The following is a 72,089-nucleotide window of genomic DNA, read 5'->3' on the forward strand; positions in this document are numbered from 1 at the left end:
TCCAACATAGCAGGCAGAAGTGATCAAGGCCGCTGGCTCCTGGCAGATCGACGACGACCCGGCATAAAAGCGCCCTATTACAAACAATCCATGGTGTTGTTCCTTGGCTTTACTGATTTAGTGTGACAGAAAATCTGAAGAGAAATTTCTTGACTACACACTCGCTATTTAGATGCACATACATTGATGATGACATGATTTCTCTGCTATGTATGATGAACCATGTGTGTATACATTATTATGGTTGTTGTCCGATCAATCTCAAATCTCAAGTCAGTTTTATTGTGTGATAGTAGAAATCGCCACCAAGAATGTATAATAAAACTGAAATCTTAAATTAGTTTTATTGTGTGAACCATGTGCAATCATTTGTATTGTATCTTTCAAGATATTAGCATACGTCTACCTCACTTAGTTAACGTCTAGTGGTGTTGTCACCGACGACCGACCGACGACTCTAGAATCTGCTTGACTAGACGAGCTTCACTCGTAAATAAAAACTGAAGAATTGTTACGCATTTGCTATCTAAATAATGCGCATATATTGATGATGATGTGATTTTTGTGCTATCGTGAACCATGCATGCATTGTGGTTGCTGTCTGATATTTACTTCTATTGCTGACGTGGTTATAGAAATTCCCACCGAGAACTGGAGTATCCTGCTTCATTCCAACAAAAATATTTGCATATGTGTACCTCATTTAATTAGCAGATGACCCACGACTCTAGTCCAGGGTCTGCTTGGGTATATGAGGCCTGCGGCTATATCTCCACTCGCCAGTACCACTCCCCACCTCACGGACAACACATCTTGTCACAAAAAACATGTCGACCACCCACCTCGTTGTGCTCCTCGGCATCCTCCTGCTGGCCGGCGCATCGAGCTCGCAGCCCACCTCCGGCGACCAAGCCACCCTCCTAGCTATCAAGACCCAGTGGGGAAACCCCACGCAGCTTGCGTCGTGGGACCCTATCTCCAACGCCGACCACTGTGACTGGACCGGCGTGGTCTGCGGTGGCGACGACGGACGTGCGGTGATAGGGATATCATTGCCGAATCTAAACATCACTGGCAAGGTGCCAGAGTCAGTGTGCGACCTACCGAGCCTCGCCCACCTCGACCTCTCCTACAACAATCTTACCGGCTGCTTCCCCGGCGTCCCGCTCTACGCCTGCTCCCACCTCCGCTTCCTCGACCTCTCCAACAACTACTTCCATGGAGTCCTTCCGGATGACATCAGCCGACTGTCGCCGGCGACGGAGCACCTCAACCTGTCGAGCAATCACTTCCGAGGCATGGTGCCGACTGCCATGGCCGGGCTATCAGCGCTGAGGTCACTGGTTCTTGACACTAACCAGTTCATAGGGGCGTACCCAGCTGCTGAGATAAGCAAGCTCGCAGGGCTCGAGCAGCTCACGCTTGCCTCGAACCCGTTCACGCCGGCGCCAGCGCCACTAGAGTTTGCCAAGCTGACCAACTTGACCTACCTCTGGATGTCTGACATGAACATGACCGGCGAGATCCCGAAGGCTTATTTGAGCCTCGTGAACCTCCAACTGATCGCTATGACAGCTAACAAGCTCGCCGGCCAGATCCCGGCGTGGATATGGCAGCACCCAAAACTCGAGTTCTTGTACCTGTTCAACAATGTACTCACCGGTAAACTGCCGCACAAAATCACGTCAGTGAATTTGATAGAGATTGATGTGTCGTCGAACAATCTTACTGGAGAAATACCGGAAGACTTTGGTAACCTCAAGAACCTGAGAATATTGTTCATGTACGCCAACCAGCTCACCGGCACCATTCCACCAAGCATAGCGATGCTCCCCAATCTCACGGACATCAGGCTATTTTTAAACAATCTCTCCGGCGAGATCCCGCGGGAGCTCGGGAAGCACTCGCCGCTAGGCAACCTCGAGGTCTGCAACAACAACCTCTCGGGCCAGCTCCCGGATTCACTTTGCTCCAACAGGAAGCTCTATGACCTCGTCGTCTTCGACAACAGCTTCTCGGGCGAGCTCCCGCAGAACCTCGGCAACTGTGTCCTCCTGAACAACATCATGCTCTACAACAACCGCTTCTCCGGCGAGTTCTCGACGAAGATATGGTCATTACCCAAGTTGACCACTGTGATGATACAGAACAATGGTTTCACGGGGACTCTACCAGCCAAGATAGGTGAGAACATCTCACGGATTGAGATGGGGAACAACAAGTTCTCCGGGTCCTTGCCAACATCGGCAATAGGGCTGGCCGTGTTCAAGGCGGAGAACATCCTGATCTCCGGCGAGCTACCGGCGGATATGTGCGGGTTTCCCAGCCTTGAACAGTTGTCGGTGTCCGGCAACCAACTAACTGGTTCCATACCAATATCAATCATTTTGTTGCAGAGGCTCAATAATCTCAGCCTGAGCGACAACAAGTTGTCCGGTGCAATTCCATTTGGCAGCCTCACGTCGCTTCCATCCCTGACGATCATTGATTTGTCCAGGAATAGATTTACTGGTGGCATACCAGCATCAATCATTTCGTTGCAGAGGCTCAGTAATCTCTACCTGAGCAACAACAAGTTGTCCGGCACAATTCCATTTGACAGCCTCGCGATGCTTCCATCGCTGACGCACCTTGATTTGTCCAACAATGAATTCACCGGTGGCTTATCTTCGGAATAAGTAGCTTTTCCTATATATATAGAGAGAGAAAAGGGAATAGGTACCATGGGAACGAACGATATGATTTCAGGTTTCTTTCTTCACGTCTCCTCTTGTTGACATTCTGTCAGCCCACCTGGCCTCCAATCTATCAGTTCTTCAGCAAAGTGCTTTCAAAGCTGGTCTGCCTGCTTTGAGATGTGATTTGTACACGCTGTCGACGTGGCACAAATCTTGATTAGCATATGTTTACTTAGCTCTCCAGATTTTTGCAAAGTGCTACCGAGCACATCTCTTCGTATTGTAACTTATAAGTATTGTTATTTCCGTGTAAGATCAGAATTAGCTTGCTGGAGAATAGACTTACCCCCCTTCTTTTTACAACTTTGGATTTTTCTTTTCTTTTTAGGATATACAATACTAGAGTTCAAAGGAAAAATGATAAGAAGCAACTGGGAGACTTGACTTGACTTGAAGCAAACGATGTACTATTACTTAAGTCCCAAACTCAAAATGACTCGCCGAATCAGTGCACCGTGGTGGTAATATTGTCGAAGCCAAAGCATGTAACGACTGGATTTGTGCTTTATCATACGCAGGCCACGCTTCCCTTTGCCTTTGCCATTGCTGCTGCTGGAGCTGCTAATGCCATTATTAGCGTTGCCATCATTGTCATTGCCATTGATGACGTTGTTGCCATTGTTGTCACTGCCATTACTGCTGTCGTTGCCCTTGTCGTACACTACCTCCACACCAGTGAAGACGGCAAATCGGTCACTAACAACCATCTCTCTGAAGTCCTTGTCGAATACTCCTCCATTTTTATTTACTCTGCATATGAGATTTGACTGAAGTCAAACTTCTTAAAGTTTGACCAAGTTTATAGAAAAAAATATGAACATTTACAATAGCAAATCTATATGATGTGAAAGTATATTCAAATGAATCTAATGGTATTAATTTGTTATTGCATATGTTAATATTTTCGTCTATAAACTTTATCAAAATTTATAAAGTTTGACTTTCATCAAATCTAATATGCGGAGTAAATAAAAACGAAGGGAGTACCTTGGTATCCAAGATATCAGAAACCACGAACGTGCCGGAACCAAGGCTGATGACCCCTACCTTGGCGCCGGACACATAGCTCGGGTACCACTCGTCCTCGTTCGCCCAAATCCTTGTCTTGTCCGGCAGCGGCTCCTCCCCTCTCACAAGACCTGAGAGGTCAACGGCGCAGGGGAGGCCACGCGAGATGCCGAACCAGAGCCCGAGCTCCGAGACATACTCCACCTTGCCATTGAACGGCAATAGCCAGTCGCCGGCCTTGCTCCACTCGCGTGTTGCGGTGTGAAAGGAGTAGGTGCCTGCAGAGTCGCGGAAGTCGGTGATGGAGAAGCAGATCGTTACATGAAGGCATCTTTCAGAGTCCGCATGGGATCATCACCTTTGTGGACAAATACATAAATGAGCTCGAGGCAATTGATGGGAAATAGGAGCCGGTGAGAACGGAGCCAAGGGTGGCTGTTCGAAACAGGAGACCAAAAGCTCCTCCACCGGGATACGCCAAAATAAACGTCGACGCCGGGTGCCGAAGAGGAAGCCGAGGGACAGCGGCCAGTCTAACATCCCCAGGTTCACGAACCGCCGTAAGCCGCTCATCCCCGACCGACCGGCTACTATGATCCTTCTAAGAAGTAGTGGCAGATTAACCCATCTCCCATCTGCCGGCGGCGGCGAACCTGGGGCAGAACGGCGGCGAAGTGAAAAACCAATCTCGTGTCACCTTTGCCTTTTAGATTTCCCGGTTCGGGATGGACCCAATGCTTTCCTTCTTGATAAATGATAATCCACCAACCAGCTGGGCCTTGTAAAACCGAGGAGGATGAAGTGCTTCTATTCAGAAAAAAACAAACTCATGAAAAAAACGTGGTAACAGATTTATTCAGCGAGTTTCCTTTCATTTTTGGAAAATGCGTTAACATATTATAGAAAAAGTGTCCGTGCATTGCAACGGTTACAAAATAAATTTGACATTTTACCTGCCATGATGGACGACTGAGGTGTAGATCCCGGTCTTTCTTTTGCGTCAGTTTCATCTTTCCTTTGATGTGGAACTGTTGGACTGTGAATACTGCAATTGCAAATCCTACCACAAATTAAACACGTCAAGTTGGAATTTCCCTTAGCTTCTAACACATGGTCATCATAATGGCACTAATTATGCTACGTTATTCCATGCAACCGTCGCCACCTCCTCCAAAAAGAAAAGCTAGGGTTTGTGCCTCTCGTCGGCTCCGCAGCAGGTCCGCCTCGTCACCGGTGGCCCTACGGCCATGGGGACGCTGCGGATCCTGGCAAGAGCCGGCGGGAGGGCTCCGTTGTTTGCCGTTCCTTTGTGATTTGTTAGGATTTGTGTTCTGTTCAGGAAGACGAGACGACGGCGGTTCCCTGAAGATGGAATAAAGGTCTCCCTGCCTAGCACCCGTTCTGGTGGTGCGTCTACCATCGTTGGTGGGCGTGTGGAGGTATGTCTCTGACGGATCCATCCTTGGTGGATTTGCTTGGATCTGTTTGTTGTTCGTCTATGTTCGTGTGTCTTTGGATTGGATCTTTTCGATCTACGTTATTGTTCATCCGCGGCGGTTCTTTTCTGGTGCGCTGATCCTATGGGCCTTAGCACAATAAGTTCCGGACTGTCTATTACAACAAGTTATGCCCGACTCCGTCAAGGGAGGGGCAATGACGGCGGTGCGCCTTCGGCTCTCTTCAGTGCTCGTAATCGTCGCTAGGTGGTCTACGAATCTGGATGTAATTTTTATTATCTCTGATGTTCGTTGTACTCCCATGATTGAAGATGAATAGGTTGGAAGTTTTCTCGCAAAAAAACAACTGCACCAATTATAAAGTAAAATTCTATAGATGATGACCACGTGAAAAGGAAAATAACTCTCTCTCACATACACAAACACACACACCGTGTCGTGATTTTGTCACAACAGATGTCCTTAAAAAATGACTTAGTCGATAGGCCTTTGCAGCTAGGTAGTAGCTTCAACGGGGTTGGTCGGAACCGAGAGACGTGAATTTTACCCAGGGTCAGCCCCTCACTGTAGAGATAAAATTCTACATCCTGCTTGATTGTTATTGATGATGATGATGATGATGATGATGATCCAGATTACAAGGGTGCTATTTCGCTACCTCTAATCTCGAGAGCATCTACTTTGATCTTGTCTAAGACTTGTCTGTCCATCCTCTCTTCTTTGGGGTGCTTTACCCCTTCTTATATAAGTTGAAGGGGTCGACTTACATGTAGAGTCCTAGAAGGACTACAACGTACTTCCTCCATTCCACAATGTAGTGCTTCCTCTATCCCCATGCTTCAACTTTGACCGTAAATTTAACTACCAAGACCGATTGCGGCGGGAGCAAAAATTATATCAGTGAATTCCTATTCGAAAGAAGTTTTCAATTATATAATTTTTCTCCCACCGCAGTTGGTCTCGTTGGCTAAATTTATGGTCAAAGTTGGACCTCGGAAAGCGCGGGCTCACTATATTTTGGAATGGAGGGAGTAGTATCTTTTCTATTACAAGCCGGATACTAGTCCGGGTACTATTTGAACAGTCCAAAACCGGCCTGTTGGGCCACCCCCATGTTCGGCCACATTCTAGCTCCGCTGAGTCACGCTTCCCTTGTCAGGGAGCTTCCCTCTTCTTGGACCTCCTCTGCGAGCCGGCCCATTGGGCTCCAGTTAAGCCGGCCTCCTGTCGGGTCTCGTCATTGTGCCCTGGATTCCTTTTTGTCATCTTGTCTTTACTCGGCAAACGGGGCGACACATAAATCCTTCAAGTTCTAGGCCGGGTCAAACCATTAGCCGGGTTATAACTGTGGGGAAATATCCCAAACATTAGCCCTCAGATTAGCTTGAATTTATTTCATTCTAAGATCCTAAAATAAGAATAATTATTATGTTAAAGGACCGGCTCGCTCAACTGGCCGCATTTATTCAATGAACCGGGTTCCTTTGTCATATCAATGTGCCGGCTTCAGAATCAACTAGCTAGTGTGTGTCCTTTGCAGAAAAATATTAGGAATAAAAACCCATCCGCCATTGAGCCGGTTTCTCTGAGACACGGAGTACTTGCCGGGTTGTTTGACATAGTAAACGTAAATTTCAAAATGTGTTCATAAATCATGTTTTTCTAAAATGTTCGGAATTCAAAACATTACTCCCTTCGTCCAAAAATAAAGTGACATGGCTTTAGTTTAAATTTGTTCATGGTTTTGGGAATACTTGTCATTGTTTCCAAATTCAAAAAAATGTTTTCAGAATTAAAAAAATCATTTTCCCTCAATTTGTTCAAACAAAATATTTAAAAAATTGTATTCTCAAGAATTGTTTTGAATTTGAACAAATGTTCATTTAAAAAAAATCACAAAATCAAATAGTTTATCTTTTTTAATTTTTTCCACAAACACAAAATTAGTTCCTACTTATTTCAACTTGGTGCTTCAGTAAACATTGTGCTGCAGTTATCGATGCAATGCAACAGTAAGCTCGAGGTGCTACAGCCCTTCCTCTTTTTTTTGAGGGAATGCTACAGCCCTTCCAATATAATATAAAAGATAGAGGGGTGTCAGTCCGCGATGGGCCCACGGGATTAGCCCGTTGGGCTCCATGGACCTCCTCAAATGCCTCACCGCCGGCTGCACCTCCTGAAATCCGTAGTCTCTCCTCCAATCTCTCGTCGACCGCCGCCTCTGCCTCGAACGTCGCAGTCGCCATCGCCGTCGCCATCCTCTTCGGACCGCCGTCCGTTTCCCGTTTCGTCAAGGTTAGGTTAGGTGCCCATTGATCAATGTGCTTTCTCCGTCTCAATTTCCTTCCTTCCCCATCAAGGTTAATTTGGGTGCGTACGTAAGTGATTCAGGTGTTGCTCATTATATTGGATTTGTATACGTGTGTGTTCCTCCACTATTCTGTACTACGTACAATACATGCATGATCGTGCTCTTGGATTTATATATCTGATTGCTTAACATGGATCCTACTGCCTGAAATCAGCAGTCGATTTGTTTAAGAAAAGAAATCCACTGATTGGGAAGTAAAGGGAAGTAAAGTGAACCAGTCGACTGGAAGAACTCCATTCTTTCTGGTTTATGGAGCCGAAGCAGTTCTGCCGAGTGATCTTCTTCACAACGCACCCCGAGTCGAACTTTATACCGAAGATGAAGCAGAACAAGCCCGGCAAGACGCAGTCGACCTCCTAGAAGAAGAGAGGGAGATGGCCATGGTCAGATCGACCATTTACCAGCAAGACTTGCGTCGATTCCACGCCAGGAATGTGAAGAGTCGATCCTTCCAAGAAGGAGATTTGATCCTCCGAGTGGACCAACAGAAACCACACAAGCTTGCTCCTACTTGGAAAGGCCCCTTCATCGTCATCAGAGTCCTCCGCAATGGAGCGTATCACCTCTACAATGTTGATCGCCAGATCGATGAGCCACGAGCTTGGAATGCGGAACTGCTCCGCCCCTTTTACACTTGAGTTCTCCCTCGGACAAGATGTAATAAGAAAAAAAATTCTGCAGTACATTTTTATCAAAGACAAGAGTGTTCCAATAATTGCTGTCACTTTTGTCTGCATACGAAATCCCCCAGTGGGTGACTTAGCTGCGAATCCGTTTCGCCTAAGTTTGAAAAATCCTACCGAGTGGAGAGCCAGACTCCCATTCGGGGGCTTAGCTGTAGCCCAGTGCTTGCCTAAGTGTTCAAAAATCCTACCGAGTGAGAACAAACCTCCCACTCGGGGGCTTAGCTGCAGTCCAGTACTCGCCTAAGTTCTCCCACTTAGAGACTTAGCTGCAGTCAGGCACTCGCCTAAGTTTAAAAAATCCTACCGAGTGGAGAGCAGTCCTCCCACTCGGGGGCTTAGCTGCAGTTCAGTACTCGCCTAAGTTCTCCCACTTAGAGACTTAGCTGCAGTCAGGCACTCGCCTAAGTTTGAAAAATTCTACCGAGTGGAGAGCAATCCTCCCACTCGGGGGCTTAGCTGCAGTCCAGTACTCGCCTAAGTTCTCCCACTTAGAGACTTAGCTGCAGTCAGGCACTCGCCTAACTTTGAAAAATCCTACCGAGTGGAGAGCAATCCTCCCACTCGGGGGCTTAGCTGCAGTCCAGTACTCGCCTAAGTTCTCCCACTTAGAGACTTAGCTGCAGTCAGGCACTCGCCTAAGTTTGAAAAATCCTACCGAGTGGAGAGCAATCCACCCACTCGGGGGGCTTAGCTGCAGTCCAATACTCGCCTAAGTTCTCCCACTAAGAGACTTAGCTGCAGTCAGACACTCGCCTAAGTTTGAAAAAATCCTACCGAGTGGAGAGCAAACCTCCCACTTGGGGGCTTAGCTGCAGCCCAGCGCTCGCCTAAGTGTTTAAAAAATCCTACCGAGTGGAGAGCAAACCTCCCACTCGGGGGCTTAGCTGCAGCCCAACGCTCGCCTAAGTGATTAAAAATCCTACCGAGTGAGAGCAAACCTCGCACTCTGGGGCTTAGCTGCAGCCCAGTGCTCGCCTAAGTATTTAAAAATCCTACCGAGTGAGAGCAAACCTCCCACTCGGGGGCTTAGCTGCAGCCCAGTGCTTGCCTAAGTACAGGACACAACTCAATCCGCAAGGACGACGAGGCGCAAGTCGACTGCTACCTTCTCCTTCGGAGTTGCGCCGCAAATACAAGGTTATTCCGAGTGAAGATCAAGTTCCACCCGACGGATCAAACCATGAAGATATTCAACGAGAAATCAAATTCAGATAAAGCCTAAAGGTCCCGGACCTCAGATCAAAGTATTCAAGCCCTCGGCTCGGCAGAGTTTAACGGTTACAAATCCACTCGGCATTCCGAGGCAAATTTAAAGTGAAGCATAAAAGTTTTTCATTCCTCAGGTGGAGGACTGGAAGGGGCGACGAATTCGTCCAAGTCGATCCCGTCGGCAATACGGGTGGCAGCGGCAATAAAAGTCTCCATGAAGTCTTGAGAGCTGTGCTTTCTGGTATTGGCAACTTGGATGGCGACCAGCTTTTCTTCTCGCACCTTCTTGCAATGGACGCGGACCAGAGACAGAGCGACATCAGCACCACATCTAGCAGAAGATTTCTTCCATTCCGCCACTCGACCTGGGACTTCATTAAGTCGAGCCATCAGGGACTCGAGGTCGTTCTGAAGTGTCATCCCAGGCCAGAGCGATGTGTCGATCCGCGACATCGCAACTTTCAGCCGAGCCAGATAGTCAACGACGCTGGCAGTACGAGACTCCAGACGGAGCACGTTCATTGCAGCCTCGTCCTTCACAAGAGAGTTAGCAGGGTCCAAGCCTGGCTCCACTCGACTGGTCTCCTCTTCGAAGTTCTGACAGAATTCTGCAAACACGATTCAAGAATAAGACAGTGGCCCCACACGGGCTTGATAACTGCAAGACAGTCAGGGCAGAGTAATTACCTTTGAGCATGACGAACAACTTGTTGGCGAGTCCACTGAGATAAGCCTCCAGATCATTCATCTTCCCCGCCAGCTCACCCGCCTTGTTGTGCAGAGCCACATTGTCGTTCTTCAGTCGGCTAACCTCTTGATTGGCTACCTCGAGAGCAGCTTTCAGTCTGGAGTTCTCCTGCTCAAGAGCTCCGACCGAAGCCATTTTCTCTTCAGCAAGCCTCGTTTTGTCCAAGACTTCCTTCTAAGCTTCTGCAAGATCTTGATCCTTCTTCTTCAGAGCTTCCTCCAGTTTATCTGCGGCACGTCGAGTGAAATCAACATCAAGAATAGACAAAAAAAGAAAAGTCACTCGTCAAGAATGGAGAACCTCACCAGCCATACCTTTTGCTTCTTCTTGCGCCTTCTTCAAATTCTCCTGAGCAAGCTTCAAGTTAAGGTTGAGCTGGATCTGCTGACTCTCCAACTCAGTATAGCGAGCTACAAGTTCGCAGGATTTCTGTAAAAAGAAAAATCAGTCGACAGACGTCCAAGATAAGTTGCTTCCGAGTAACTAAGAGACAATGATGACGTTTCTAAGACCACAGCCGAATCAAAAACATTCGATAGTAGTCTCGGGGACTACACCTAGTGGGTGCACTCAGCGTGCCCCCACTATAGAAAAAAGAGAAAAAGAGTCGACTGCCTGCAGTCGACCGGATATAGTTCCATTCGACATGGCCTGACCAGACCGAGTGAAGAAATACAGCTACAGTAACACAATATAAAGACTACAGTCGACTGCCAGCAGTCCACCGTAGTCTCGGGGACTACACCCAGTGGGTGCACTTAGCGTGCCCCCACTCGTCCAAGAATTGACAGACACACCCAGTGGGTGTACAGATACAAAGATCTTCGGAAAAGAGATTCTTCAAATAGCATATCGTAATAGACCAAGTGTTGAGTCGACTAACCTGGACGTTACTCTGAAGAGCCGAACTTGCGTCATAAGCTGCTTGCTGGCCTCCCGAGCTGCCTTCACTTGATCCATCATGATCCCCGCCTGGCGTATAGCCTCTTTTGCAGCAGCCGCTTGGTCCTCAGGGACGGGGTACGCGGCAAAAAGCGAAGGCGGATCCGCAGTCGACGTCGAGGGCCGCACACTCGTCAGAGGAATGGCGAAAGTCACAGAAGCCCGAGTGGTGTCACCACCATCCCGAGCTACGGCCTCAGACGCCGGAGCAGATTGGGGGGTCTTGTCAGCCGATGCCCTCCTGTTCCTCCTCACTCTCAGTGGTTCATTGTCGTCGTCATCCGGGTGGTCGATAACATGAGGAGGAGCTACAAGAAAAACATTCAATCGACCAGAGTTGCAATAAATGTTCAGTCGACTCAAAGCGGAACGTTAATAATCGTACCAGGGTTGGAGGTAACAGCATCCTCCATCTCTTTGTCTTCGTCCTTGGCGGAGGTCTCAGAAGTAGCAGCGCTGCAAATATTCGAGAGTCAGACAGTTGGCTCAATGAATCGACCAAGGATCTGTCCACGGTCGACTAAGGAAAACAAGTTTTACTATTACCCAGAAATGGTGGGGACAGCTATCTTCATCTTGGGAAGAACCTTAGGCGGCTTGGACGGTGTCGCGCGTGGGTGCTTGGGAGCCTTTTCGATCGGCGGAGGAGAAGAGGTCCGAGGGCGTTTCGACGACTGCCCAACAGGAGCAGTCGCCTTACCACGTTCCCGCGCTGGATCGTGAGTAAGTTTGGATCGCCCCTCCGGGCGGGGGGGTTCAACCTCCTCCTCCTCCTCTTCGCTGGGGTCGACGTCGTCGCCTCCCTCTCCTTCACCATCGGACTCCCACTCGCCTTGATCGTCTCCACTCTCACCTCCGCTCGCCTCCCCTTCCTCGGTCGGCTCCTGTGCCCCGTTGGGCGTCGAGTACATCTTAGTGGTCACCTGAAAAACAACAGACAAGACAAAGGTCAATCGACCAACTCAAAGAAGACCAATGAAGAAAACAAGATCTCAGTCGGGAGCATAAAGACCGACCTGGTCCATGTCATACGAGTTGTCGAGTGGAATTACCCTCCTGGCTCCTCGGGGGTTGTCCTTGTTTCCTGTGATGCTCGACAGCCACCCCTCCAGCATCTCATCAGTGACCTCCTCCGGGTGGATCCGAGTGGTGTCGTCGAGACCCGAGTACAGCCACATCGGGTGGTCACGAGCCTGGAGCGGTTGGATGCGCCTCCGAAGGAAGACCTCCAGCAAATCCATACCAGTCACGCCCTCGCGGACAAGCTCAACCACTCGACCAGCCAGCACTTTGACCTGGGCCTTTTCTTCCGGCGTCACATTCAAAGAAGCAGGTTTTTCAGCTCGGTCGAGAGAGAAAGGGGGAAGACCAGTCGACTGTCCTGGGGTCGCCTGGTCCTTACAGTAGAACCAGGTCGCCTGCCAACCACGGACCGACTCCGGGAAAGTGATAGATGGAAAACAACTCTTTCCCCTCGTCTGGATCGCCAGGCCCACGCACAGCTGGATCACCTGCGTCCTTTCGTCACTCGACTTGGCCTTCTTGACCGATTGAGAACGGCAGGTAAAGATGTGCTTGAAGAGGCCCCAATGGGGGCGGCAACCCAAGAAACCCTCACACATGGAAATGAAAGCAGCAAGGTATACGATGGAGTTGGGAGTGAAGTGGTGGAGCTGCGCTCCGAAGAAGTTCAGGAAGCTCCGGAAAAAAGGATGGGGCAGCAGAGAAAACCCGCGGTCGACATGGGTGGCTAGGAGCACGCACTCACCGTCACGGGGTTGAGGTTCGATCTCTCTCCCCGGGAGACGCGCAGATTCATGGGGAATGACTCCCCCCTCGACCATGTCATCGAGATCCTCTTGCCGGATCACCGACGGCATCCAATCGCCCTGGATCCAGCCCCGGGGCAGAGCAGACCTTGAGGAGGATCCGCCCCGAGCGGACCTCTTCCCTTTCCCCTGCGCCGCCGCCTTCTTCGCGCGCTCCAGAGCGGATGTCTTGTCCTTCGCCATCGTCGCCGGCAAATCTCGCACAGGCCTGCGGCACTAGGGGGAGGGCGGAGGTGGCGGAAGAACTCGCGAAGGGAGAGAGGAAGAAGAAAGGAGAAGAAAGCGCGCTGTTTGGAAACCCCGAGCTGGCAACTTATAAGGGGCCGCTTCCGAGTGGCTGACTGGTAGGCCCAGGCTATCCAGTCAAATCCCGCAGCAGACGCGCGCGCAGTACGCGGCGAAAAAGGCGACACGAGGATCGAGGAGCTTCTGCTTTATCGCTTCCGATTACTGCGGCCGCTCCCGTCCCGCGCGCTTCCCGAAATCCGAATCCCGCGACATCCGTGGGCCGCAGAACAACTTGTCAAAATGGAAGACCCCGCTCGCGCCGACACTCGTATGTCACAAGTAAAGGAATTCACTCGACGAAAGGCCTGGAATGGATCAAGGCGATTGAAAGAGGTTGATGACGTCATCCGTGACGGTTGGCCCGAAACGAGGCACTCACGTAGCCCAAAGAACCAGTCGGAAAGATCTCCAACTCTTTCCCCACTCTAACCTCGATCCATTCAGGGGCTAATGATGAAGCCATGTACCTAGGGTAGGGGCACGGACCTGTCCAAAGAGCCCTACCCTAGGACATCCCTAGAAGAAGTCACCTTTCAAAGGCATCCCACTCGACGGGTTCAAGACACTCGACCAAGAAGCTATCACTCGACCATGAAGCCAACCACTCGACTGCCAGGAGACCTATAGTCACTCCGCAGGCAAATGGTCGGCTGTTAAAGTAGTCTTTATGGTCATTATAGCACTTTATTAGGGGCGTTACCAGTAACGTCCAACCTTAAATGTACCTTAAACCCTGCATTACTGAGGGCAGGAGGGGGCCAACAAACTCTATATAAGCCACCCCCCCTCCTCAGTATGAAGGGTTCGCACCTCTGTTATTCACACGCCTATAATCCAATCGACCGCCTCCGGGCACCGAGACGTAGGGCTGTTACTTCCTCCGCGAAGGGCCTGAACTCGTACATCTTGGTGTGTTTACAACTTCCCAATAGCTAAGATCTAGCCTCTCCATACACCCCCCCCCTACATCACTGTCAGAGCTAGAACCACGACAGCCACCACCATGCTCGGCCGTCCCCTGCTGATAGATGAGGAGTCTCTCATTCGTCCGGGGCCTGTCCGTATGCATTTCACATGCCGCAATCCCCGCAAACTGAGCGGACTGGTCCAGATCTGGTTCAATGGCGAGGGCTTCAACATCACCATCGAGCCCGAGCTTCCCCTGGAGCAAATCGTGGCGCCTGCCTTGCCTTCTCCAAATGACAAAGGTATGGGTGGGGCGGGGCGTGACGGCAACCTGGGCGGCGACAAGGAGGCGGATGCAAGCATGGAGGATGATTCCATCGATACTGCGGCATGGGAGAAGCTGGGCATTACTGACAAGGGCGGGGCGACGAACCGGGCGCCGTTTCCTTCGATGGAGCTGCCGCTGATAGGGGGGGTCCATGGAGTTGGACCTCTCCATCCCCAACCAGTATGGCTCAAACCTGGGCTCGGTTACGTCCCCCCCGGTGCGGTCGGTGGCGGAGCCTCGTGCGGGCCAGATGGAGGAGCCGCTGGGGGAGGCGCGCACTCCTATCGCGGTGTCCATGGAGTCGCTGCCGCTCGCCTCGCGCCCCCCATCTCAAGGTGGCCGCAGCTCCAACAAGCTCGGTGCGGTGAAACAGCTTAAGAAGGTGGCCGTGCGCAAGGTTAGCGCGGAGGCCGGCCGTATGGCGGAGCTCCAGGGCGCACCGGCGACTCCCCGGCAGGCGGTGATGGCGCTGGCTGTGCCCACCTCCATTCCGATCACAGAGGAGGCGGCCAAGATGGTGACAGTCCCGAAGGCCAAGCGTTCCAAGGCCATCGTGGATGGGCAGGTGGCCCCTGTTCGGGTTAGCGCGCGGGCCAAGGGCGCCAAAGGGAACATGCCTTCACTCCAACGCGCCCAACTCCTCCAAGCATAGAAGAATCTAGAAACCTCAGGTAATCCATTGCCCCGCTTTTCGATTTTGGATTCTTTCTCGGACGAGCACCTAGGCGAGGTGTTGGTGGAAAGTGGGGTTGAACCGATAGGGGAGGGCGGGGTTAGCGAGCTAATCTCGCTGGTGCGCGCTAAAGAGCTGGCTCAGGCGGCACTCGCAGCGGCGGCTGCTCAACACGCGGATCATCTGGCTGTCGAGGATGAGCCCTCGACGTCGCTAAGACTCCGACCCAAAGGGGAGACAACAACAGGGGTTGCTGCTCCTCCCTCGCCTCGGTGCGGCAAGGTGAGGCGCGTGGCCAAGGCGATCACCTCTAGGGGTGTGCGCCTGCGAAACCGCGTCATATAGATGCGGATGCTCATTTGGAACATCCGTGGCTTCGGCCACTCGGGACGGCGCACCCAACTCAGAGACTACATCAGGAAAGAAGGGATAGATATAGTAGGGCTCCAGGAAACCATTAAAGCTGATTTTCGTCACCAAGATATCGTAGCCATAGACCCTCTGGAGCGTTTCATTTGGCAGCACAGCCCGGCTATTGGGCATTCGGGTGGCATGCTGCTAGGCTTTTGCAGTGCCATATATGAGGTGATGTCCTGGGAGGTAGGCACCTTTTTTATTGCAGCCAATATTCGCGTGAGAGCTTCACTACGCGAGCTTGTGATCCTGGAAGTCTATGGACCAGCAGATCACTCACGTTCGGCAGAGTTTCTGGGAGAACTCGAAGCCAAGGTGCAGGCAGTCGCCGCATCCCAAGTCCTGCTTCTAGTGGGTGGAGATTTTAACCTCATCCGATCGAGCGCGAACAAAAACAACGACAACATCAACTGGTCAAGGGTGACCATGTTCAATAGCGCAATTGCGTCAATGTCACTTAGGTAAGTGGCAAGGACGGGGGCAAGGTACACTTGGACCAACAAGCAACTAGCCCCGGTGCGATCCGTCTTGGATCGCGCTTTCATGTCTCCGGAATGGGAAGTGGTGTTCCCATTATGCTCGCTCCTTGCTGAAACAAGGATCGGCTCAGACCATGTTCCACTCATCTTATCTTTAGGGGAAGATAGGATTCGACGCAGCCCACGTTTCTTCTTCGAAATAGCGTGGTTCGAGGTCCCTGACTTCGACAACATCTTTCGGGAAAGATGGTTGAGAAGTGTTCAAGCCACGGGCCAGCAGCGCGGCCCTATGGAGTTTTGGACAGCGGTCGGGGGACGCCTGCATGCAAGCCTCAAGGGATGGGGCGCGAACCAGGGGCGAGACGAGAAAGTTTTGAGGGCGAGACTTCTCGACGAGATTGCAATTCTCGATACTCAAGCAGACTTGCGTCCTTTCTCGGAGCAAGAATGGGCGCATCGATACGCCTTGGAAGGGCAAGTCGAGGCGTTGCTTCGATCCAAGGAGGAATATTGGAGGCGTCGAGGAGGACTTAAGTGGATGCTCAAGGGCGATGCGAACACTGGTTACTTCCACGCGTATGCGAATGGCCGACGCAGGAAATGCCTAATCCTTAGACTGCAGACGGAGCAGGGGCTCCTCCTCCAGCAATCGGAGATTAGCAAACACATCTACGACTTCTACGTCAGCCTGATGGGGACCGACGAGCCTCAGCGCACTAGGCTGAGTGAGGACGCTTGGCTCCCAGCTCAAAAGGTCTTAGAGTTGGAGAACGAAGAGCTGGGTCTCGCGTTTCTCCCCAAGGAGATTGACGATGCTCTCCAAAGCATGAAAACAGACACGGCACCGGGGCCCGATGGGGGGCCGGTGGCGATGTTTAAACACTTCTGGCCATTGTTGCGCAATCCCATCTTCGCGGTGTGCAATGGCTTAATGCGCGGTTTTGTGGACATTGCTAGGTTAAACTACGGCGTGCTCTCGCTAATACCGAGAGTGTTGGGTGCGGATAATATCCACCAGTACAGACCAATAGCGCTCATTAATGTGCCTTTCAAAATATGCGCCAAGGGATGTGCCACTAGGCTTACTCCGATCGCACACCGCACAATCAGTCGTTCCCAATCTGCCTTTATTCGCGGTAGGAACATTTTGGAGGGACCATTAGCGTTGCAAGAGACCCTCCACGAACTTAGGCGCACGCGCGAACCGGCGATTTTACTAAAATTAGACTTCGAAAAAGCTTACGACCGCGTCAACTGGGACTTCCTCAGACAAATCCTGACGAGCTGAGGCTTCTCGCCGGTGTGGGTGCACAGAGTCATGCAGTTGGTCTCGGGGGGCCAAACTGCGGTCTCGGTGAACGGAGAAGTAGGGCACTTCTTCCGGAACAAGCGCGGCCTACGCCAGGGTGATCCCATGTCACCGCTCTTGTTCAACTTTGTGGCAGATGCACTTGCGACCTTGCTACGAAAAGCAACGGAGGCAGGCCATATCAAAGGGGTGTTGGGACACCTCATCCCAGGGGGGATATCGCACCTGCAATACGCCAACGACACGCTTCTGTTGTTCCAACCGGACCTGCACAGCGTGGCCACGATCAAAGCCCTGTTGATTAGCTTTGAACTTATGTCGGGGCTCAAGATCAACTTCCACAAATGCGAAGTGATGCCCATGGGGCTCGAGCCGTCCGAAAGTAGACGTATCGCGGACCAGCTCAATTGCAAACTAGGCAAACTCCCGTTCACTTACCTTGGCCTCCCGTTGGATGCCAAACGCATCTCGATTGATGGCTGGGCGCCACTCTGGACCAAGGTGGGAGGGCGGGTTTCTCCGTGGAGGGGGAAGTTCCTCTCCTCTGCAGCTCGCCTAGTGCTCACAAACGCGAGCTTGTCCTCGCTGCCGCAGTTCGCGATGGGGCTATTCCTCTTGGCCGAAGGGGTGCATGCCAAGATGGACACACCAAGGTCCAGGTTCTTTTGGGAAGGTGCGGGACCCAAACGCAAGTACCATATGGTCAGATGGGACGTGGTGTGCAGACCCAAGGACCTAGGGGGGCTAGGGATCACAAACACACGGATCCTCAACATTGCACTTATGTGCAAATGGATTTGGAAGTTGTCGCAGGGGGCGATCGGTCTGTGGGTGGACCTGCTGCGCGCTAAGTATTTTCCCAACGGGAACTTTTTCGAAGGCAGGGCGCGGGCTCACCCTTCTGGAACGATCTTCAAGCGGTGCGCCCGGCCTTTGCCCTTGGCGCCAAGTTCGTCGTAGGGAATGGCCGCTCGGCCCGCTTCTGGCTTGACCTATGGCTGGCGGTCAACCCGGAGATGACGGTAGCAACGGCCCTCGCCTCCAACCCTCCCGCGATCCACTTTCGTAGAGAGCTAACGGGCCTGGAACAAGCACACTTAGAGGAGCTACTTGGCCTGACACAATCGGTGACGCTGTCCACTTCCGCTGACACGGTCACTTGGGCTCTCACCCCGTCCGGAAAGTTCACGGTCAAATCCCTCTACCGCAGGCTGTGCCAAGATCAGGGACCGGCCTTCCCAATGCCGACGGGTTTGTGGAACGCTCGTATTCCGCTTAAAGTCAAGGTCTTCTTTTGGCAACTTTTCCGCAATAGACTTCCCACATCGGCCAATGTTGCAAAACGCAACGGCCCGTCTTCCCGCTTATGCGCCAATTGTAACACCATGGAAGATGCAAATCATGTGTTCTTCCGCTGCCCTCTAGCGCGTTTTTCCTAGAGTGCAGTTCGTGAGGCCACTAACACCAATTGGGACCCGCAATCGGCCGCTGACCTGGCGGCCATAGCTGGGTCGACGACTGGTGGCAGTAAACGCGTGCTTTGGAGCTACCTCGGTGCCAAGCCTAGGCTATGTGGCTTACAAGGAACAAACTTGCCATCGAGGGAATCTTCCCATCACACCATGCTAATATTCTTTACAAATGCAACATTCTTATGCAACAGTGGAGTCTGTTGGCGAAGCACAAGGATGCTGAGAGGATGAAGCAAGCTCAAGATCGTCTTCGCCAAGTCTACGTTCTGGCTAGGGAGCCGTCCGCCGCTTCTACGACGTGAAGTGGTTTCTTTTGTCTCGCGAGCGAGCCTGCGTGCTCTATGCTCATGGTCTTTGGCCTGTAATGGACTCGCTTTGATTACTTTGGGCTATGGCCTGCGTGACCTTGCTGTGCTTTCGCGCCAGCGTGACCTGAGCCTCCGCGCTCGTTCCGTTTGTCCTAGTCCTCGTCTGTAAACGCTGCCTAAGTTGTGGGCTTTATTAAGTTAAAGCCGGACGCTTCTAGCGTCTTCGTTCTAATAATCTAAGTGTGCTGGGATTTTGAGTTGTTAATGGCAGTCATCAAATAGAAGAAAATGCTCACATGTCTGTGCAGTGCTGGTGCATGTAGATAGAACAAGTCACGAGCGCTATATATCGTTATGTACTTTGGGGCCATAAGATTATTCAAAGGCACTAAGTTGACTTAACACTAAGGTCAGTACTGCATACCGTAAACAAACAAGCGGCAAAAAAAAGAGAGCAGCAAGAGTACACCGATAGCAAATTAAATCTCAGCATGGATGCATACATACAGTCAAACATAACTGGAGTTCAGCAAGTCAAAATGACTTATTGAATCATGCATTTACAGCACCGCATCAATACTATGTTGCACGTTAAACATGTAACGTTTTGATTTGTGCTTAACCATACGCAGGCCACGCATCAACCCTTTGACTTTGCTGCCGTTGCCTCCATTGTTGCCATTCCCATTGCCAGGACATTTGGTGCCACTATTGTAGTTGTCATTGTCTTTGCCAGCGCCATTGCTGTCATTCTTGGCATTGCCCTTGTTGTGGACATTATCGTACCCTGCCTCCATACGAGTGAAGAGGGAAAATTGCTTGCCCATAACCATCTCGTTGCAGTCCTTGTCGAATACCATGGCATCCAAGAAGTCCACAACGATGAACCTGCACAATCCGAGGCTGATGACCTTGGACCTACACAATTCGCTCGGTTGCCACTCCTCTGGCAGGTCATCATCCACCCAGATCCGCAACTTCTCCTGCGGCGGCTCCTCCCCTATGACGACGCCAGAGATGTCGGCGGCACAGGGGAGGCCACTTAATTCGCCGAACCAGAGCCCGAGCTCCGAAACATACTCCGCCTTGCCCTGGAACGGCATAACCCAGTCGCCAGCCTTACTTCACTCGCAAGTCGCAATGTGGAAGCAGTAGGTGCCGGCGCCCTCGGTGCCGGCAATGGAGAAGCAAATGGTGTCGTCGCCTACGAGAGCATGACCACAGACGTAGGCATGCTTTCTGTTGGATGATCCAAAGTGGCAGCGGGAGGATGTCGCAGTGCCAGGTACTGGTACAAAAGGAGCGCGGGTTCTCCGCCCTCCACACCAGGGCCTCGAACTGCAGCTTTGCCTCCGACTTGTCCGGATGGAGGATCCTATCGACGATGTACATGTCGCCATCGTCTTGGCCGTCATGGAGGTGCAAGTTCGACGGAGGGACGGCGATGGACAACGGTGAGTGTTTGTGCTCGTGGAGGCTTGGCAGGCTCTCGATCCAGCGGCGGCCCTCACCTGCGTCGAAGCGGAACATGCGGTTCATACGGTCATCCAAGACGACCTTGTCCTCCGAGGCGGTGGCGAGGAAATGAACACAGTGATGGGTTGGCAGGCTGCATGATACCCTCTGTTCCAAAATTCTTGTCTTAGATTAGTCTAAATACGGATGTATCAAATCACGTTTTAGTATTAGGTACATCTGTATCTAAACAAATATAAGACAAGAATTTTGGGACGGAGGGAGTACTTTTTTAGAACGGAGACGCTAGAAGCGTCCGACTTTAACTTAATAAAGCCCACAAACTTAGGCAGCGTTTACAGACGAGGACTAGGACAGACGACACGAGCGCGGAGGCTCAGGTTACGCTGGCACGGAAGCACAACAAGGTCACGAGCGTGGAGGCTCAGGTTACGCTGGCGCGCAAGCACAGCAGGATCACGGACAGGCCAGCGGCCAAAAGTGATCAAAGCGAGTCTATTACAGGCCAAGGCCAAGAGCATAGAGCACGCAGGCTCGCTCGCTAGACAAAAGAAACCACTTCACGTCGTAGAAGCGGCGGACGGCTCCCTAGCCAAAACGTAGACATGGCGAAGACGATCTTGAGCTTGCTTCATCTTCTCAGCATCCTTGTGCTTCGCCAACGGACTCCACTGCTGCATAAGCATGTTGCATTTGTAAAGAATATTAGCAGGGTGTGATGGGAAAATTCCCTCGATGGCAAGTTTGTTCCTTGTAAGCCACATTGCCCAGGCTAGGGCACCTAGGCAGCTCCAAAGCACGCGTTTACTGCCACCCGACGTCGACGCAACAATGGCCGCTAGGTCAGTGGCCGATTGCGGGTCCCAATTGGTGTTGGTGGCCGCTCGGACTGCGCTCCAGGCAAAACGCGCTAGGGGGCAGCAGAAGAACACATGATTCGCATCCTACATGGTATTACAAATGGCGCATAAGCCAGAAGACGGGCCGTTGCATTTTGCAACATTGGCCAATGTGGGAAGTCTATTACGGAAAAGTTGCCAGAAGAACACCTTGACTTTAAGCGAAATACGGGCGTTCCACAAACCGGTCGGCATTGGGAATGCTGGTCCCTGAGCTTGGCACAGCCTGCGGTATAGGGATTTGACCGTGAACTTTCCGGACGGGGAGAGAGCCCAAGTGACCGTGTCCGTGGAAGTGGACAGCGTCACCGATTGTGTCAAGCCAAGCAACTCCTCAAAGTGTGCTTGTTCAAGGTCCGTTAGCTCTCGACAGAAGTGGATCGCGGGGGGGTTCGAGGCTAGGGCCGTCGCTACCGTCATCTCCGGGTTGACCGCCAGGACGTACAAGTCCTGAAATTGGGCCCAAAGGGGCTGCGCTCCCAGCCTTAGGTCAAGCCAGAAGCGGGCCGAGCGCCCGTTCCCTACGATGAACTTGGCGCCAAGGGCGAAGGCCGGGTGCACCGCTTGGAGGTCGTTCCAGAAGGGAGAGCCCGCGCCCTGCCTTCAAAAAAGTTCCCGTTGGGGAAATACTTATTGCGCAATATGTCCACCCACAGACCGGTCGCCCCCTGCGACAACTTCCAGATCCATTTGCACATGAGTGCAATGTTGAGGATCCGTGTGTTTGTGATCCCTAGCCCCCCTAGGTCCTTGGGTCTGCACACTGCATCCTATCTGACCATATGGTACTTGCGTTTGGGTCCCGCACCTTCCCAAAAGAAACGGGGCCATGGTGTGTCCATCTTGGCGTGCACCCCTTCAGCCAAGAGGAACAACCCCATTGCGAACTGCGGCAGTGAGGACAGGCTCGCGTTTGTGAGCACTAGTCGGGCTGCAGAAGAGAGGAACTTCCCCCTCCACGGACAGACCCGCCCACCCACCTTGGCCCAGAGTGGCGTCCAACGGGAGCCCAAGGTAAGTAAACGGAAGTTTGCCTAGTTTGCAATTGAGCTGGTCCGCGATACGCCTACTATCTGACGGCTCGAGTCCCATGGGCATCACTTAGCATTTGTGGAAGTTGATCTTTAGCCCCGACGAAAGTTCAAAGCTAATCAACAGGGCTTTGATCGTGGCCACGCTGTGCAGGTCCGGTTGGAACAGCAAGAGCGTGTCGTCGGCGTATTGCAGGTGCGATATCCCCCCTGGGATGAGGTGCCCCAACACCCCTTTGATATGGCCTGCCTCCGTTGCTTTCCGCAGCAAGGTCGCAAGAGCATCTGCCACAAAGTTGAACAGGAGCGGTGACATGGGATCACCCTGTCGGAGGCCGCGCTTGTTCCGGAAGAAGTGCCCTACTTCTCCGTTCACCAAGACCGCAGTTTGGCCCCCCGAGACCAACTGCATGACTCTGTGCACCCACACCGGCGAGAAGCCTCTGCTCAACAGGATTTGTCTGAGGAAATCCCAGTTGACGCGGTCGTAAGCTTTTTCGAAGTCTAATTTAAGTAAAATCGCCAGTTTGCGCGTGCGTCTGAGTTCGTGGAGGGTCTCTTGTAGCGCTAATGGTCCCTCCAAAATGTTCCTGCCGCAGATAAAGGCAGATTGGGAATGACTGATTGTGCGGTGTGCTATCGGAGTAAGCCGCGTGGCGCAGCCCTTGGCGCATATTTTGAAAGGCACATTAATGAGCGCTATTGGTCCGTACTGGCGGATATTATCCGCACCCACCACTTTCGGTATTAGGGAGAGCACGCCGTAGTTTAACCTAGCGATGTCCACAAAACCGCGCATGAATCCATTGCACACCGCGAAGATGGGATCGCGCAACAATGGCCAGAAGTGTTTAAACATCGCCACCGGCCACCCATCGGGCCCCGGTGCCGTGTCTATTTTCATGCTTTGGAGAGCCTCGTCGATCTCCTTGGGGAGAAACGCGAGCCCCAGCTCTTCGTTCTCCGACTCCAAGACCTTTTGTGCTGGCAGCCAGGCTTCCTCACTCAGCCTGGCGCGCTGAGGCTCGTCGGTCCCCATCAGGCTTATGTAAAAGTCGTAGATGTGTTTGCTAATCTCTGATTGCTTGAGAAGGATCCCCTGCTCCGTCTGCAGTCTCAGGATTAGGCATTTCCTGCGACGACCATTCGCGTACGCGTGGAAGTAGCCAGTGTTCGCATCGCCCTTGAGCGTCCACCTAAGTCCTCCTCGACGTCTCCAATATTCCTCCTCGGATCGGAGCAGCGCCTCGACTTGCCCTTCCAAGGCGTATCGATGCGCCCATTCTTGCTCCGAGAAAGGACGCGGGTCTGCTTGAGTATCGAGGGTTGCAATCTCATCGAGAAGTCTCGCCCTCAAAACTTTCTCGTCTCGTCCCTGGTTCACGCCCCATCCCTTGAGGCTTGCACGCAGTCGTCCCCCGACCGCTGTCCAAAACTCCATAGGGCCGCGCTGCTGGCCCGTGGCTTGAACACTTCTCAACCATCTTTCCCGAAAGATGTTGTCGGAATCAGGGACCTCGAACCACGCTGTTTCGAAAAAGAAACGTGGACTGCGACGAATCCTATCTTCCCCTGAAGATAAGATGAGTGGAACATGGTCCGAGCCGATCCTTGTTTCAGCAAGGAGCGAGCATAATGGGAACACCACTTCCCATTCCGGAGACATGAAAGCGCGATCCAAGACGGATCGCACCGGGGCTAGTTGCTTGTTGGTCCAAGTGTACCTTGCCCCCGTCCTTGCCACTTCCCTAAGTGACATTGACGCAATTGCGCTGTTGAACATGGTCACCCTTGACCAGTTGATGTTGTCGTTGTTTTTGTCCGCGCTCGATCGGATGAGGTTAAAATCGCCACCCACTAGGAGCGGGACTTGGGATGCGGCGACTGCCAGCACCTTGGCTTCGAGTTCTCCCAGAAACTCTGCCGAACGTGAGTGATCTGCTGGTCCATATACTTGCAGGATCACGAGCTCGCGTAGCGAAGCTCTCACACGAATATTGGCTGCAATAAAGAAGGTGCCTACCTCCCAGGACAGCACCTCGTACATGGCACTGCAAAAGCCTAGCAGCATGCCACCCGAATGCTCAATAGCCAGGCTATGTTGCCAAATGAAACGCTCCAAAGGGTCTATGGCTACGAAGTCTTGGTGACGAAAATCAGCCGAAAATCAGCTTTAATGGTTTCCTGGAGCCCAACTATATCTATCCCTTCTTTCCTGATGTAGTCTCTAAGTTGGGTGCGCCGCCCCGAGTGGCCGAAGCCACGGATGTTCCAAATGAGCATCCGCATCTAGATGACGCGGTTTCGCAGGCGGACACCCCTCGAGGTGATCGCCTTGGCCACGCGCCTCACCTTGCCGCAGCGAGGAGAGGGAGGAGCAGCAACCCCTGTTGTTGTCTCCCCTTCGGGCCGGAGTCTTAGTGACGTCGAGGGCTCCTCCTCGACAGCCAGACGCTCCGCGTGTTGAGCAGCCGCCGCTGCGAGTGCCGCCTGAGCCAACTCTTTAGCGCGCACCAGCGAGATTAGCTCCCTAACCCCGCCCTCCCCAATTGGTTCCACCCCACTCTCCACCAACACCTCACCTAGGTGCTCGTCCGAGAAAGAATCCAAAATCGAAAAGCGGGGCAATGGATTACCTGAGGTTTCCAGATTCTTCTGTGCTTGGAGGAGTTGGGCGCGTTGGAGCGAAGGCATGTTTCCTTTGGCGCCCTTGGCCCGCGCGCTGACCCGCACAGGGGCCACCTGCCCGTCCACGACGGCCTTGGAACGCTTGGCCTTCGGGACAGTCACCGTCTTGGCTGCCTCCTGCGCGATCGGGTCGGGGGTGGGCACGGCCAGCGCCATCACCGCCTGCCGGGGAGTCACCGGCGCGCCCTGGAGCTCCGCCACACGAATGGCCTTCGCGCTAACCTTGCGCACGGCCACCTTCTTGAGCTGTTTCACCGCCCCGAGCTTGTTGGAGCTGCGGCCCCCTTGGGATGGAGAGCGCGAGGCAAGCGGCAGCGACTCCATGGACACCGCAATGGGAGTGCGCGCCTCCCCCAGCGGTTCCTCCATCTGTCCCGCACCAGGCTCCGCCACCGCCCGCACCGGGGGGGACGTGACCGAGCCCAGGTTTGAGCCATACTGGTTGGGAATGGAGAGGTCCAGCTCCATGGACCCCCCAGGCGGCAGCTCCATCGAAGGCAACGGCGCCCGGTTCGTCGCCCCGCCCTTGTCAGTGATGCCCAGCTTCTCCCATGCCGCTGTATCGATGGAATCATCCTCCAGGCTTGCATCCGCCTCCTTGTCGCCGCCCAGGTTGCCGTCACGCCCCTCCCTACCCCTACCTTGGTCATTTGGAGAAGGAGGGTTTGGAGAAGGCAGGGCAGGCGCCGCGAGTTGCTCCGGGAGAAGTTCGGGGTCGATGGTGATGTTGAAGCCCTCGCCATTGAACCAGTTCTGGACCAGACCACGCAGCTTGCGGGGGTTGCGGCATGCGAAACGCATACATACAGGCCCCGGACGAATGAGGGACTCCTCATCCACCAGCAGGGGACGGCCAAGCATGGTGGTGGCCGCCATGAGCAGGTCGGAGCGCCGTTGCTTGGGAGGGATTCCCCCCAGTTTGACCCACACCTCCGGCATCGCCATTCCCTTGGGGGCGTCGAGGACCGCGTCGCGGATGTCCACCATGAGGTTGTTGAGGGAGAGGAACAGCTTGCCGCTCCTTGTTGCCATCCGGAGCATCACCGGGTCAGGGAAGACCACGGAGAACGCCCCTCCCTCCATAGCTGAGATCTACCAGTCCCATTCGCCCTCGAAGAGGTGTGGCAGCTCCACTTGTAGAATCTCTTGGGTGAGCACGCCGGAAGGCATGGAGAGCACGGCCGCGTTGGCCCCCAGCTGGATCTGCGGCTCCTCCCTCGAATCATCCGGGTACTGGAGGCAAAAGAAACCCTCGCCGGAGATGGCGTGCCCCATGGTTTGGAGGAGCAGAGGCTTGCCGCGGGTCGGGCACTGCGCTGACGTGTGCCCCTCCTTGCACTACAAGAAATCTGTTAATTCATGACGAATTTCCGATGACGTTCCTAAAAATCGTCATAGACCATGAAGGTTTAAGTAGATCCGTCATGGGATCCGTGATGAATCTGGGAGCGGCTGACTGGTCCTAAAATGCAGAGTCTTGTCTTTCATTTTTACAATGTTGAAACCGTCATGGATTTATTCACACTGACAGCTGTTGTGCGACCGACATGCGGTGTTGGTCTGTCCTGTGAAATTTATAACAAAAAAATCAGTAGCCAGGGGAGGCACTCGAACCCACGACTTCACGAGCAGGGAGACCAGTCCTTGCCACTGCGCTATAGCAGAAGATGTGTGAAGCCCTTACACCTTGTGCTTATTAATACTATACAAGTTCAGCCTTAAATGGCTAGTTTTTTTAGTTGGGCCTTGTGTCGCTAGTTTTTTTTTTTTTGCGACAAACCTTGTGTCGCTAGTTAAAAGTGAGACTCCAGGTTCGAACACTGACCTCTAAATTGAGGTAATCACTTACCCGCGGTGCTCAACTGAAAAAAAAAACTTGCCCGTGATGCTAGCTAGGCTATGGTTTATCAAGTCAAAATTTACGAATTTTGTACACTTAGTACTACTTTCTCCTATACATACCAATTCTGTCTAATGCTCACCTCACATATATTTGCGCAGCCCTGTACGCGAACGGGTGGTTTTCTACTGGATTTCTTTTTTATTTTGTGCAAGTTCATGTTTAATTTCCCCTTTTTATTTTTAAATTTGTGTTCCCTATATATAAAAGTTACAACAATTTTTATTGTACAATTATTGTGTATTCTAAATCTCTATTCTATTTTTGTTATTTTGTACCTTGAAGAGGTAAACATGAACTAATTTTCTTACACACTAATCTTTTAATGCACGTTGAACATTTTCTGGAAACACGTTGACCAATTTCTAAAAACACATCGATAATTGTGTAATAGTAATAAATTTTAGAAATGTACTAAAAATGTTAGAGATGTTTGTAAATATCTAAGAAGAATTTTACACAATAATATTTGAATGCACGTTGAACATTTTCTAAAAATATGTTGAACATTTTTTTCAAATACACTTTGCCAAAAAAATAATGCTTGACGAACATTTTGCAAACACGTTGGCAATCTTTTAATTTTGTAAAATGCAAACGTGATGCGGAGCATCCCTCCATCATCCCCGTCGAGTCTACTACAACTCATCAAGCACCTCGAGAAGGACCAATGACGAGAGTTCACGCACGTGCCACCGAAACCGAGGTTAACTCTTTCCTCTTCGATCTTCATTGGAATTCACATGAGAATTGGGTTCAACCTCAAAGAGAAACATTGTGTATTCATAGGTACCAACGAGATGGCCGTAGGAAGCTAGCAGGGAGTCACAAGCAACCAAGAAGGGAGAAGGAAGAGCTCCAAGACACGAAGCACCAGAGGCTCTCTGGACACCCCAGGTGCCCGCACCATCCACCCCTGAGTGACCAGACCCCCCGGTGCCCCCGGACTTGTTCTTGAGTGTTTCTCTTGTGATTTCCCCTCTTGTTCTTCGTGTTCTTCGTGTTTTTTGTGGATCACCCTCCAATTCGTGAAAGATCTCCACTTAGGGTCTCCACCCTACATCAAAACGAAGTCTTGAAAATATGAAACTTGGCACGGTGCCCTCGTATGATACCTAGAGGCTCTGGTAAAAATTTGAGAAAGTTTCACAATAGTGGTTGTATCCGCTACTTAGAAATTGGCCACTTTGAGGAAGAATCTATGTTACGAGAAGGAAGAGGTCAGTTGTGAAGGTAAAGCGACCATTGCATCATATGTTGACCTTAAAATGTTCCGTACACTTAATATACACCGTTGTATGACCCATGTCAAAAATTGAGATTTTTCGGGGTTCGTTTGCCATATTTAAGTCATTTCATGCATTTTTGTGGCATTTAATGAATACAATTCAATTTTGAATTGCAAGTGCATGAAAAAGTTGGCCAATTTGGTTTGAAAAACCCTACTTGTTTTACTGAGTCTATATTTGCGTCTTATCCAAGAAAATAAAAGGAGTTACACACATGAGGGTGACAGACTCAACCTTGAACATGGAGTTTATTGATTTTTTTTAATTCTACAAAATGCAAACGAATTTTGAAAAAAAATGGAACTTGGCATGGTGCCCTCGCATGAATACTATTGAATGCTCCCACAAAAAAAAGAATACTGTTGAATGCATGCACGAAAGCATTTTTTATTATTCTCAAAAGAATTAGTACGCTGTTGAAAAAATTGTACGCATGACAATACTACCTGTAGAAAATATGCAAACAGCCTATAGAAAATTTAGATAGATTTAATTTATTTATTCTTCATAGGATGTTAAGTTATTTAAAGTTTACGGTTTGAAAAGGAGAAAATTAACATCAAACTAACTTTATCTGTATTTTCAAGTTTGAATTTGAAAAAGCTAAAAGATTTCGCAAACACGTCAATAACATTTCTTTTGGAATAAAAGTCTATTTTCAAAAGAATTCTTCATATAGAAATTTGTTATGCTACCGTGATTCGATACGAATTGTAATAAAATAGTCCACAAGTTCCCAACATGATAATTTTATTATAGCATGTAATATCTTACTTTTAATTTTCATGATTTACTAGTATTGTGATGACACATAATAATCTAACATGCAAATCACTTACAAATTACTAGTAAAAAAAGGGGGTTCAAAACCTGAGGTTGCCTAGACTTGACCCAGGCATAGAGTTTGGTTATTTCGTTTTTAATTCTGAAAATGCAAACAAAGTCTAGAAAACATGAAAATTGCCCTCGTGCCCTCATATGACACCTAAGGTTGTGGTAAATATTTGAGAAGGTTTTGCAAAAGCTATGACGTACACTGTTTAGAAACCGGGCCATCTCCAAAGAAGAATCTATGTTTCGAGAGGGAACGAGCCATATTTGAAGGCGAAAAGACATATGCTTCATCCACTAGCCTTGAATTAACTATTTTCAGAGAACTTAGTACATGTAGTACCTTCCACTCTCACGTAACAACACACAAGCAGTATACACAAAAATTGCTAAATTTCTAGCAAGTGTTTCCTACCACCGCACATCGTTGACGATGGCTAGGTCACCAGTGAGTTGAAAATATTTATTCATTAAGTAAAATCCATACATTAAATAATTATTCACTAAAAATATGACTAATATATGAAAATATTTACCAGTTATAATGGTATACTTTAAATCTAGAAAAAACATAATTGATTGATGTTCACTCAAAACAATATGTGTAAAAACTCAAAATATTTTTGAAAAGTGTTCTTTGGTCATTCTAATGATTGGATAATATTGTTCAACCTATTTTGGATAGAGAACTAAACAACACTTTTTAATATACTATACGTATAATAAATGTTATATTTAGTGCTTCTCAACTTTAACAAAAATATTTTGTGGTTCATTAGGTAAAGATTGAATTATCCCTAACTATCATGTGATATTTTCATCTATTTTGATGTTACGAGCTAACATAAATCATAAGTCCTTCAATATTGTTTTTGTAAAATTTGTTTCAAAAAGATGTTGTGATCGGAAATATAGCTTGCAGTATATGACCACATTTAGATATTTTATTATTATTATTCTTGATTGGTTGCCAATAGAATTTTGAATTACCCCAACATAATTTAAGTTATGACAGGGGAGATGTTTCAACTATTTTCAGCTATGAGAAAGAACAACACATATGCTCCTAATTATTGGTTTGTGATTTTATGTTAACCTTATTTGATTTACATGCAGCTCAAATTAACTTAATCAATAAAGAGACATAAATTCATTTAAACTATAACAAGTATTAAACAAATTCAAAGTTTATTGAAACTCCAATGAAATGATAACAATATGTTAAACCACTTTGAAAAATACTGAAACTTTTAAAAATAAAATATATGTAGTATGTAGATGTAGAAGGTGTGCTGGGGTCATATGGTAATTTTTTTGTAAATTATTTTAGAACGGTGCCTTACTTAGTTATTTGCGAAATGGAAAAAAAAGTTCAAAATCTGGACTGCCTTGCTCACAGCTGGGCCGAGAGTCAACAAGAGCCCATTAGGTTCCTAGCTCAGTATGCATGTATCCTGCGCGAAGAAAACCGTGGCATCTGATTGGTTCACTCTACCCTCACGCGGATCGCCGGTCATAGCCGTCAGATCCTCTCCAATCCAACGGTGGTAGACTGGTTCCCATCTCCTGTGTTTCTTCTCCACCCACCAGACGTATCCGTCGATCCTTCTAGATCCTATCCTCGCAGCACCTTCCTTCCTCCTTCCCCTAATCCACATCTTCCTTCTCCCAGCATCTCCATTCCACTATCCTCTCACCGAAGGCAAGCACAGCCCCCACGAGTCTACGACGCCCATGCCGCCATCGAATCCTTTGCGTGTACCGTGCTGGGCCGCCGAGGGGTCTGCATCCACCGGTCGACGAGGAGCAGCGCTTTGGCAGACGCACGGCCGAACGGTGCTACGGCGTCCACTTCCCGAGCGTTGGCGGACGGGACCTATGGCGCCAGCGGGATGGCTTCCTGTTCAGCCGCGACCGGTGCCCGTGTCGCTACAAGGCGCTTGCCGCCTCGACGACTGCCTCGTCCATATAAGCAGCGACGCCCCCAAAGGCCGACCTGGCGCTGGTACCGTTGGTGTGGCCTGTGCCTGAGTCGCTGCAGGCCGCGAACGGGAACGGCGACGGGCTCGCAGACATGGATGGGTCTGGCGCGGCAGAATACCCGATGGGCGTGCTCGAGGCCGCCCGACAATGGGTACTGAGGCGCCGACGGGCTCGTGACCGCCCCTCCACGGCCACGCGTCCAAAGTGCAGGGCGGAGCGGACGCGAGCTAGATGGCGATGGGCACCGAGGCGGCGTCGTGCACGTGATCCCCTCCCATGCGTGCTTGAGGAGCCAGAATCTAGGGGCACCATATGCGGCAAGATCCCCTCCTAGGCGTTCTTCCGTGGTGGAAAAATGATGGCTTTTTTTATTTTTTAGCAAACGGAAGACGATGGTGGTACTGAATCAGTGGATCCTAGCCTAATAAGTTCAGCGTCATGATGTTGTACTCTTGCTTCCATTTTCTCAAAAAAAAAATCAACGAGCATGACTTGGCTGTAACTTGCATTTATGTAATTTTTTAGTGGGTTTCATTTTCCTTTTTATTATTGGTTGTAATTTATGTTTGTCTGATTTTTTTAATTTAATGGTGTGAGCAAAAATCTTTTAAAAATTATGTGCTTGAAATGTTAACAAACACAAAATAATAGGTATTGGTCTATACTATAATTGGTGGGCTAAAGTTGCATCTAATGGAAATGAGTGGGCCAAAATTCTAATTGGGCCACAACTTCAGCAGGCTGAGATTTTAACTGGGCCGATGATCACATGGGCCGAAGCCGAAAACAGAAAACAGTGGACCGAAATTGTCTATGGGCTGATTACTAAATGGGCCGCCATGTTGGATTCATGTTGGCTGCCATGTCGGATGATGATGTGGCATGCGCGTTAACGTCGTTGTTAGCACGTCAGTTAAGTGCCATACATGACGGTCAAGAGCCGTCATGGATCCATGACGGTATTGGTAGCTCCGTCATGGAGCGCATGGTGGTCAAATTATGACGCGATATACATGACGGATTTTGAATCCGTCACGCATGGCCATCCATGATGGTTTTGTGCCCAGCCATGACGGTTTGGTTCCGTCATGTATTAACTGATTTCTTGTAGTGTTGGTGCACACCAAGCACAGGGGCTTGAAGGTGCAGAGGTTCTGGAAATGGCCCGTGCGCCCGCATCGGAAGCATTCAGGTCCGTCAGCTTCCTCGATCGGGATTGGCTCCGCCTCCGTGCCCTTGGATGAGCCCGGCACCTCAGATCTGGGCGGAAGAGGCAGCTTGGAGGCCACCGCCCCCGCAGGCTTGGTTTTCTTCTTCGCGTGGGAGTCGCCGCCCCGGTTGCCGCCCGTCGCTGGTTGCATCCCCTTGCGCTTGAGCTCGAGGCCGCGCTGCTTGTACTCCGCCTTCTTCTTTTTCTTCCTTTCCTGTTCCTTGAGCCACCACGCAGGCGGTGGCCCCCAACCCCCCTCGTCGTCGGCGTGGCCACGGTTACGGTCCCGCGGCGGCTCCATGGGAGGCTTTTCCCCCCGGCGATCTTGCTTAGAGCCCATCGCCACTACTTCTGCAAAGGTGCGCCGCAGTGGGGAAGGGAGTGGAGTGGGTGAGAGGAATCGGGCGAGACAACCGAAGCGCCGCACCTCCGCAGCGGTGGCTGGGAAACCTAGCGAGGTATTTAGGGTTCCGCGGGGGATCCAGAGCCATTTATGTGCCCTCTCTGGGCTGGGCTGATTGGGCTGGATCACCCCCTGTGGGTCGGGCTGGGTCCTGGGGACAGGAACGCTTCCCTGTACCACCCGCGCGTCAGGGGACTGGGCCCCAGCCCGCGCCACCACCGCATATGGGCCGTCCACCACCCGCGTGGGCTGGCCCGTCTGGACCGCTTGCTGGTCCGCCCCAACCCTAGGGTTGACCACGCCCAGCGTCGTCCGCGCCGCCGCCGCCGCCATGGGGGACGCCGGCGCCGGACACGACTGGTCTGCCGCGAGCTGTAGGAGCAGCCCCGCGTCAGGCGCAGCAAGGATGCCGCGGCCCTCGCTACGCCACACCGAGCGGGTCGCTCTCTGCGCAGCCGCATCGACCCGCCGCGAGCCACGGCCCCCGGGTGCAAACGCACGACGGCGCCCGGCCTTGAGAGAGCCCCCGAGCTCCTCGCCCGCGACACGAAGTCGCCAATGGAGCAGGCCGCACGGCCACCTGCCCCCGACGCCACCGCGTCGCCTAACTCCGCCTCCTCGTCGCAGTCCGACTCGTCCTCCGCGAGCGCCCAAAAGCGGCTTCCCGACCACCCAGCGACACCCATGGGGGGCGCAGCCGCCCGCCTGGGGACTGGGGCGCGAGCCGCCACCCAGCCAGCCTCCGGGTCCTCCGCCGGGGCCTGAGCACCGCCGCCCTGCGCCGAGACACCGCCACCATCGCCAGAGACGCTCGCAACGCCTGTCCGTACAGGAGCCGTTGGGAGCGCCATACGGAGGGAGTACTTCTGGTGGCTTAGTAACCAGCTCGCTTGCGGGCGTCCGGATGCTGGGCGCCGCCACCTCCGCCGCCGAGAGGTCAGCCTTGCAGATCCTTCTCCTGTTGGACGCCCAGGCCTTGGCGGGCGTGAGTGTTGGCAGCAGCTTGCCATCCGCGGCCGCCTCTTCTACCGTCCGGTGAAACAAGTCCATCTTGGAGAGGTCCAAGCGTCGGAGCGAATACACGCGGTTGCGCCCATCATACACCCCCAGGTTCACCAACTGCCGGATGCCGCCGCTCATCTCCGGCTAGGATCGAGCAACCACCTCGTCGTCGTGGTCGATCTGCCTGGAACCTAGATTAGAGCGGCGGCGGCGGCTGTCAATCTCTAGCTGCATGATCGATCGATCGTAGTCACCACACGGGCCATGGTATGGGATGGGCCAGAGGACACGTCCATTTTTTTCTTTGTTATAAATAAATAATGTGGCTTGCTCGTGATGCTCAAATACGTTAAAATTAGGGCCCGTTTACATCCAACTCTACTGATATTTTATATATAATTCTCAAAAAAATACTGATATTTTGTATGCATTCTTCATTCACGGCATCAATTCAGAAATAAGAAAAGCTAGCCGAATGTCTGTGTGTTGCTAGAGAACAAAAAAGTACTCCCTCCATCTCATAATGTAAGACTTTTTTGTCACTAGTATAGTGTTAAAAAACGTTTTACATTATGGGACAAAGGGAGTAGGAAACATTACTACGGAAAACTAAGGTCATTTTCTGCCACAAAACAAAGAAGAATGGGTGACTTTGGAGGAGATTATCAAAAACAACCACATCCAGCACAAGCCATCATGATTCACGCATTATCTGAGATATTAAAATAACGGAAATGCGAATAATCCAATGATGCAAGTACTATTAACATGCAAAGAATGTCAGTAAAAATGCAACCATCCTTTTTTCGCGTGGAAAATGCAATCGTCTTCTTTGATGAATCAGTGCCCACAAGTTAGCATGACCATGCAAATGTACAATGCTCAAAGTCAATTCTAAGGGAGTTGAGTAGGATACAACATAGTGCAAAACACAAATCGCAAGTACCAACGAACCCAAACTAATTATTGACCACATATATGATGTCGCTCTTAACATGATCAATGGTGGGCCGGTCTCGCTATTCCATGTTGGTTGATCAAATCCGAAAGCTTTTGAGGGAATGGAGAATGTTCAAGCTATCTCATGTTTGTAGGGAACATACTGGTGTAAGCCATTATCAGGCCTCCTTTGGCCGGACAGAAGGTCGCGTTGTGGTGTGGTTGGGTTCAGGACCAGGAGACGTCCCTTATATTTGTAAGAACGACTTATGTCCTGATTGATGAAATAAAATCTCTCTTTCACCCAAAAAAAGAAGCACGTGAAAAACATTGTGAAAGAAAATCAAAATTAGTAATGACGTAACGATTAGATGTCAAGATCCAAATAGATATTAAGGTGACCATGCGGCAGGAGCCGGCATCAGCAACGAAGAGGAAGATGTGGGTCGTGCCAGAAAATCATTTGTTTATTTTTTTTTTGCCAAAAAATCAATCTTGTTGATCTTCCTAACAAGAAATGGTTAAGTTTCATCGACCTATTGAAGAAAATCGCGAGGAACCTATCATAGTTAAAGATGAAACAATCAGTTATAATGTTGATCCAGTTGTGTCTACTGCTTACATTGTTTTACAAATTCGTGAACGTTCTATTAAGTCATGAACCTTTTTAATAATCTTGAAGATCTTTTTGAAATCATGATTTTTTTTTAAATCCATGAACAATTTTTTGAATTGTGAACATTTTTAAAATTACTGACATTTTTAACAAACTCCTGAACATTCTCTCAAATCATGAGCATTTACCGAGTTCACTAACATTTTTTTGAAATTGTGAACATTTTTAAATTCATTAATAATTTTCAATTTTTTAATATTTTCTAAATTTGTGGACATTTTATACAAATTCGTGAACATTCTCTTAAATCTTGCACATTTTTCGAGTTCGCGAACATTTTTTATAATCATGAACAATTTTTAAAATCATGAAACATTTTTTACATTCATTACCAAATTTTAAATCCATGAACATTTTACACAAATTCGTGAACATTTCCGAATTCCTGGGCACTTTTTAAATTCATGAAAAAATTAATAATTCACAACTTTTTGAAATTCAGAACGTTTTGATATCCCGAATTATTGAAAAAGGATGGGGGGGGGGGGGGACAAAAGGAAATAACAGGGGGAGTCCCGGCCCAGTAGGGCGCACATGGGAGTGAGGGGATCCGGGCGGTCGGTTTCGGGCGCACATGTCGCGAGTAGGAGGTTGATACGTCTCCGTCGTATCTATAATTTTTGATTGTTTCATGCCAATATTCTACACGTTGCACATACTTTTTGCAACAATTTATATGATTTCCTTGGACTAACATATTGATCCAATGCCCAGTGTCAGTTCCTATTTGTTGCATGTTTTTGGTTTCGCAGAAAATCCATGTCAAACGAAGTCATAATGCGATAAAATTTACGAAGATTTATTTTGGAATATATGTGATATTTTAGAAAAAAAAATCAATGCGAGATGATGCTCGAAGGACCCACGTGCTCAAGGGGCGCGCCCCCTACCCTGGGCGGCCCTAGTAGTCTCGTGCAGGCTCCCTTGTAAGTCGGTTGGGGGTGTCCTTCTACCGAAAGGAAGCGATAGCCAGATAAAAATCCCCTCAAAATTTCAGCCCAATCTGGGCGGATTCTAGGTAGAGCTCGGGTTGTTTGCCTGAAACCTGGCTGGGTCTATTGTGTGTGGGCTTGGGCCTCCGCTTGTTTTTTTGTACTCACGGATGGACAGATGCATCGAAGGATCGAGGAAAGAGACGACCAAGGCATATTCGCTAGCAGAGAGCTTTTTCTTCTTCTAATCAAATTAAATCATTTTTCCCCGAATTAAGGAGCTCGGAAGGAGCTAGCCTGTCCTAGTGCCCAACATGGTCAAAAGAAAATACTATCTAGTCTCCTGTTTCAATATGTGCACTGAATTTGCAAACCTACATACTTACCATAACACATTTATCATTTAGAGTATTCCCAAATTCTTTCAAGACTAACACATGTGGAATTTGCAGATGACATGAGCCTATTGTGGGGGCTCCCCAAATTGAACGAGATATTGCCGCAGGATGGCAAAGTGCAGACGGAGGTCCTACTGAGAAAGGACCACGAGTTCAGCTTCTCTGATGGGTAGGCGCTGCTGAGGAAGATCTACTTCGACGACAACGAGTGCACGAAACCGCCACCAGACGAGTTCCCCCAGCTGCCAAGCAGCAGACCCGGTCAGCGCTTCTCTGCAGTGTAGAGGTGGCTGACCACAGAGTTCGTCTTGGCGCTTGGAGTTCTGCTGATTTGAGCAAATGACTAGTAACTAACGAAAACCGATTTACTAAAAAAACTAAGGGATGCACTGCAGATAAGATATTTGGGGGGGGGGGGGGGGGGGGGGGGGGGGGGGGGCGGCATTGACCCCCTTACCCCAAATGATGCTCCACAAGTTCTTAGACATGCACCAAATCAGAAAGGCACTAGTTGATGGTGCATTGTACGTGGTAGTTTTATCTGTTTAAGGAGTAGCAGAGCTTCGTAACCTACCAAAAGGTATTACAGCTAAATTTGATAAGTGATGAATTATTTGTGTATTACACATCTTTTTCCTGCGTTCAATCATGATACAAATTTATACAAACAATATGAAACTAGCCATGTCATTAATTATATCCTGATAACATACATGGTAACTCTCAAGGTCAATACACTTGCTGCTTTCATCGTGGCCGCCGTCAGTCCAGCTGGTTCTTACTAGACAGCAAAAGTGAGAACACCTGAATTAACTACAGGGCAGACAAAAGCATACTTGGAACCATCTGATGTGGATCTTGAAGTAGACATGCCTGTTTTCTTTTGTCACATGGTTGCCCAAAACATGATGATGGTTTTAACCAGCTAACCGGATGACACTGGACAGTTTTGGAAGTTTTAACATGGTTGAGATCTACAGAATGGGGCTACTGGTTTATATGTGTGTTGAGATTTTGGTTTAGTTTAGTTGTACGCACATTCAATGAAACAGAGTGAAAACGAGAGTAATTGCTAGCTAGTTTGCTTGCTTTGGGGGTGCTCCAATCCCATCTGGTCCCAACATGCAGCTTAGTCTGTAGGTGCTTTTGCTGTTCTACAGAAAAATAAGGTTATTTTTTGGACACACAAAAAACAAAGGGCGACTTTGTAGGAGATTATCAGCATCAACCACATCCAACACAAGCCATTATGATTCAAGCATTGAATCCGTGATATTGAAATAACAGAAATGAGAATAATCCAATAACACAAGTTATTCCATCAATTATTCGATTAGCCCATTGCTCATTTTCGTGCGATTTTCGATCTCCTTGCTCGAAGCTTTGTTTTTGAAACTGTTTTGGGGCATTACTCCTTGGTATGTGACTCCTTCGTTGGTCCAATTGGTTTTGTTCTAGTGCTATGTGACTCAACCACATCCAACACAATCCATCATGATTCACACATTGAATCTGATATATTGAAATAACGGAAATGAGAATAATCAAATAACACAAGTACTGCCTCTGTAAAGAATATAAGAGTGTTTAGATCACTAAAGTAGTGATCTAAATGCTCTTATATCTTCAATATCTAAATAGCTAGCCCCCAACTAAATTATTTCTCTTAACATGCAAGCATGCCACATCATCCCCAACATGCATGAGAAAAGGCTCACCCTCACTGTCATATGTCTCTCAACATGCAAGCATGTCACTTCATCATTAAACATGCATGAAAAAAGACTCATCTCAACATGCATGAAAAAAAGACTCATCTCAATATGCAAACATACATAACAATTTTCATTCTATTATGCTATTTATATTTAATAGACATTTCACAACTATATAGTAATAGAACATAATAAATTATACGTATTTTTAGTTTTAGCTTTTTATATTAGTATTACTTCAAATATTCATGTTTCATACAACGAATCACATTGAAATATGTTGCGAAATATTCCCGCAATAACGAGTGGGGTATCATCTAGTTTCTTTAAGGAGGGAGGCAAAGCATGGCAGTAATGCAATCATCTTTTGGAAGTGAAAGTTCCTTTTTTTTCCCAGAAAATTAAGATCAATTTTTTTTTGAACCAATCTGTGATTGGATGATTAGATTTTTGTAGCTACTATTGGATGATTAGTAGTACAATGGTATCTCCAGCCCACCAGTGTTCAAGTCATAAACTTGACACTGATGCTCGCATTTTTCTAGGATTATTTCAGGCCCTCCAGCGATGTGCATTCAGTGGGAGAAGATATTTCCGTCGGCTACGAAGATGTCTGTGACGACTTCGGGGGTGTTCGGATTCCCTCCGCTCCGGACTCAGCTCCGCGGAGCTGGTGGAGCTGCAGGCTAAAACGGTGGAGTTGGAAAGTAGGCACTCCTCAAATTCTGTAATTCTGCGGAGCTGGTGGAGAGCCGAACAGGCCCTTCGTCAATCTCAAGATGATGTGTCTGCCCAACCCCTCGGAGGTGCTCGTAGGGATAGGCATGAGTTTATGTGCTTATGCACGGGCGTATGGGTCTGTACAATGTTCAAAAAAATATCAATATTTTTTAAAGGATCAGATAAAGAATTTTTAAAGGATCAGATAAAGAATTTCTTTTGTTTTTTTAAATAGATCAAGATTAGTTTTTTGAGGTCGGTACAAAGGACCATATCAGTAGACTTGGGAGTAAACGGGCATGAGCAAAGGAAGACATCTTCCCCATCGCTGCTGGGTTGGGCTCATTGATCCATCAATGCACGCCGACGCTCCCTCGAACAGATAACTGGTCATCTTGGCCGACCGCGCGAACCGCATGCTACGCTTCGACGCCATCGGCTGCCTAGCCTCCACGGGTACAAGCACTCCCCGCTGGCCATCTCTGTCCCTCTGACGGACTTACAACTGCATGATGGAGAAGACACCGACGACCTCTACATCATTGATAGCTTCCTCCATCCGGACAAGATGGAGGGGCGGCCGCAGTTTGAGGCCCTGGTGTGGAGGGGCCTCAGCCCGTCCGTCACATCTCACAGATTCTGGCACCGCGACATCCTCCTGCTGTCACCGTGGATCAACCACAACAGGCACGCCATGGTCTATGGCCACACCCTCATTGGCGGCGACACCATCTGCTTCTCCATCGTTGGCGCCGAGGACATCGGCACCTACTGCTTCCACATCGCGACTTGTGAGTAGAGCAAAGCTGGTGACTGGCTCATGCCATTCGATGGAAAGGCGAATTACGTCCCGGAGCTTGGACTCTGGTTCGGCGTCTCACACAACCTCCCATGCATTGTTGACATCTCCGGCGTTGTCAGAGGGGAGGAGCCGCCGCCAGAGAAGATGCGGATTTGGGCGCATGAGGACCTGCCAGAGGTGTGGCGACAAAGCGATTTGTTGAAGCCCAGGGTCATCAGCCTCAGTTGCGGCAGGTTCATCATCATGGACTTTTTGGATGCCATGGTATTCGACAAGGACTGCAACGAGATGGTTACGGGCAAGCAATTTGCCCTCTTCACTGGTATGGAGGTAGCGTACGACAATAAAGGCGAAAGTTACGATGCCAACAATAGCCGCAGACAAGCTTGTTGGACAACAAATGAGATTTCAGGACGAGTGATGGTAAGATATCGGAAAGCACCCGCAAGACTACAATAAAGAGTAGGATCAAAGAAAGGAACACCAATGGCAGAAAGTTTGAAACTAGTGTCGACGGGAGTATGGGAAGGATGACAGTCTAGCATACCATCACGGTTCACAAGATCTAGGATGTATTAACATTGGGAAAGAAACAGACCACATGAATCACGAATCGCTGCAATGTCTAAAAAATGATGAAGAAAACCAAGATCTGTCATAGAACACATTTCGGCCATCGTATCCTATCAACCCGCACTCGACCCTGACCAGGCCCTCGATTGGCATCCATTAACTTAGGACATGGGATCGTGGCGCCAACCCTTGTTTTCGGCTACTATGCATCATAGATATCACAAGATTATTCAAAGGTACTAAGTTGACTTGGCACTAATGTCTGTGCTGCCTACCGTACAAAACAAGGAGCAACAAAAAAGAGCAACAAGAGTACACCGATAGCAAATTAAATCCCGGCATGGATGCATACATATAGTCAAACATAACTGGAGCTCAGCAAGTCAAAATAACTTATTGAATCACGCATTTACAGCACCACATCGATACTCTGTTGCATGTTAAACATGTAACGTTTGGATTTGTGCTTAACCATACGCAGGCCACGCATCATCCCTTTGACTTTGCCGCCATTGTTGCAATTCTCGTTGCCGGAGCATTTGGTACCACTATTGTAGTTGCCATTGTCTTTGCCAGCACCTTTGCTGCGGCCGTTATCGTACACTACCTCCATAAGAGTGAAGAGGGCAAATTGCTTGCCCGTAACCATCTCGTTGCAATCCTTGTCGAATATCATGGCATCCAAGAAGTCTACAACGATGAACCTGCCCAAACCGAGGCCGATGACCTTGGACCTGCACAGTTTGCTTGGTTGCTACTCCTCTGGTAGGTCATCATCCACCCAGATCCGCAACTTCTCCCGCGGCGGCTCCTCTCCTCTGACGATGCCAGAGATATCGGCGGCGCAGGGGAGGCCTCTTGATTCGCCAAACCAGAGCCCGAGCTCCGGAACACACTCCGCCTTGCCCTGGAACGACATAACCCAGTCGCCAACCTTACTCCACCCGCGAGTCGCAATGTGGAAGCAGTAGGTGCCGGCGTCGAGGGCGCCGTCAATGGAGAGGCAGATGGTGTCTTCGCCTACAAGAGCATGACCACAGACATAGGCGTGCTTCTGGTGGATGATCCACGGTGGTAGCGGAAGGATGTCGCAGTGCCAGGTACTGCTACAAAAGGAGCACGGGTGCTCCGCCCTCCACACCAAGGCCTCGAACTGTGGCTTCGCCTCCTACTTGTCCGGATGGAGGATCCTATCGATGATGTACATGTCGCCGCTGTCTTGGCCGTCATGGAGGTGCAAGTCCGACGGAGGGACGATGATGGATAGCGGTGAGTGTTTGTGCTCGTGGAGGCTTGGCAGGCTCTCGATCCAGCGGCGGCCCTCACCTGCGTCGAAGCGGAACATGCGGTTCGCGCGGTCGCCCAAGACGACCTTGTCCTCAGAGGCGGTGGGGAGGAAATGAACGCGGTGATGGGTTGCCAGGCTGCATGATACGTCCGGTGGCTTAATGACCAGCTCTCTTGCCGGCGTCCGGATGCTGGGCGCCGCCGCCTCAGCCGCCGAGAGGTCAGCCTTGCAGATCCTTCTCCTGTTGGACACCCAGGCCTTGGCGGGTGTGGGTGTTGACAGCAGCTTGCCATCCCGGATCCGGCGGAGGCTGCGGCGCAGCCCCGCCAGACGCAATGAGTATCATCTGCTGGAACTGTCGAGGTTTGGGGTCGGACTCGATAGTTGGCGAGCTTCGCTGGCTAGTGAAGCTTTACCGACCCTCCCTCCTCTTTCTTTCTGAAACGAAGATGAGGGAGTCTCGTGTGAGGAACTTTATGTGGTCCCTGGGTTTTTCTGGCTGCTACACAGTGAGTAGTGAGGGGCTCAGTGGTGGCCTGGCTTTGTTCTGGACATAAGCTGCTGAAGTGACAGTTAAGGCGGATAATAAGCGTTGCATTGACACTCATGTTAAGCTAAATGAAGGTGCGGTGTGGCGTGCTTCTTTTGTTTATGGGGAGCCCCGAAGAGAGGATAGACCTCAATTTTGGGACCTTCTGCGACGCCTGCAGCCTCTGTGGGAAGGGCCGTGGCTATGCTGTGGTGATTTGAACGAGGTTCTTGCTCAGGACGAACATTGTGGTCCGAGGGATCGGTCAAAGTCTCAGATTCAAGCTTTTAGAGAGTGTCTGTTGGACTGTGGTCTAATGGACTTGGGATACTCTGGGCCGAGGTTTACATGGTGCAACAAACAAGACCCGGATTGTCATGTCAAGTGTCGGTTGGACCGTGCTGTTGCAAATGGTGCTTTCACGAGTTTGTTTGATGACGTCGGGTGGAGAATCTTATTGCAACTTCTTCCGATCATTACCCAGTGCTGATTCCGTTGGACAACAACTCTCTTCAGAATCGGGTCTCTACTGTTCAGCAAGGTTTTAAATTTGAGGCTATGTGGTTGCGGGCCGACGACTACAAGGGAACCGTCAAACAAGCTTGGACGGACGTGCGGGCGGGCTGCCCGTCCTTGGAATCAACCTGGTCTAATCTGAAACATGTCGCTAGATCTTTGCGATCCTGGAGCAAGGAGGCCTTTGGATGCATCAGGAGGAGAATCAGGAAGCTAGAACGACGCCTAGCTACCATTAGGTCTTCGCCCCCTCCCCTGCTCTACTGGCTGAGGAACGGTCGAATCAAGGGACAACTCTGCGAGCTATTTGAATGCGAGGAAATTATGGCATGTCAACTGTCCCGTATTGATTGGCTTCAAGCTGGCGATCACAATACGGATTTCTTTCATGCTAGGGAGACTGCCCGAATGTGAACGGACAATATTCATTCGCTGATCCGTGTAGATGGTTCTTGCTGCAATTCTTAGGGGGAGATCAAGGGCTTGGTTCAAAGCTTCTATGATAAATTGTTTACTTCTGAGCCTTGCCAATCTGCGGACATGGTCATAGATGCTATTGCTCCAAAGATAACTCCGGAGATGAATGAGGATCTCTGCAAGCCGTACTCTAATTAATGAGGAGATCAAAACTGCTTTGTTTCAGATGGGTCCCACGAAGGCACTGACCCTGACGGTTTTCCGGCACTCTTCTATCAAACACATTGGAATATTCTTGGGGAGGATATATGTCAGGCTGTGCGGGGTTTTCTCGAAGGGCGGCCAATTCCTGAGGGCTTTTGTGACTCAGTTATTGTTTTAATCCCCAAGACCACGCGACCCAAGCACTTGAAGAACTTCCGTCCGATCATTCTTTGCAATGTGCTTTATTAATATTGCTTCCAAGGTTCTGGCAAATCGGTTGAAGGTGCTACTGCCGGTTGTGGTTTCAGAGTGTTAGAGTGCTTTTGTGCCGGGCAGATTGATCACTGACAACACCTTGATTGCTTATGAATGCTTCCATACGGTTAGAAGGCAGCGGGTGAAGCAGCCTTTCTTTGCGCTCAAGATCGACATGATGAAAGCTTATGATCGGGTGGAGTGGAGCTACCTACATGCTTGTTTGGCCAAGCTGGGTTTTGCTCTTGCGTGGATTGATACTGTTATGAGATGTGTCACCAACGTCCATTATGCTGTCAAAGTCAACGGTGAACTTACTGATCCGGTGGTTCCCTCTCGAGGCATCCGCCAAGGGGGCCCAATTAGTCCCTACTTGTTTCTCTTGTGCACTGAAGGTTTGTCTAATCTGCTATTCCAGAAGGAGTGTTGTGGCGAGCTACATGGAATCAAAACGGCTGGCAAGGCCCTCCTATCTCACACCTCCTATTCGCGGATGATAGCAACTTCTTTGCTAAGAGCGACCAACGTAGTGTGGACTCTTTGGATTCGGTCTTAACCTCGTACTGTGAGGGTTCTGGTCAGGCCATCAACAAGGAAAAATCTTGTACCTTCTTTGGACGGCACTACCCGGAGGATGCCAAGAATAGAGTTAAGAACCAGCTAGGTATTTTCAATGAGACATTTCATGATTCTTATCTGGGCATGCCCACGGAGGTTGGTAACTCTCCCACTAGCACTTTTAAATTCTTGACTGATAGAGCCTGGCAGAACATTTTTGGGTGGTCTGATCGGTCGTTGTCAAGGGCTGGGAATGAGAATCTACTGAAATCAATCACACAAGCCATTCCAACCTTTGTTTCGAGCTGCTTTCGACTTCCGGTTTCCACATGTGAAAAGTTTAGGCAGATTGTCTCCGATCGATGGTGGGGAAGAGAGGATGGGAAGAAGAAATGCATTGGCGATCGTGGTCGTCGTTGTCGACCCTGAAGTATCTCGGGGGTATGGGGTTTCGTGATATGGTGTTGTTCAATCAAGCACTGCTGGGTAAACAGGGATGGAGGCTTCTCACTGAACCGGGTTCGTTGTGTGCCCGAGTCCTGAAAGACAGATATTATCCGAACGAAACTTCTGGAATGTTCAAAAAAATATCAATATTTTTTAAAGGATCAGATAAAGAATTTTTAAAGGATCAGATAAAGAATTTCTTTTGTTTTTTAAATAGATCAAGATTAGTTTTTTGAGGTCGGTACAAAGGACCATATCAGTAGACTTGGGAGTAAACGGGCATGAGCAAAGGAAGACATCTTCCCCATCGCTGCTGGGTTGGGCTCATTGATCCATCAATGCACGCCGACGCTCCCTCGAACAGATAACTGGTCATCTTGGCCGACCGCGCGAACCGCATGCTACGCTTCGACGCCATCGGCTGCCTAGCCTCCACGGGTACAAGCACTCCCCGCTGGCCATCTCTGTCCCTCTGACGGACTTACAACTGCATGATGGAGAAGACACCGACGACCTCTACATCATTGATAGCTTCCTCCATCCGGACAAGATGGAGGGGCGGCCGCAGTTTGAGGCCCTGGTGTGGAGGGGCCTCAGCCCGTCCGTCACATCTCACAGATTCTGGCACCGCGACATCCTCCTGCTGTCACCGTGGATCAACCACAACAGGCACGCCATGGTCTATGGCCACACCCTTATTGGCGGCGACACCATCTGCTTCTCCATCGTTGGCGCCGAGGACATCGGCACCTACTGCTTCCACATCGCGACTTGTGAGTAGAGCAAAGCTGGTGACTGGCTCATGCCATTCGATGGAAAGGCGAATTACGTCCCGGAGCTTGGACTCTGGTTCGGCGTCTCACACAACCTCCCATGCATTGTTGACATCTCCGGCGTTGTCAGAGGGGAGGAGCCGCCGCCAGAGAAGATGCGGATTTGGGCGCATGAGGACCTGCCAGAGGTGTGGCGACAAAGCGATTTGTTGAAGCCCAGGGTCATCAGCCTCAGTTGCGGCAGGTTCATCATCATGGACTTTTTGGATGCCATGGTATTCGACAAGGACTGCAACGAGATGGTTACGGGCAAGCAATTTGCCCTCTTCACTGGTATGGAGGTAGCGTACGACAATAAAGGCGAAAGTTACGATGCCAACAATAGCCGCAGACAAGCTTGTTGGACAACAAATGAGATTTCAGGACGAGTGATGGTAAGATATCGGAAAGCACCCGCAAGACTACAATAAAGAGTAGGATCAAAGAAAGGAACACCAATGGCAGAAAGTTTGAAACTAGTGTCGACGGGAGTATGGGAAGGATGACAGTCTAGCATACCATCACGGTTCACAAGATCTAGGATGTATTAACATTGGGAAAGAAACAGACCACATGAATCATGAATCGCTGCAATGTCTAAAAAATGATGAAGAAAACCAAGATCTGTCATAGAACACATTTCGGCCATCGTATCCTATCAACCCGCACTCGACCCTGACCAGGCCCTCGATTGGCATCCATTAACTTAGGACATGGGATCGTGGCGCCAACCCTTGTTTTCGGCTACTATGCATCATAGATATCACAAGATTATTCAAAGGTACTAAGTTGACTTGGCACTAATGTCTGTGCTGCCTACCGTACAAAACAAGGAGCAACAAAAAAGAGCAACAAGAGTACACCGATAGCAAATTAAATCCCGGCATGGATGCATACATATAGTCAAACATAACTGGAGCTCAGCAAGTCAAAATAACTTATTGAATCACGCATTTACAGCACCACATCGATACTCTGTTGCATGTTAAACATGTAACGTTTGGATTTGTGCTTAACCATACGCAGGCCACGCATCATCCCTTTGACTTTGCCGCCATTGTTGCAATTCTCGTTGCCGGAGCATTTGGTACCACTATTGTAGTTGCCATTGTCTTTGCCAGCACCTTTGCTGCGGCCGTTATCGTACACTACCTCCATAAGAGTGAAGAGGGCAAATTGCTTGCCCGTAACCATCTCGTTGCAATCCTTGTCGAATATCATGGCATCCAAGAAGTCTACAACGATGAACCTGCCCAAACCGAGGCTGATGACCTTGGACCTGCACAGTTTGCTCGGTTGCTACTCCTCTGGTAGGTCATCATCCACCCAGATCCGCAACTTCTCCCGCGGCGGCTCCTCTCCTCTGACGATGCCAGAGATATCGGCGGCGCAGGGGAGGCCTCTTGATTCGCCAAACCAGAGCCCGAGCTCCGGAACACACTCCGCCTTGCCCTGGAACGACATAACCCAGTCGCCAACCTTACTCCACCCGCGAGTCGCAATGTGGAAGCAGTAGGTGCCGGCGTCGAGGGCGCCGTCAATGGAGAGGCAGATGGTGTCTTCGCCTACAAGAGCATGACCACAGACATAGGCGTGCTTCTGGTGGATGATCCACGGTGGTAGCGGAAGGATGTCGCAGTGCCAGGTACTGCTACAAAAGGAGCACGGGTGCTCCGCCCTCCACACCAAGGCCTCGAACTGTGGCTTCGCCTCCTACTTGTCCGGATGGAGGATCCTATCGATGATGTACATGTCGCCGCTGTCTTGGCCGTCATGGAGGTGCAAGTCCGACGGAGGGACGATGATGGATAGCGGTGAGTGTTTGTGCTCGTGGAGGCTTGGCAGGCTCTCGATCCAGCGGCGGCCCTCACCTGCGTCGAAGCGGAACATGCGGTTCGCGCGGTCGCCCAAGACGACCTTGTCCTCAGAGGCGGTGGGGAGGAAATGAACGCGGTGATGGGTTGCCAGGCTGCATGATACGTCCGGTGGCTTAATGACCAGCTCTCTTGCCGGCGTCCGGATGCTGGGCGCCGCCGCCTCAGCCGCCGAGAGGTCAGCCTTGCAGATCCTTCTCCTGTTGGACACCCAGGCCTTGGCGGGTGTGGGTGTTGACAGCAGCTTGCCATCCCGGATCCGGCGGAGGCTGCGGCGCAGCCCCGCCAGACGCAATGAGTATCATCTGCTGGAACTGTCGAGGTTTGGGGTCGGACTCGATAGTTGGCGAGCTTCGCTGGCTAGTGAAGCTTTACCGACCCTCCCTCCTCTTTCTTTCTGAAACGAAGATGAGGGAGTCTCGTGTGAGGAACTTTATGTGGTCCCTGGGTTTTTCTGGCTGCTACACAGTGAGTAGTGAGGGGCTCAGTGGTGGCCTGGCTTTGTTCTGGACATAAGCTGCTGAAGTGACAGTTAAGGCGGATAATAAGCGTTGCATTGACACTCATGTTAAGCTAAATGAAGGTGCGGTGTGGCGTGCTTCTTTTGTTTATGGGGAGCCCCGAAGAGAGGATAGACCTCAATTTTGGGACCTTCTGCGACGCCTGCAGCCTCTGTGGGAAGGGCCGTGGCTATGCTGTGGTGATTTGAACGAGGTTCTTGCTCAGGACGAACATTGTGGTCCGAGGGATCGGTCAAAGTCTCAGATTCAAGCTTTTAGAGAGTGTCTGTTGGACTGTGGTCTAATGGACTTGGGATACTCTGGGCCGAGGTTTACATGGTGCAACAAACAAGACCCGGATTGTCATGTCAAGTGTCGGTTGGACCGTGCTGTTGCAAATGGTGCTTTCACGAGTTTGTTTGATGACGTCGGGTGGAGAATCTTATTGCAACTTCTTCCGATCATTACCCAGTGCTGATTCCGTTGGACAACAACTCTCTTCAGAATCGGGTCTCTACTGTTCAGCAAGGTTTTAAATTTGAGGCTATGTGGTTGCGGGCCGACGACTACAAGGGAACCGTCAAACAAGCTTGGACGGACGTGCGGGCGGGCTGCCCGTCCTTGGAATCAACCTGGTCTAATCTGAAACATGTCGCTAGATCTTTGCGATCCTGGAGCAAGGAGGCCTTTGGATGCATCAGGAGGAGAATCAGGAAGCTAGAACGACGCCTAGCTACCATTAGGTCTTCGCCCCCTCCCCTGCTCTACTGGCTGAGGAACGGTCGAATCAAGGGACAACTCTGCGAGCTATTTGAATGCGAGGAAATTATGGCATGTCAACTGTCCCGTATTGATTGGCTTCAAGCTGGCGATCACAATACGGATTTCTTTCATGCTAGGGAGACTGCCCGAATGTGAACGGACAATATTCATTCGCTGATCCGTGTAGATGGTTCTTGCTGCAATTCTTAGGGGGAGATCAAGGGCTTGGTTCAAAGCTTCTATGATAAATTGTTTACTTCTGAGCCTTGCCAATCTGCGGACATGGTCATAGATGCTATTGCTCCAAAGATAACTCCGGAGATGAATGAGGATCTCTGCAAGCCGTACTCTAATTAATGAGGAGATCAAAACTGCTTTGTTTCAGATGGGTCCCACGAAGGCACTGACCCTGACGGTTTTCCGGCACTCTTCTATCAAACACATTGGAATATTCTTGGGGAGGATATATGTCAGGCTGTGCGGGGTTTTCTCGAAGGGCGGCCAATTCCTGAGGGCTTTTGTGACTCAGTTATTGTTTTAATCCCCAAGACCACGCGACCCAAGCACTTGAAGAACTTCCGTCCGATCATTCTTTGCAATGTGCTTTATTAATATTGCTTCCAAGGTTCTGGCAAATCGGTTGAAGGTGCTACTGCCGGTTGTGGTTTCAGAGTGTTAGAGTGCTTTTGTGCCGGGCAGATTGATCACTGACAACACCTTGATTGCTTATGAATGCTTCCATACGGTTAGAAGGCAGCGGGTGAAGCAGCCTTTCTTTGCGCTCAAGATCGACATGATGAAAGCTTATGATCGGGTGGAGTGGAGCTACCTACATGCTTGTTTGGCCAAGCTGGGTTTTGCTCTTGCGTGGATTGATACTGTTATGAGATGTGTCACCAACGTCCATTATGCTGTCAAAGTCAACGGTGAACTTACTGATCCGGTGGTTCCCTCTCGAGGCATCCGCCAAGGGGGCCCAATTAGTCCCTACTTGTTTCTCTTGTGCACTGAAGGTTTGTCTAATCTGCTATTCCAGAAGGAGTGTTGTGGCGAGCTACATGGAATCAAAACGGCTGGCAAGGCCCTCCTATCTCACACCCCCTATTCGCGGATGATAGCAACTTCTTTGCTAAGAGCGACCAACGTAGTGTGGACTCTTTGGATTCGGTCTTAACCTCGTACTGTGAGGGTTCTGGTCAGGCCATCAACAAGGAAAAATCTTGTACCTTCTTTGGACGGCACTACCCGGAGGATGTCAAGAATAGAGTTAAGAACCAGCTAGGTATTTTCAATGAGACATTTCATGATTCTTATCTGGGCATGCCCACGGAGGTTGGTAACTCTCCCACTAGCACTTTTAAATTCTTGACTGATAGAGCCTGGCAGAACATTTTTGGGTGGTCTGATCGGTCGTTGTCAAGGGCTGGGAATGAGAATCTACTGAAATCAATCGCACAAGCCATTCCAACCTTTGTTTCGAGCTGCTTTCGACTTCCGGTTTCCACATGTGAAAAGTTTAGGCAGATTGTCTCCGATCGATGGTGGGGAAGAGAGGATGGGAAGAAGAAATGCATTGGCGATCGTGGTCGTCGTTGTCGACCCTGAAGTATCTCGGGGGTATGGGGTTTCGTGATATAGTGTTGTTCAATCAAGCACTGCTGGGTAAACAGGGATGGAGGCTTCTCACTGAACCGGGTTCGTTGTGTGCCCGAGTCCTGAAAGACAGATATTATCCGAACGAAACTTCTGGAATGCCTCTGTGCCTCGGTCTGCTTCGGCTACCTGGTGTGGTATCATTCATGGCCGGGACCTGCTGGAGAGAGGTGTTCAATGGGGCATTGGCAACAGGCGGGACACCAAAATCCTCTCTGACCACTGGATTCCGTCTTGGCCTCCGGGTGTGCTGCAGCCCCTTTCGCCTATTCCGGCCTCTGCTATTGTCCACTGCCTAATTCAGGAGGAGAGTGGGTCAGAGCTTTCTTCCCCGCTAGAGTGGCGGAGGATATTTTGCAAATCCCGATTAACAGAAACGGAGGGAATGATTTTGCTCGCTGGCCTTTTACAAAGTTTGGTGTTTACACTGTCAAATCTGCTTACAATATGGCGAGAACCAGCAGCTGTTCTGCCCCCATGCTCGCGCGGTGTGGGATGCGCTCAAGGATTCTTTCTGCATCTGGCTGCGTCGGTCGTCCTTCTCCTCTCCCAGGAAGTGGCTTTTCGAATTATTGTCAAGTTGTTCTGAGCAGGAAGCGACGACTGTCACTGTCGCTATATGGCATATATGGGAGGCCAGGAACGAACCGGTGCCACCCGCGCCAAGGCCTATATTGACTTGATATTCCAACACCTCTACAAGCATGTTCCTGTGTCCAGGTGTGAGACCTCGTCTTCGGATCGCCTATGGTCTCTGCCACCGCAGGGAATAGTGGTGGCCTTCTCTGATGTTGCTGTGTCTGAGGAGAGGCATAAATCTGGCATAGGGGTGGTGGTGCTCAACCACGAGGGCTCTTGTGTAGCTGCCTGTTCTGAACCCATGAGGGGTGCTCTTTCTCCTGAACTGGCTGAAGCTTTAGCACTCCGGCTGGCCGTCCATCTAGCTCAGGAGGTGGGATTTGATGATATAATCTTCAACACGGATTGCCTCTCTATGGTGCAACGCTTGGTATCTCCTGCCAGGGATCGTTCGGTGGTGGGATCCATTCTCGCAGATGTCCAAGACTTGGCTAATGACCTTTCTTCTGTGGCTTTCCAGCATGTCCGTCAGCAGTACAACGTTTCAGCTCATGTCTTAGCTAGATCATGTTTAAACTCGTCTAGTCTTTGTATTTTTCATTCTGCTCCAGATTGCATCCGGGAGACTTTTTGTAAATTTGTTGCTTAATCAATAAAGTCTGACATTCTCTAAAAAAATGGATGTCCCGGTGGCGATCCCACCGGTGTTGGTTGACTCCCAGAGCGCGTTACAGAGATGGATGATTGAGTGGCTGGTGGAATCCTCAGCAGATCAGCGACATGTGATGACCCAGAGCCTGTACGGCTTGTGGCTCGCGAGGAATGATGCACGGGATCGAAAGAGAATAGCTAATCCTCTAGTTGTCGCAAAAACAGTGATCTCATATATGCTGGAATGGCAAGCAGTGCAGGTGATTTGGGAATTGGGACAAGCCCACTGTGCCTCCCACTCCGACGGAGCGATGGCAATCACCGCCGGACGGGTGGCACAAAGCGAACTCGGATGGGGCTACGCTCAAGTCAGGGGAAAAGTGTGGTGGAGTCGTGGTAATTCGTGATCACCACGGCGCCTTCCGCGCTGCTGCATGCCACTGCTTTGCTTTGACGTCGGATCCGGAGCTTGCGGAGATTCTTGCATGCAGACGAGCGGTGCAACTTGCCGTGGAGCTGAATGTGGACAGCAAGAATGTGGTGAAATATGCTAAATGATCCGAGTAAGAACCTTGCTGTAGCTGGGCCATTTCAACTATATGCATGTATGCAGGCTCTCCACTCTAGTGGTAAAAATGTCAGCTCCTTTGAACCATACTGTAAATTGCCCATCCTTTTTTAGCTAGAGAAAAAAAAAGGCTCAAGCAAAAGCTGTTGTTGGTATCATCTGCACCCAACACGTACGTGCATGCTAATTATATTAAGCTCCGTCCCTGAGTGCGTATTGACCGGGCTTGTCGAAATGCATGCACTAAATTTGGCAATCTACCTACTAATGGCTCATGGCCTCAAACATCACAATAACATCACCCAACTCTCTCTCTCTCTCTCTCTATATATATATATATATATATATATATATATATATGAGGAGAGAAGATAATGCATCTCGATCAAGCCATCATCTAGCTAGCTAGAAGAGTAGAAATCGACAACAAGATTGATCGATGGCCAGTGTTGTCGGGTCGTTCCTCGCCGTCACCCTCATGGTGGTGGTGGTGGCCACATCATCCACGCCGGTGGTGAAGGGGGATGACAAGTCTGCTTGCGTCGACGACTACTCCAAGCTGTGCGGCAAGGACCCAGCGTGCACCACCATGGTCGAGACCGCCTGCCGCGACAATGGCGAGAGCGTCGAGTCCATCAAGGGCATGTTCAGCGCGCTCTCCATTGTCGGTGGAGACAACTATGATTTCGCTTCTATGGCATGGCCATGGGGGCACGCGGCCCTCTGCGCGGCCGTCAACGAGCATGGGGGCTGCCCCGGCAACAAGACGGTCAGGCAGTTTGCCGGCGAGCACTGCATGAAGGACCTCGACGCGGCATGCAAGGATCCCACCTGCGCCGACGGTGCTCACATCGAATGCTACGGTACAGCTTCGAGATTTTGCTACATCAAGGCCACCACCGCCGACCAGGACGCCATATATGCCAACATGGATTGCTTCGTGAGCTGTTGTGCCAAGAAGAAGACGAGTGAAGAGTGCCGCAAAGTATGCATCCTCAACAAGTGAAGTATGCATTCCTTCATTTCAGAGTGCTTCATTCATTCATTCATTCATGTGTTTTTTCACATGCGTGTATTAATCTCATTTTGTTGTTGCCTTTTTTTTTTCTTTTCTTTAACATTCGTTTTGTTCTTGCTGTTCTTGGAGAACCAATAAAGAAAGAGTGGTAAATAATTTTTGGATGATCTCCAATAATTTTTGGATGTGTTTGCATGTTGGCAGAGCTTCTTAGTGCATGCGCGAGTGGCGCAAAATCAGGGCACGCCTGTTTCTCTTGCTGCATGCGGGCTATTTAGGGAGGTTACAATCATGGTTTCTTTGGGTCAGAAGAACATAATAGAAAGGGAAACGTTTGGTTCACCAAAGACAACAAATCCGAACAAATCCACCAAAGACAGATTCGAACAAATCCACCAAAGACAGATCCGCTGAAGACACACATCCACATGCCCACCGATGATGCGAGACGCATCAACAGAACGGGGACTAGGCAGGAAGACATTTATTCCATCTTCAAGGAGCCGCCGCCGTCTCACCTTCCTGAGCAGGACACAAACCCTCACAAAACTCAAAAAGATCTAAAAGCGGAGCCCTCCCACGGGCAAGGGCCGGGATCCACTCCGTCCCCATGCCCCTAAGGCCACCGGAGACGGGGTGGACCGACACGGTGCCGGCGGGAGGCAAAGGAACCCTAGTTTTTTTTTCTGCTGAAAGAGATTTACGAGGCCCTCGCGAGTTGATCCACGCTATCTGTTGTTGTACTTGTGTTTGTGCTTGTGAAATGAATTGAGGGAGCGGATAAAGTTAGCTCCAATATTGCCAAGGTTCAGAGACGCCATGATGGGCAATAGAATTTTTTTTCCCGATAAATCACTACCAGGAAATGATTAATTATATGCCAAGTGCATACCTTCGAGCACTCGGCGAAGGACCGCCTAAATCGAGTGCACATAAAAAGAATAGACCATGTTTGTAGATAAAGCATAAAAATATGCATGTGAATTTGATATAATTTTGGAAGTACATTCTATGATGTATTTAAGGATAACTAATTTGGTATTGTGTTTGTTTGATAGTTTTCATATAAACTTGAATAAATTTTGTACCGTTTGACTCTAGACAAACTTTCTCTCGAGACAAAACAGTGGAAGTAATACTACAGCAGGAACACTGAAACAAAGTGAATATAGGCACACGATGACAAACGGGCTAAACCAATACGCCTAAGCAAAACTTTTGGTGAAAGCGATGATAATCTTGTAGTGTGGTGGCAGAGAACTTTCGCGACAACAATGGTAACACAGAAAGGAAACAACACAAACAGCATGGAGAGACAATATGACAAAACAAATCACGATGCTAAATACACCCTAAGAAATGTTCATCAGAGCATAACTCAGCTGAATAACAAAGTAGCACCGGAGAATCAATAGACAAGCATACAGACAAACTATCTTAAGTGCTGCAAATTGAAATACACCGAGCAACATAGTCATGGTACACATAATAAATGGATGAAGATATATGATCAAAGACAAAGAGCACAAACGATAAACTACTGAAAAAACTACAATGGAGTAGAAATAACCAGTGGTGCTCGAAGACGACAGATGGTTTGGTAGACCAGTTCACTCTTCTGCAAAAGAGCTACGTCTAGTTGGAGGGACTTGGGATTAAATCGAGAAGATAAATTATCTTCATTCTATTGTCCTTCAATATGATGTTGATCAGACATCAGTTGAATTCAATTGGGGTAGATCCTTATCGGTGATCTCCAAACCTTCAACAAACTTGATTCGTGAACCACAATTACTCTTGCTTGCTGAAGACTTTGGCTTGGTGAAGACAATTATTCTTCGACACTTAAGCCGACACCACTCCGTTTAGAGAGTATGCAGCTCTCAAGAATAGTGGTACGTCCTCAATCTCTCTCCCCTCTGCATGGTGTGCTCTTTCTTCAGGAATTCACACCCAATCCTCATGAAAATTGAGCTCATCTTTATTGCCTTCTCTATTCCCCGCAATGTTTCCACCATAGATCCATGAGCGGGGTGAGCTCATTCATGTTTCTTTTGCTTTTTCTCTCATGCCATCTGCAGTATGCCATGGATCCCACGAGGTTGAGCTCAAGAACATGTGGGACACACATGCCCTCGACTCATGGGGAAAGACAATTGTTATCCTTCCTTACCGTTTCATCTTGGAGCTTTGAGCAAGGGGCACGACGACCGGGTTGCAATCTCGCGCACCCTCTGGGTCACCGTGGTACGCGACAGCGGTGACCGGTGTCTGCTCGTGCAGCGATACTGGAACCGGCCGACTGGGAAGTAGCAACCAGAGTTCCCTGTGGACCCGCCCTAGCCACGGAACGCATTTTTTGTTGGAACCAGCCTTTATTTTTGCTGAAACTGGATTTCTTTGTTGCTAAAATCGGCACTGGTGCTTTTTGTTGTGAGGTTGTTTTGCTGGAACCAGCGTTATATTTTGCTGGAACTGGATAACTCAAGTGCTATGTTGAGATTTTTGTTGGAACCACCATTAAGTTTCATTAGAACTCGCAAATCCTTCTGCTTCAATCGAGTACTGTTGTTGTTCTAGATTTTTTCTGGAACAGCATCAAGTTTTGCTTGATCCCATAAATCTTTTTGTTCCAACCGAGTACTACAGGTCTTTGTTGCTTTAGATATTTTTTGCAGGACATGCCGGTGCATGTCGGTGACGGTGACGAGCCGGAGACGATGACGCCGGGATGCTGCAACCATGGTGACCGCTAGCACCCGTCAATGTTCGGTTTGCAACCATGGCGAGCGGAGGCAGTCGGGGCGAGCATAGTGGCACGAGCGGCTGACAAACACGGGTATCGGGCGCGGTGGCACGGGTGACTGGCAAGCACAGGAAGCCGAGGGCAAGTCCGGGCGGTCGGTGAGCACAGCGGATTCTGGCTGGCGCTAAATTTTCTTTTGTGCACTTGACCTTTTGAAGACGAAGAGAAATGTTGTAGTGTACAGTTACAAAAAGTTGTATCGTACTCTTGGCAACCAACCGGGCCAAATTTGGGTCGGCCGGCGCCTAGCATTGGCCAAATTTTAGAGATACATGAGCTGTTGGACAGGAGCACCTATATGACGCATTCTGCATCAGGTTGCGAGCCTCCCGCACAGGGGAGCGCCTATCTGGGCCGGCCCACAAGCGTACAGGATTGTCGCCTGTAGCGAGCGATCGAACTAAAAGAAAGCTTGTAGCAAGGTAGTGGGCACTATACACTAGTAGAAAACAGGGCTATGGTCCAGGCCGGCTCAGCCCATTAGTCCCGGTTCAGTCTAGAACCGGGACCAAAGGCTCCTCTTTAGTCCCGGCTCATGTCACCAACCGGGACCAATGAGGTGCCTATATATACCCCCCGGTCGGTGAGCACAGCGGATTCTGGCTGGCGCTAAATTTTCTTTTGTGCACTTGACCTTTTGAAGACGAAGAGAAATGTTGTAGTGTACAGTTACAAAAAGTTGTATCGTACTCTTGGCAACCAACCGGGCCAAATTTGGGTCGGCCGGCGCCTAGCATTGGCCAAATTTTAGAGATACATGAGCTGTTGGACAGGAGCACCTATATGACGCATTCTGCATCAGGTTGCGAGCCTCCCGCACAGGGGAGCGCCTATCTGGGCCGGCCCACAAGCGTACAGGATTGTCGCCTGTAGCGAGCGATCGAACTAAAAGAAAGCTTGTAGCAAGGCAGTGGGCACTATACACTAGTAGAAAACAGGGCTATGGTCCAGGCCGGCTCAGCTCATTGGTCCCGGTTCATGAGCCCAGGGGGCCGGCCGGGCCACGTGGGCCATTGGTCCCGGTTCGTCTGGACCTTTTGGTCCCGGTTGGTGGGACGAACCGGGACCAATGGGCCTCGCTCCTGGCCCACCACCATTGGTCCCGGTTGGTGGCTTGAACCGGGACCAAAGGCTCCTCTTTAGTCCCGGCTCATGTCACCAACCGGGACCAATGAGGTGCCTATATATACCCCCCGCTCGCGAGCAAAGCACCCCAGTGCTCTGTTTTTCTGGCCGAGAGGGAGAGGGCTTTGTGGTGCTCTAGCTCACCTCCTATGCACATGAGGTGTTCGATGGAATGCCCGAGCCACACTACTTAAGCTTTCTCCTCTCGAAGCTTGACCTCCAAGCTCCATTTTCCTCGAGATTTGTCTAGATTTAGCGGTCCGTCACGCCCCGTCCCCGTCTTCACTGCCGTCGATCAGCCGCGCCGATCTCATCACCGACACCACCGTGGTGAGCCTCTTGTTCTTATCTTCTGTTTGAAAGGAAAAATATTCTTACTTGTATGTTTAGATAGATACTTGTATCATTTTCTTACATTTTTATTGCATCTTATATAGTGCGATGGTTTTGGTATCCGCCCCCGTCGGCCCTCGTCCTGTCTATGATTCGGATTTGGTATGTATATTATCTTTATAACTATTGGTTCATTTATTGTTTATGAAAATTATGCCGACCAACGTGACATAGATTTTATTTATCTAGGATGTATGTGAATCGAAAATGCCAACCGACCTTGTCGAGAGGTTAAATTTAGTTGAAGAAGAAAACAATTTGTTGAAGGAAAAAATAAAAAAAAATTAAGGAGGAGAAGATGATATTGGAGTTGCATGTTGCGGATGTCGTCGATGATCACAAGATCAAGATGGATGCAATGCGCTTGAAGATTAGAAAGATTAGAAAATATGCCATTCATACCGAGGCTTGGTATCATTATGCCGTTGGATCAATTGTTACCTTGGTTGCGATTATGATCGCATTTGTTTTCGCATTGAACTGTTTTACATAGTTTCAATGTATGGTTTAATTAATTAGATGCTCTGGAGAGCTATATGTTATTAGATGAGAACTATGTATGCACTTTGGTTTTAATGTGATGATGAACTTCTATTAATTTGGACACTTAATTATATATAATGCACGCAGATGAACCGACAATGGATGTACGGTGACAGACACACCCGCGAGTACATTAAGGGCGTGCATGAGTTTCTCGATGCGGCTGAGGCAAACAAGCAGAATGGTTTTATGTGTTGTCCATGCACTGAATGTGGGAATACGAGGTCTTACTCTAACCGGAAAATCCTTCACTCCCACCTGCTTTACAAGGGTTTCATGCCACACTATAATGTTTGGACGAGGCACGGAGAAATAGGGGTTATGATGGAAGACGGCGAAGAAGAAGAGTACGATGACAACTATGTGCCCCCTGAATACGGTGATGCTGCAACGGGGGGAGCTGGTGAAGATCAAGAGGAACCAGACGATGTGCCCAATGATGCTGCCACGGGTGAAGCTGCTGAAGATCAAGAGGAACCAGACGATGTGCCCGATGATGATGATCTCCGCCGGGTCATTGTCGATGCAAGGACGCAATGCATTAGTCAAAAGGAGAAGCTGAAGTTCGATCGCATGTTAGAGGATCACAAAAAAGGGTTATACCCGAATTGCGAAGATGGCAACACAAAGCTCGGTACCGTACTGGAATTGCTGCAGTGGAAGGCAGAGAATGCTGTGGCTGACAAAGGATTTGAGAAGCTACTGAAAATATTGAAGAAGAAGCTTCCAAAGGATAACGAATTGCCCGACAGTACATACGCAGCAAAGAAGGTCGTATGCCCTCTAGGATTGGAGGTGGAGAAGATACATGCATGCCCTAATGACTGCATCCTCTACCGCGGTACATACAAGGATCTGAACGCATGCCCGGTATGTGGTGCGTTGCGGTATAAGATCAGACGAGATGACCCCGGTGATGTTGACGGCGAGCCCCTCAGGAAGAGGGTTCCTGCGAAGGTGATGTGGTATGCTCCTATAATACCATGGTTGAAACGTCTGTTCAAAAACGAAGAGCATGCCAAGTTGATGCGATGGCACAGTGAGAACCGAAAGAAAGATGGGAAGTTGAGAGCACCCGCTGACGGGTCGCAGTGGAGAAAAATCGAGAGAAAGTACTGGGATGAGTTTGCAAAGGACCCAAGGAATGTATGGTTTGCTTTAAGCGCGGATGGCATTAATCCTTTCGGGGAGCAGAGCAGCAATCACAGCACCTGGCCCGTGACTCTATGTATGTATAACCTTCCTCCTTGGATGTGCATGAAGCGGAAGTGTATTATGATGCCAGTTCTCATCCAAGGCCCTAAGCAACCCGGCAACGAAATTGATGTGTACCTAAGGCCATTAGTTGAAGAACTTTTACAGCTGTGGAATGGAAACGGTGTACGTACGTGGGATGAGCACAGACAGGAGGAATTTAACCTTAAGGCGTTGCTGTTCGTGACCATCAACGATTGGCCCGCTCTCAGTAACCTTTCAGGACAGACAAACAAAGGATACCACACATGCACGCACTGTTTAAATGACACTGAAAGTATATACCTGGACAAATGCAGGAAGAATGTGTACCTGGGCCATCGTCAATTTCTTCCGACCAACCATCAATGTCGAACGAAAGGCAAGCATTTCAAAGGCGAGGCAGATCACCGGAAGAAGCCCGCCATGCGCATCGGTGATCACGTGCTTGCTATGGTCAATGATTTACACTATGTAATCTTTGGAAAGGGTCCCGGTGGACTAGCTGTTCCGAATGACGCTGAGGGACACGCACCCATGTGGAAGAAGAAATCTATATTTTGGGACCTACCCTACTGGAAAGACCTAGAGGTCCACTCCTCAATCGACGTGATGCACGTGACGAAGAACCTTTGCGTGAACCTGCTAGGCTTCTTGGGCGTGTATGGGAAGACAAAAGATACACCTGAGGCACGGGAGGACCTGCAACGTTTGCACGAAAAAGACGGCATGCCTCCGAAGCAGTATAAAGGTCCTGCCAGCTATGCTCTTACGAAAGAAGAGAAAGAAATCTTCTTTGAATGCCTGCTCAGTATGAAGGTCACGACTGGCTTCTCGTCGAATATAAAGGGAATAATAAATATGCCAGAGAAAAAGTTTCAGAACATAAAGTCTCATGACTGCCACGTGATTATGACGCAACTGCTTCCGGTTGCATTGAGGGGGCTTATACCGGAAAACGTCCGATTAGCCATTGTGAAGCTATGTGCATTCCTCAATGCAATCTCTCAGAAGACGATCGATCCAGAAATCGTACCAAGGCTAAGGAGTGATGTGGCGCAATGTCTTGTCAGTTTCGAGCTGGTGTTCCCACCATCCTTCTTCAATATCATGACGCACGTCCTAGTTCATCTAGTCGACGAGATTGTCATCCTGGGGCCCGTATTTCTACACAATATGTTCCCCTTTGAGAGGTTCATGGGAGTCCTAAAGAAATATGTCCGTAACTGCGCTAGGCCAGAAGGAAGCATCTCCATGGGCCATCAAACAGAGGATGTTATCGGGTTTTGTGTTGACTTCATTCCTGGCCTTAACAAGATAGGTCTCCCTAAATCGCGGTATGAGGGGAGACTGACTGGAAAAGGCACTATTGGAAGAGACTCAATAATATGCAGGGACGGATATTCTTGGTCTCAAGCACACTACACAGTTCTATAGAACTCTACCTTGGTGACCCCGTATGTCGATGAACATAAGAACAGTCTGCGCTCCAAACACCCGGAGCAATGCGACGACTGGATTACATGTGAACACATCAGGACTTTCAACAGTTGGTTGGAAGCACGTCTCAAAGGTGACAACACTGTTTGTGATGAGTTGTACTTGTTGTCCAGGGGACCATCTTTGACTGTATTGACTTACAAAGGATACGAGATAAAAGAGAATACATTTTACACGATCGCCCAAGATCAAAAGAGCACCAACCAAAACAGCGGTGTCCGCTTTGATGCAGCAACCAAGAGCGGAAAGGACACATATTATGGTTACATAGTGGACATATGGGAACTTGACTACGGACCTGATTTTAAGGTCCCTTTGTTTAAGTGCAAATGGGTCAATCTGTTAGGCGGCGGGGTACAGCAGGTAGACCCACAGTACGGAATGACAACAGTGGATCTGAAAAATCTTGGGTACACTGACGAACCGTTCGTCCTAGCCAATGATGTGGCACAGGTTATCTATGTGAAGGACATGTCTACCAAACCGAGAAAAAGAAAAGATAAGGAAGCGAATACATCATACGATGAGCCAAAGCGCCACATAGTTCTTTCAGGAAAAAGGGACATCTTGGGAGTGGACGGCAAGACAGACATGTCTGAAGATTATGAAAAGTTTCATGAAATTCCTCCCTTCAATGTCAAGGCTGACCCAAGCATCCTGATAAACAATGAAGATTATCCATGGTTACGGCGCAATAAGCAAATGACACAAGCGAAGAAAAAGTGAAGACTTTCTCCCGCAACTATTATGATGATACCATGCCAACTTTGTAACAGATGATCTTTCGTCCGAAACTCTGATACTTCGAAAGAGATTGTTCGTTTTGTACACGAAGTGCATCCAGTTTTTTCCGTAACCATCTCAACTTTGTTGCACATGCTATGTGGGTGAAATGATGATACCATGCCAACTTTCAACCTTTTCGGAGTTCATTTGAAATGCTTTTCAATTTCAGGGTCTTATAGCTAAAAAAAAATCAATAAATGCATGAAAAATAACAAATGAAGTCAGAAAGGGTTGAAAATTGATGATGTGTCTTTGAATGGTGCATTTTGAACACAGAAAAAATATGGAGTTCAAATAAGTTCAAGAAAATGAAATCCCTTTGTAACAGATGATCTTTCGTCCGAAACCCTGATACTTCGAAAGAGATTGTCCGTTTTGTACACGAAGTGCATCCAATTTTTGCCGTAACCATCTCAACTTTGTTGCACATGCTATGTGGGTGAAATGATGATACCATGCCAACTTTCAACCTTTTCGGAGTTCATTTGAAATGCTTTTCAATTTCAGGGTCTTATAGCTCAAAAAAAATCAATAAATGCATGAAAAATAACAAATGAAGTCAGAAAGGGTTGAAAATTGATGATGTGTCTTTGAATGGTGCATTTTGAACACAGAAAAAATATGGAGTTCAAATAAGTTCAAGAAAATGAAATCCCTTTGTAACAGATGATCTTTCGTCCGAAACCCTGATACTTCGAAAGAGATTGTCCGTTTTGTACACGAAGTGCATCTAGTTTTTGCCGTAAGCATCTCAACTTTGTTGCACATGCTATGTGGGTGAAATGATGATACCATGCCAACTTTCAACCTTTTCGGAGTTCATTTGAAATGCTTTTTAATTTCAGGGTCTTATAGCTCAAAAAATCAATAAATGCATGAAAAATAACAAATGAAGTCAGAAAGGGTTGAAAATTGATGATGTGTCTTTGAACGGTGCATTTTGAACACAGAAAAATATGGAGTTCAAATAAGTTCAAGAAAATGAAATCCCTTTGTAACAGATGATCTTTCGTCCGAAACCCTGATACTTCGAAAGAGATTGTCCGTTTTGTACACGAAGTGCATCCAGTTTTTGCCGTAACCATCTCAACTTTGTTGCACATGCTATGTGGGTGAAATGATGATACCATGCCAACTTTCAACCTTTTCGGAGTTCATTTGAAATGCTTTTCAATTTCAGGGTCTTATAGCTCAAAAAAGCAAAAGGAATCAATTAAAAAGTTTTTATAAACCTCTAGTATTTTTGAAACTAAACTTATATAAAATTTATGCAACTTAAATTCAGAAAGTATTTTTTGTTCAACACATTAATAGAAAAAAGAATTTAATAGCAAAAAATAACAAAATTTGTTTTTGATTAAAACAGATATTAAAAATAACCTAAAATTACCAAATAGAGTATAATGATAAAACACTGTAATATTAAGTAGCAGGAAAAAGAATCACTCAAAAATCTAACTTCATAGTAAAGTTATTCATAAACTAGTGATTCACATACATTTTAAAACTATAAGTATTTAGTACAAATAAAAAAATAAAAAGCAAAAAATAAAACAAAAGAAGAAAACAAAAAAAATTAAATTATAAGTAAAATAAAACTATAAGTATCACTAAAAAACTGTAAGTAATTAAACTAAAATAAAACTATAATATTCTTCAAATTTTTAAAAATTCAAATTTAAACTATTTAAAATTTAAAACTAATGGCACTAATAGAAAGTTTATAATTTTTGTGACCTAAAAGCAAAAAGAAATCACTAAAAAACTGTAAGTATTTAGTTTTAAGTAGAAATGAAAAAATAAAAAACAAGAAAATGTAGAAATAAAAAAGAAAAAACCAAAAAAATGCCACCTACTGGGCCTCCACGGCCTGAATACGACTAGAAACCCTACATGGGCCAGGATTCAGGCCCGCAGAAGGCCCAATAGGCCCACAGGCAAAGCAGTGTCAAATTAGGCCCATAGGCCTGCAGTTCAGAGGAGTTCGAGAGGGAGGAGGCAGCAGAGCTTATAAACTGGTGCTGGGCGGTGTCAACTAGCGAGGTGGGACTAAACTTTTGGGTGCGGGGCAGCACAAGGGCATTGGTCCCGGTTGGTGGCACCAACCGGGACTAAAGGGGGCATTGGTCACGGTTCGTGGCACCAACCGTGACCATTGCCCTCCTTTAGTCCCGGTTGGTGCCACCAACCGGGACCAATGGCCTCTGCTTCCCGCCCTTTGGGCTGCCGAAAAGAGGCCTTTGGTCTCGGTTGGTGGCACCAACCGGGACTAAAGGGGGCATTAGTCCCGGTTTGTGCCACCAACCGGGACCAATGCTCCGTCTATATAAGCCACACTTATGAAAATTTTGGTTCAGTTTCTTCGATCCCGCCCCGACGTCGCCGTCAGGCTGTCCCTCTGCTCGCCTCGCCGTTGCCCCTGCCCCGCCCCCGAGCGCGCCCTGCCTCGCCGTCGTCGCCGGCCGCCCGTCCACCGCCCCCGAGCACCCCCTGCGCCGCCGAGCCCATCCGCCGCCCCCGAGCACCCCCTGCGCCCCCGAGCCCGTCCGCCGCCGCCGAGCGCGCCCCGCCGTCGCCCTCGCCCTCGCCGACCCCGAGCCCGTCCTCGTCGCCGTCGCCCCCGACGCCGGCCGCCCGCATCTCCTCCCCGATCCCTCCGGGAGAGGTAGCTACCGCCCCATCCTCCCCCCGTCCTTCCTTCCCTGCTCCTTAATTTGCAAAATTTGATATGATGTAGATGTATGTATGTATATGTATGTATGAGTTGGGGAGAAAGTTTATAATTTTTGTTCATATATACTGTAGATGTATGTATGATGAATTTTGATATTTTTTTGTTCATATATAATGTAGATGTATATGTATGTATGGAATGATATCGATGGATGTATGTATATAGAACATTCATAGAAAATATGACGAATCCGATATGACCAATGTCCCCCTCCGGTTCACTCGGGAACACTAACTATCTCGGAGAAAAAAATGTTATCGGGGAAAAAATGTTATCGGGGTCGAGGCTCGTCGAACATGAGAGGAAGAAGAGGATAAAAAAGAAGAGGAAGAAGAAAAGAAAAGAGGAGAAGAAAGAATAGAGGAGCTTCATCTTTTTTTTATCGGGAGGGGTCGACGGTCACCTAGGGGTCGAGGGTCGAGAGGGGGTCGACGGTCGCCTAGGGGTCGAGGGTCGAGAGGGGGTCTAGGGTCGCCGAGAGGGGAGAGGAAGACAAGGAGAAATAAATAAGAAGAAGAAAAAAGAAGAAAAAAAGAGGAGAAGAAGAAAGGAATAGAGGAGAAGAAGAGAAAAATAGAATATATATTCTATTTTCTCTTTTCTCCTCTATTCCTTTCTTCTTCTCCTCTTTTTTCTTCTTCTTTTTTTCTTCGACACGTGGGGGGGGGGGGTCGAGAATGCCGGACATTCATGAGAGAGGCGAGGAAGAAGGGGAAGAAGAGGGAGAAGAAGAGGAGAGGAAGAAGAGGAAGTCTTCTCCTCTATTCTTTCTTCTCTTCTTTTTTCTTCTTCTTCTTCTTCTTCCTCTTTATTTTATCGGGAACGAGGGTCATCGAGAGGGTCGCCGAGCGGTAGAGGAGAAACCCTAAATAGAAAGTATCGTCGGTGTGAGATACATGTACCGTCGGTGTCGGACACTACATCCACATCCCACAAGTGGCGCGGGCTTCGACGCCCACGTCACTTGTGGGACATGGATGTAGTGTCCGACACCGAAGGCCACATGTATCTCACACCCACGATACTTGCTAGCTATTTAGGGTTTCCTCTGACACTAGGCAACCTCCCGACCGCTCGGCGATCCTCTCGAACATGAGAGGAAGAAGATGATCATCTAGGGGTCGAGGGTTCCAGGGTCGTCGAGGGTTCGAGGGGTCGAGAGAGGTTTCCTAGTGTCAAAGTATTGAAGAAATCCATGCCTTCATCATTAGCCGGAAGTAACCAGGGCATGTTGGTACGAAGTTCTGCAAAGTTGTTCTGGAATGGAGTCCCAGATAGAATAATTCGCCTTTTGGTACGAATTCAGCAAAGGCCTTCCAAATAGCGATATTCGGAAGGCTCTTTCTGAACTTTGTACCAAAAAGAGAATTATCCTATCTAGGACTCCGTTCCAGAACAACTTTGAAGAGCTTCGTACTATCATGCACATGTTACTTTCGCCTAATGATGAAGACATGGTTTTGTTGAATCCTTTGACACTAGGCAACCTCCCGACCCCTCGGCGATCGTCTCGAACATGATAGGAAGAAGAGGATCGTCGAGGGGTCGAGGGTTCCAGGGTCGTCGAGGGTTCGAGGGGTCGAGGATCGCCGAGGGGTCGAGAGAGGTTTCCTAGTGTCAAAGTATTGAAGAAATCCATGCCTTCATCATTAGCCGGAAGTAACCAGGGCATGTTGGTACGAAGTTCTGCAAAGTTGTTCTGGAATGGAGTCCCGGATAGAATAATCCGCCTTTTGGTACCAATTCAGCAAAGGCCTTCCAAATAGTGATATTCGGAAGGCTCTTGCTGAACTTTATACCAAAAAGCGAATTATCCTATCTGGGAGTCCGTTCCAGAACAACTTTGAAGAGCTTCGTACCATCATGCACATGTTACTTTCGCCTAATGATGAAGACATGGTTTTGTTGAATCCTTTGACACTAGGCAACCTCCCGACCCCTCGGCGATCCTCTCGAACATGAGAGGAAGAAGAGGATCATCGAGGGGTCGAGGGGTCCAGGGTCGTCGAGGGTTCGAGGGTCGTCGAGGGTTCCAGGGTCGTCGAGGGTTCGAGGGCCGTCGAGGGTTCCAGGGGTCGAGGATCGCCGAGGGGTCGAGAGAGGTTTCCTAGTGTCAAAGTATTGAATAAATCCATGCCTTCATCATTAGCCGGAAGTAACCAGGGCATGTTGGTACGAAGTTCTGCAAAGTTGTTTTGGAATGGAGTCCCGGATAGAATAATCCGCCTTTTGGTATCAATTCAGCAAAGGCCTTCCAAATAGTGATATTCGGAAGGCTCTTGCTGAACTTTGTACCAAAAAGCAAATTATCCTATCTGGGAGTCTGTTCGAGAACAACTTTGAAGAGCTTCGTATCATCATGCACATGTTACTTTCGCCTAATGATGAAGACATGGTTTTGTTGAATCCTTTGACACTAGGCAACCTCCCGACCCCTCGGCGATCCTCTCGAACATGAGAGGAAGAAGAGGGTCGTCTAGGGGTCGAGGGTTTGAGGGTTCGAGGGTTCTTCTCCTCTATTCTTTCTTCTCCTCTTTTTTTTCTTCTCCTCTTTTTTTTCTTCTTCTTCCTCTTTTTTTATCGGGAACGAGGGTCGTCAAGGGACATAGATGTAGTGTCGTCGTTGTCGATATATACCCCCTCCCGATAGCTTACTATGATTAGGTAGCTAGTTCTACGTTTGGCACTAATGTATCCATCTGTCATGTTTGAATAATAATTTCCATGTTGTAAATATTTGTAGAAACTATGGACACCGCCCTAGACGAAGCAACAAAAGAAGCGTTGTTGAGGGAGATAATCGCACAAGGAAGTGATGCCGTCTCTTACTATCTCAACGAAACCGATGGTCTGGAAGGAGAGGGTGAACAAGCTGGCTACGGTGACCTAATGCCGATGCAAGAAGAAGAACATGAGGACGGCTCCGGTGACCCAATGCCGGTGCAAGAAGGAGACCGTGATGACGGCTCCGGTGACCGAACCGAGTCCGGCCAGGTATATATATTAGTTAAGCCTATGCTGACTAGCTGATTGATGCATTCATTGTTTTGGTATGTACACATATTAATTAAGTCTTTGTTCTTTTTTCTAGCCCTCCGGATCGAGCACAACTTCGGTAAAGAGACGAGGCCCGAAGAAAAAGTTGAGCTCGGATGAAAAGCTTGAGATCACAGCAATCGCGCCCGACGGCCAACCTATTGAACCCCTCCGGACAAAGAGCGCATTTGTTGCTCAGTGCGGGGTTCTGGTTAGGGACAAGATCCCAATAAGCATCCAGCAATGGTTTAAGCCGGCTACAGAAGACCCTGAGGTGTCTTATGTCAATGATATGCAGAAAAATGATCTTTGGACTGAGCTGAAGTCAAATTTCACCCTACCGCCAGAGGATAATCCAGAGAACCCAATTAAAGAGAAATTAATCAAGTCTTTTGCTCTGAAGAGGATGGCAGAACTATTCAGGAGGTGGAAGAAAGAGCTGAATTATAAGTTTGTCGAAAATAATGAGACACCAGAATTCAAGGGCAAATATGAGAAGATTAGAGATCACTGGCCCGCATTTGTGGCCCACAAGACATCGGAAAAGAGTAAGAAGATGTTGGCGACAACAAGCAAAATGCTGCGAAGAAGAAGCTTCACCATCGCACGGGGTCAGGTGGCTACCTCGTAGCCCGGCCTAAGTGGTCCAAGATTGAGAATGATCTGGTTCTTAAAGGGATCGAACCAGAGACAAATAACTGGCCAGACCGTTGCCCGACTTGGTTCTTCGGGGCTGGCGGAACCTTGGACCCTGAAATAGGGAAGTGCATTTGGACGAATGAACAAATGGACATACCAATCAGTAAGCTTAAGCAGCATATCGAAGCAGCGCAGGAAGGGACGTTCTTTCCAGACAGAGAGAACGACGAGCTCACAATGGCCCTCGGGAATCCTGAGCACCCTGCACGGACACGAGGCACACCAGGCTCCATTCCGTGGAAGGTTGGGTTTCCGGACGTAGGCGGTTACAAATCCCATGAGAGGAGGAAAAAAGTGCAGCAGACCCAAATGCAGGCGCTGCAAGCAAGGGTAGACATGATAGAGGAACAAGAAGCAAATCACAGCAAACGTACTGCCGAAGCTTCCCCCGAAGCTACCCCGCCATCTCAGCGCAGAAGCAACGTGGCTTCCACTGAGCTGCTTCAGCCGGAGCATGCCTTGACGGCTCCTGCCAGCTATCCCGTGGATGTTATCACGGAGTCTCAAAATTGCCACCTTATGACGCAATGGATGAATTTGAAGGTCAAGGCGGCTGTTGGCTCTGTTTATCCTACTGAACCCGGTGCAACTTTTCACTGCCGGCCGATTCCAGAAGGATATGCTAGGGTGATGGTGGATGAAAGAACGGAGGGATTTGAGGTCCTCCAGCTTGACCACCCTACCGGTGAAGGGAGACTCGGCTGGGGTCTGCTCTGAAGACTCCATGCCTATGGCGGAAGGAGCTCATCAACCTTCCAAACTGGATGCCTCCGCCTCCTCCTCCTCCTCCGGCGAGTCAGGGCACTCCGCCTCCTCCACCGCCTCCTCCTCCGGCGAGTGACGATCAGGGCCCTCAGCCGGCTCCTTCTCCGGCGCGTGGCGGCACTCCGCCTCCTTCTCCGCCTCGTCAGCAAGGGCGGAAGAGACCCGCCGCCACTCCGGCAGCCGCTCCGGCGTGTCGTAGTCCTTCTCCTCCGCCTCGTAAGCAAGTAAAGAAGACAACCGCTCCGTCTGCTTGGCCGGCGTCTAGCAGTACAACTAGAGGCGGGAGGACATACAGATTCGGTCCTTCTCTGAAGACTCCAAAGAAGTTACCATACGAGAGGACCCAGGAGGAGAACGCCGAGATCGCGCGAGAAGAAGTGAGGAAATTCTTTGAAGGGGTGAAGGCAAAGAAACATCCACCTCCGGAGGAGAAGGTAGATCGGGTGAAAGTGAAGCGCACTCTGGCTGCCCTGACAAAACCACCGAAGTCTGATCCGCCGAAAGGAAACTATGACCGCATTATTGGAAAGGAATTTGCCGAAGCGGAGCGGTCGGGAAGTACTGTCAGTGATCAAAGGCTGAAAGAACGACGAGCTGGGAAACAAATTGCCCAGCTCGGCAAACAAGCGAAGCAATCATGCCCCCCACTCAAGGTGCCTAGCCACAACGTCGCTAATGATCCGAGGATGGTGCCCGGTTATAGCAATCTTGCAGATTACCTGCCCGACGAAGTACATTATGAACCCATGGAGATGCAGATACAAAGATACGAGTATGGGAAGCCTCTCGTCAAAGATGAAAGATCTCTATCAACGATGATGCGAAGATTGCATGATTGGTACTTGAAAATCTGCAGAGACTCTGGGGGGAGGAGTACTTTGTATTTGAAAGTTAAAAAGGAGCATGACCTCGTTGGAATTGATCTGTTGCCTGTTCCATTTGAGGAGTTCTATCAGTTTTTCAATCAATTGGCCCTCGATAAAGCAACTGTCACCTGCTACTGTCTGTAAGTAGTACTACTTCTGTCATTAAGTTTCTCTATATAGCTTAGCTCTTTCATTGCATGTATTTATAATCATCCTCACTATATTATGCAGATTGAAGATCGTCGAATTGAAGAAAAGACAAGTCGGTGATATTGGGTTCATTAACACATATCTCATAGATGCAACTCAGGTTAAATTTCATGCCGCAGAAACCGAGGCCAGCATGCTACAATCGTTGATAATAAATCAAAACAAAGATATAATACTCTTTCCTTACAACTTCAAGTGAGTGTTACTGTCTTGTGCGTATTCGGTTTCCCTTATATATTAGTCAAGGTTATAGTAATGTAATTGATGAGTTATGCATGCGTGTGCAGTTACCACTATATTCTCCTACATATTAAGCTTGAGCAGGGACTAGTAACCGTCTTAGACTCAAGACGAAAAGATCCCAAGGACTATGCAGACATGACTCAAATACTCGAGAAGTAAGTTAAATCGATCATTATCCACCATATCAGCAACTTTGTTCATTTCCTGATATATCAAGTAATTGTTTTCTTTGTCCGGCAGGGTTTGGAGAAAATTCACCAGAAAAGCTCCGGGACTGCCGAAGGAGCTGCAATTTAGACACCCGAAAGTAAGTACTAGCTATAGTAGCATTTTAAGCGCATGTACTAGTCATTCAAGCGCTAGTTTCATCAATACCATTTGGCATTCTTGCTTATCAGTTTGATTAACCTCTATTTCTTGTAAAGTGGTTGTGGCAGGAACAAGGGAATGATTTCTGTGGATACTATGTTTGCGAGTCCATCCGCCACACGACCTGTGAGCGGGGCTACACTGACGAACAATATGAAGTACGTAAATAACAACATTCACAATTTTATTTTATTACCATCATTTGTGTTGAGTTTCATTCATTCATATATATATGTATTGACCTCGTTCTTTAAATTGGATGTTTCGGAAGCGGGATGAACTCCTAGCACCAGCTCGCATGCGAGGAATTCAAGAGGAATTGGCCGCATTCTTTCTTGACCACGTGATCCCTGAAGACGGAGAATTCTATGTTAAACCTGAGTCCGTATGATTATATTTGTAAGAGATAATTACTGTATATATGTAGTCGGTAGTGTCAGATAGATATACGAGAACTTGTTGTTCGACCAATCTCTCGGAGTAGGAGAGGTGGTCGATATCACTTCTCTCTGTATGCATATATGTTCATGACGATCTTCTATTTCCTTCGTTTGCTTACTAGCTAGCCAGCGTGTCTAGTCCTCTCTATACGTATGTATACTACGTAGCGTCGACCAAGCACAGACATAAGAGAGGACACTTCTCTCTATTAATTATAGCTAGCTAACACAATATATGAAACACCTAAATTAACCCCCAAAACCCCCAACCCCCCCCCCCCTTCAAAAAAAAAATAAAACCCCAGCCACAGAAATGCTGAAGCGTGGAAGCCTATTGGTCCCGGTTGGTGTCATCAACCGGGACCAAAGGCCCCCCTGCCTGGGCTGCCGGCACTGCCCACGTGGAGGGCCTTTAGTCCCGGTTCTGGATTGAACCGGGACTAAAGGGGGGAGGTATTAGTACCGACACTTTAGTCCCGGTTCAGGGCCCTTACAAACCGGGACTATAGGCCCTTTTTCTACCAGCGATAGCAACCCGCGATACTGCAGCAAGACGGTACTGTAGCGCTCTCGGTCTACTGTACCATCCTTTTTTTTAAGTGACCATTTTTTGAAAACACAAACAGTTCTTCAAATTTGAGAACATTTTTTGAAACAATGAAATTTTAAATCATTCAACAATTTTTTAGAAATGGGAACATTTTTGAAATTTTGCAAACATGAACATTTCTTGAAAGTCCGGACAAAATTCAAAAGCACGAACATTTTTTGGATCTATGAACAAAATTTGAATACAGAAACATTTTTTGAAATTCCAAACAAAATTTGAAAAGCCGAACATTTTTTGAAACTCCCGAACAAAATTTCAAAACACGATTTTTTTTTAAAAAAGTGAACATTTTTTGAATATGTGAATTTTTCTTGAAAACGGAAATATTTTTTGAAACAACCAACGAAAAATTGAAAACACAAACAATTTTCTGAAACTCTGAAACAAAATTTGAAAACACGAACAAACTTTTGAAAATCTAACATTTTTTGAAAAAGAGAACGTTTTGAAAAAGGAAAAAAAAGAAAA

At 48.9% G+C, this 72,089-nt stretch overlaps 1 protein-coding gene and 3 pseudogenes across 1 annotated transcript; 1 reads left to right on the top strand and 3 right to left on the bottom strand.

Moving 5' to 3' along the window:
* The first annotated feature begins 804 nt into the window (after nt 1-804).
* LOC123184127 (receptor-like protein 52) lies at nt 805-2,950 on the top strand. Its single transcript, XM_044596308.1, has one exon. It carries the CDS (start codon nt 828-830, stop codon nt 2,676-2,678), a length of 1,851 nt encoding a protein of 616 aa, XP_044452243.1. The 5' UTR covers nt 805-827; the 3' UTR covers nt 2,679-2,950.
* Nucleotides 2,951-19,725: 16,775 nt separating this feature from the next.
* Nucleotides 19,726-34,078, bottom strand: LOC123186821 (uncharacterized; annotated as a pseudogene).
* Nucleotides 34,079-41,041: 6,963 nt separating this feature from the next.
* LOC123186822 (uncharacterized) lies at nt 41,042-45,387 on the bottom strand (annotated as a pseudogene).
* Nucleotides 45,388-46,612: 1,225 nt separating this feature from the next.
* On the bottom strand, nt 46,613-50,926 carry LOC123186823 (uncharacterized; annotated as a pseudogene).
* Nucleotides 50,927-72,089: the final 21,163 nt, after the last annotated feature.

The sequence above is a fragment of the Triticum aestivum genome, chromosome 2A, assembly GCF_018294505.1.
Source record: "Triticum aestivum cultivar Chinese Spring chromosome 2A, IWGSC CS RefSeq v2.1, whole genome shotgun sequence".
NCBI classification, from domain to species: domain Eukaryota; kingdom Viridiplantae; phylum Streptophyta; class Magnoliopsida; order Poales; family Poaceae; genus Triticum; species Triticum aestivum.

Bases quoted from the DNA above. Each gene is read 5' to 3' on its own strand.
- LOC123184127 (XM_044596308.1), top strand. From the start codon at position 828: ATGTCGACCACCCACCTCGTTGTGCTCCTCGGCATCCTCCTGCTGGCC.